Raw genomic sequence first — 70,578 nt, forward strand, 5'->3', positions numbered from 1 at the left:
ATTGACTCCTTTGCCTCTCTCCATGTTTGAGTTTGTTTTCAAGGGTAGTCAGGAATCAGGGTGATATTCAGCATGGTCCCAGCTCACCCACCTCTCAGTGTTGGCAGGGGACAAGGGTTGTCAGGCTGTGTAGACTTCCTAGGTGGCTCTGGAGCCTTCCAGATAAGCTATGTCCTCTTTGGTGGTTGCTAATAGATTGAAACTTTTTATGTTTCCAATTTGTGGAGGCCACCTCACACTTTCTCATCCTTTATCTGGGATTCACAGACTTAGAGTTTCCAAGGAGTTTCTCCCTGCCTCTGGAAGATGGATTCATTCAGTCCTAAAGATCTCTTCTCCATAGTAGAAACAACATGCCATTGGCTTAATTCCATGAGATGGGGCTCCTAGGGATGGATTTGCTGGACAGATTGACCTGGGAAGCCCATGATGTATGAACCCAAAAATCCCTGCCTTGTGTGAAGCGCAGAGGCGATTTCTAAGTGTAAGACTTGTCCACCACACTTGCCTTTTCATTTTCTAACTCAGAAGAGTTCAAATTTACGTTCAGTTGGGGAAACAGAGAATTCACTAAAACAGGAAACGTGACAGCATGAGCGTGTGCTTCTGCTATAAAAGCAGACCTGGGAGCTTGTGAACAAGTCATGGCTCTGGGTCTCTATTTCCCCCTCTGTGAAACACGGGTCTGGTTAGGGTGCGCTGAGGATTCTTCTACCCGTAACATCTGCAGATTCCATGAAGCTGTCTCTGGACATGGGCCCTCAGGTCTTCAGGGTGCAGCTGGTGATGAGAAGAAGAGGATTTGACGTCCACTGTACACTGCTGAGCCGCCGTGCCATCTGGACCAGGGTGCAGTTACTGCCCTAAGCAGCTCTAACAGTCTGTCTAACTTAGAAGTTGCCCGAATTGAGCTGTGCTCGTGTGTGTGTGTGTGTGTGTGTGTGTGTGTGTGTGCGTGTGTGCGTGTGCGCAGGCCATTTGAGTATTTCTGTTATATATCTTGGTTACCATGCAAACTTGGCTCACTTGGGCCTGAAACCAACCCCAAACACCTCCTTACATACTTGCTTTATGACATTTTATTTGAATGCCAATATAACAAGTTTATAGTAAATGGAGGATATGGCAGGAGACTAAAATAACACCATGGTCTTTGAACACTCTAATCTGAGTTTAATAATTTTAAGATTTTTAGACATTTGTAACTCAACCTATGGGCATAATCTAGTAGTAATGATACTTGGGTAAAGATGTTATGCATGGAGCTCCAAAAGATTGTACTGGATCGAATGACACAGTGGTTCCAAAGGAAACTAAATCTTTTTAAAACCCTCAAACATCAGTTTAAACTGTTAACTTTAATTTTATTTTAAATTCATGTTAAAGTAATTGCATCAAGCTGGGATTAGGCACTGTCCCTAACTCTCTTTCTACAGAGTTAACCATTTCATGTATCAGAAGTACAAAGAGAGTTATTTAGAAAGGCAAGTGAGCTGCTGGTTCCACTTCCTGTGGCTTCACATAAGCCATGACCTAGATGCTCATGTTGAGCCTGAGCCTCGATCATGCATCTCCACTTCTGCTGAAAGACAGCACCTCCATCTGAGCAAATTTCCAAGGAAAGACCACAGTGTCCACGCCCCCAACAGAGGGAGATGTTGGCTAGTACTTTGCTCATTGGTGATGAGTGCTGGTGCTATCTCCATGGTGTTCCTGAGGCAGGCGCGCTCAGAGTTTGCAGCCTTTGGAGACAGCACTGAACAGATGTCCCCTGAACTAGGGTCCAGTGCCTGCTGGGACCACAGTATTCTCAGTCTAGAAAGCCTGTCTCTTCTGGTCTCAGTAACCTAAACCACTCAATAAGTCTTAATGAAAACTCTGAGCTCCCATCGAAGTCTGCTCTTCTGGCATTTTCATTTCACAAAGCTTTCTGGAAGTGAGTACAGAGAACCTTAGAGCATTCTTGTCATTACTCATTTTGGTTTTCCTGTGACCCCAGACTTGGCCACTTCAGAAAGTGCCAGAGTGCACTGACTTGGGCAGCTGTGGACGGGCAGTATCGACATCACTATGTAAGAAAATTAAGGACATAAAGAAGGTCTATGATTCTGCCTTTTCCTGACAAAAAGTACTCCAGATTCCCATCCACAGAGGAAGTGCTGCCCTGTCAGGAAGGGCAAGCACCTTTCTGCAGAAGAGCTACTGCAGGCCAGCTCAGGATGGGTTCACTAAGGTGAGGAGCTGGGAAGATAAAGGACAGCAGCAGCTAGATCAAGAGTGCAGGAGGAAGTCAGGGCTGGATGGTCGAGGAAGAGCCCAAGTCAGAATAGCAGCAGCTCATGACCCTGGTCATTTCAGACCAGACCCACGCCAGAAGTTGTCACCAAGGGCAGAGTTCCTTTCTTCCACATGCATCTCATTGTGCTGGTCCAGGTGAGAGAGTACACATAAATAAGCTACATCCCAGAAGGTGTTTAGAACACATGTCTATACTCCCTCATTGCAAGTAAGCATAGACCGTACTGGATAAAGGCTTCTCATTGGAAACCAAGTATCTGTCATTTCACCCAGAATTCTCACACAGCTTCCTTTTGTGCTCTTGCAATTTAAGCGCCTAAATGTCATTTTAGAGCTACTTAGCTTCTCTGAGGTTCATGGTTCATGAAGAATCCAAAGTATTTGGTTTTATTTTATCAGCACAAACATAAGGATTTGAATTGCTAATATTTTCATGCTGTGGTCTTCAACTTTACTTTCCCAAGTAACTTTTCTTCTGCTAAATATAAGAAAATCGTCTCTTACATGGCTTCAATATTTATTTTTAAGTAGAGAAAAATGAAATACAAATTTTATCTCAAGGTCTTTGAATGACATAAATGGAGATTTTAAAATACAGACATATTAAAATGATAAAGTTTTAAAGGATGGATGGTCATGATAGTCCTTTTTATTAGTGTATGTTTGTGATAATATTAAATACATTCATCACAGGAACTTTGTACACATACGCATTCCATCTTACTCCTTTTTACTTCCTCTTCCCCATCTCTCCCTCCAACCTCTGTCTCCCCCTAGCTCCATGATCACGATAGGCTAAGAACCTTTACATATTTCCTTTATCTGTGTAGCTAGCTAAAACATTATTTGGGCAAAAAAAAAATTATTTAAATTAGGGTTATTTAGATTTCTGTAATGAAGTATAGTAATTCATCCAGTTAAACTCTTCTTCCTTTGTTAATATAGTTAATACTTATTCCTTGGTTACAGTCTTGACTTTCTCATGGGCTTATTTGTGTCTGCTCCCCAGGAAGGTCTGAAGTTAGAGAACGCCTGCCTGTATGAATCCCCGGGACAAAAACACCATTAAGACGTTGCTTAAACAGTGAGGACTTTAAGTGATGAATTCATGGATTTGTTTAATTTTATTCTTTATTGTAGAAATTATATGTATTAAAGACTTTAAGCATTTTATAGTCCTCCTGGAAAATTCTAGAAAGGAGATGATCCTCCCTGAAAAAGCACAATAAATGTTTCAGGCAACAAGCGTTCTGATTTCCGGGGACCTCACCTGAAGGCTATTCAGCCTTAAGTACCCTCAGCTTTGGTGGTGGGGATGAAGGAAGGGGAATTTTCTGCCCTCAGAGAACTTTAAATCCAATTGTGTTATAAGAAGCTACTGAAAAACATGAAATATTAAAAGAATTACTTCTATTTGGGACGCAAAACACCCCCAGAAGAAAGCCCCACTTCCACCGGATCTCCAGTGCATCTACACTAATTTATATTCTTTTGCAAGGATGAGATAAGACAACCCATGTTTCCCCCGTCCATAAAGAACACTTTTAGAATTGTCCTTATTTTCTTTTCACTGTCCAGGAAATAAGATAAAAGGGGCAAGGGTTGCAATGGTGTGAGTTTTCTGGGCCAGCAGGTTTGGAGACCTTTGGTCAGATATGATTTTGGGGGTGTCTGTGTGGGATCTTCTGAATGAGGTTCACACTTGAAGCTACAAACTGAGTAAAGCAGATCATCCGCCCTGGCTTGGACCTGGCTCACCCATGAAGGAGCAGGGCTGGGTAAGTGAGAGTCCTTCCCGCCTAACTGCTGAGGTGGGACACAGGTCTCTTCCTGATTTCAGACTCAAATTATAAAACTGCTCTCTTTTAACTTTTATTTTCATTACCACATGTTTTCAGTGCATATGAGTACATTCACTCGCAGGGAGCTGGTACAGGCACATGGCAGGTCTTAATTCTTTTTACATCCCCTTTCCTCCACCTCTTAGCTCTTCCAAGTCCCAAGCCTGTTGGCACGTAGACCTCATGATACCATCAGCTTTCTTGATTTTCAGGCTCTGGGCCTCAAACTGGAGATACAGTGTCTGCTCTCCTGGATCTCCAGCTTGCGGACACCAGGTCTTGGGACCCATCAGCTTCCTTCATTGTGTGAACCAATTCTTTACTATGAGAAGACATTTGTTCAGTTTCTCTGGAGAACCCAGACTAATCCAGAGGTCTTTGACTTTACTTTATCAATGCCAAAGGTACTTGTTAGATATTTGAGCAAAAAAAGAAAGACAGTGCAAGAGATATTAAGAATCTATCTTTGCAAATACGCAACCAATCTCAGCTTGGACTGAATTTTTTAGCGACCCTCTAAAGGCTCCCCACATTTCAAGCATTGTTGCTTTGTGTCTCCAAATATAATTGGTGGCAGGATGTGATCATGTTCCCCACCGGGGGCCACAGGTTGATGTCAGGATGACCTGACCCCTCTTCTCAGCCATCTAGCTCCCTTTGCCTGATTTTAACAAGCATTGTCCTCACTTATTCAGACATTTGGAGTCCCCCACTGTCCCCGTGATAGGTGAGGCCTCTCTACATTCCCCAATTCACTTGAGGCACTTTGTCTAAAACCTCATGAAGGGCCAGGTGCATTGACACATGCCTGTAATCCCAACTTCTCAGGAGGCTAAAGGAAGAGGACTGCAAGTTCAAGGTCAGCCTGGGCAACTTAGCAAGACCCTGGCTGAAAACTAAAGAAAAAAAGAGCAGCTTGAGGATATAGTTCAGTGGCAGAGTGCTTGCTTAGCATGTAGGAGACCTTGCATTCAGTCCTAAGCACCCCCCCCCACACACACTCATGAAGGGTAATGCTACTTTTTGATTGTGTGTTTCTCCAAGATTCACACAAGACTCCATCCCCAGTGCAATGGCATTAAGAGGTGGGGTCATTAGAAGGCGATTAGGCCTAGAGGGCTCCACTGAGAGGAGAGCTGAAAGAAAAATTTGCCTTCTGTTTCTTCCACTTTATGAGATCACAGTAACCTCCCAAAGGATGCAGCAACATGGCATCATCTTGCAAGCAGAAGAAAAGCCCTTGGGTGGAGCTGATTTTCTTGGCATCTTGATATTGCATTTTCTAGAACTATGAGCACTAAATTTTGTTGTTTATAAAGTGCCCAGCCTGTGGCATTCTGTTAGGGCAGCACAGATGGACTAAAGCAGCAGCAGCACAGAGGTGAAGACTCCCAGTTCTTCCAGGCACCCAAGGTGGTAGCCCTCCGGGCCTTTGGTAGCTTCACTGACAAACCCTTCCCAGTAGACAAGTTCCTTCCTATGGAGGAATTAAGGCTCTTCAGGCCCTCAAGTGTCTCCTCAGGATCAAGTGTGAGGTGGAAGATGGCACTGGCTGTCAGTCATTGTGGGTACTGTCTCTAGGAGAGATGCATGCTTCGGCTTCTGGGCTTACCACTGAAAACTACAACCATTTATGGAGAAAGTATTAGTTGCAAGAGAGATGAGTACCAGCTGTTCAAAAAATTCATTTGGTCAACTAGACTAGGTGTATGTCTGGAAGATCCTGAAGCTTATGTAATTTGGGAGGCTGTCTTTAGGAAAAAGAACTCACAGTTTCAAAACTAAAATTATGTATGAAAGTGAATCTAGCATAATTTTAAAAATAACACAAAAATCACATATTTTTAAAATTTCAAACACCACAATGTCACAGAATACTGGAAAAATCACAATATTTTTAATAATTAATTGCCTGATATATTACTATAGTGAATTTTGCATATATTTTTAGATACTACCCTGATCACTTTTTGTACAAGAAAAAACAACTTTTACAGAAGGATAATTTTACAACTTTAATAGAAGGATAATTTAGTCTTTCTTCCAAAAATTTATTTTTGTCACTGACAATTTAAGAAAGTTTATTTAATTTTTACATTTTCTGTAGGTAGTATCTGCTACAGTTTATGTCTGGATATCCTCTTGAAGCCATATGTGACATAGATGGGACCTTTGGAAGGTGATTGGATTATGAGACTTATGCTGATATGCTGTGGAGTCTGGTCAGAAGAGACAGGTTATTGGGGCCTGGCCTGAAATAATTTATCCCCCCCAGCTCCTCCCTTCACTCTCTGCTCTTGTCTGCTTGTGTGCTGTCCTGACTTGGAGCCCTACAGCTATGGACTGAAACATGAGTCAAAACAAACCTCTCCTTCTTTAAGTTACAGGTGTTGAGCATTTTGTCCCACTAATGTGGAAAGTAACTAACTTCAGACAGAACTTGGTACTGAAAGTGTGGTTGTCGTGGTGACACTGCATGACCACGTGATAAGAGGATTTTGGAAAAGTTTGGAAATGCCCTCCAAAGAAGCATTCCTAGAATGCCGTAAGCTCAGTTTGATGAGAGATTATGATAAGAAATCAGAAGACCAGAACATTGACAGTTACGCAGCTGGTAAAGACCAGGCTCAAGACGTTTCAGTTGGGTAGATCATGTGCTTTACACTCTGGCGGGAAATGTGTCTACATTTTGCACATGTCCTGAGACTTTGCAGGGGACTGAGGTCAAATTAGTCTGGTGGAGGAGATTACAAAGCAGTTCAGCATTCAGGTTGAAGCATGGTTATTCCTTACTGCTTTTAGCCAAGTTTATAATAAAAGTCAAGAGTAGTAGGAACAGCTGAAAAAAGTTTAGAGTTTGGCCAGAAAGGAAGCTCCGGTAAAATTGGGGCATACAAAGTTGAAGTAGATGAGACATTGGCTGGTAAAAAGATTAAAAAGAAGCCAAATACTTTGGATCAGGACAATAGGAAATATGGCTTGAAGGCATCATAGGAACCAGCAACTGTTTGGTCCTCTTTGTGCGAGCCCTTCTTGGACGGCCGGCTAAGGTACCCTGGCCAGTTGTATAGGGAGACCTCCCACATGACAGAAAATAGTCTGTCAGTGCATGCTCAGCAGGAGCTCATTGTCTGGCCAGTTGAGGCCCCCTGCTCCACCCATGGGGGAGGCAAGTGACTGTGTGGGACCCAAATGCCTCCTGGCTGGCTTGCCAAATGAAGCATGAAACTGCAGGATACCCAGACAGAACACTCGGACATGAAGTAGGAGCAAGAAGTGGCTTTTATTGCCATTGGCTCAGCAAGGGATTCCTGTCCCCTCAAGAGCCCTGAACAGAATTTTGCTTTCACTTCTATACTCTTATGTGTCTATTGGGCTTTCTCCCATTGGAGAGGAAATAACAGGTGAAATTACATAAGCACAATTCCAGTTAAGGGACCAAGAAACTTTGGTGGATGTGGGAAGTTCTGGCAGGACTTTCCAAGACCATTATGCTCTGGTGAGATTACACTATAGCTGCAGGCATGGCCACCAAGTGCTCTTCACGAATGGGGATTGATTTCCTCCCTCACAACCACCAGCAATGCCATAAAGGCGGAGCCACCCAATTCCTTTGGAGCTCACATCTTGCCACACCTTGCCCTAGGTGATGGATAGGAAATTATAGAATTTAATGTTTGCTCTGCTGGATTTCAGTCTTGCTTTGGTCTCATTGATTTCTATCTTCCTATTTTTGCCTGTTAGAGTGGGAATATTTACCCTTTGCTATTGTATGTTGGAAGTATTAACTTTCTTTTGATTTTTACAAAGGCTCACAGCTAAGAGTTTGTTTTAAGTCTCAGAGGACACTTAAGACTTGGACTTTTCAGCAATGCTGAAACTGTTAGGACTTTGTCAACTTTTCAAGATGTGCTAAATGTTTTTTGCATAAATGGATACACATGAGTCTTTTGGGAGCCAGGGGCAGAATGTTATGGTTTATATCTAGATGCCCCCCAAGAGCTACATATACTCACAGGTGGACCTTTTAAAGATGATTGGATTATGAGGGGTTATACATGACTTGCTACTAGGAAGTGGGGGTCTGATTAAAAGAGACAAGTCAGTGCAGATGTGGCCTGGAAAGGTTCATCCCCTCTCCAGCTCTCACTTGATCTTCCTGGGCTTCCTGAATGCCAGATCATCAGCAGCTTTCCCCTACAATACACTACTGCCATCCTTTCCTGCTGTAGAGCCAGCCAAATATGGACTGAAATATGAGCCAAAATAAACCTTTCCTCTTTTACATTGTGGGTATTGTCTCATTGTCTTAGCTGCTTTTTCATTTGCTGGGATAAAATACCTGACAACCCAAGTTAAAGGAGGAAAGGTTTATTTTAGATCAGCTTGTCGAGATTTCAGTCTATACTCAGCTGGCTCCAAGGCAGGGCAGCATGGCAGAGGGACACTGCAGAGCAGAAACAGTCCATAGCAGGAGAGGTGGGAAGCAGCAAGCTGCATGGAGCTTCCCTTATTCTTTTAGCCCATCCAGGGTATAAGCCTATTGGTTGGTGCCACCCATACCTACAGTAGGCCTTCCCATTATCCACACCAGATCTCTGCTAAACCAATCAGTGGACTAATTTAGTTATCACACACTCTTAATTCATATTCACATACTCTAAACCCAGTCACCTCTGAAAAACCCCCACCTATTACTGCATGAAGCTTTGGGGGACATCTAGAAGCAAGTCTTTATACTCAGTTATGAGGAAAGTGAATAAGACATATTGTACATTTTTAAGATTTAGAAAATCCTCTATCAAGTATCTTTCATAAAGAGCTATGAGATTTAAAAGAATTTTCCACCCTTCCCTATTTACAAAGACTCTGTTTCCATTTTGTAAATAGGGAAGGGTAAAGGGGTGAAGGGAGCACAGGGAATGGGGAAAAACTAAGAACCAAGATACATCATGTACAGGTACAAGCACCCAATGATAAATGTAAACGTATTATATATCTAAAATGTACCAATAAAAGAATTTGAGCAAAAAATAAATAAAACAAATCTGTATGTAAAAGAATTTTCCATAGATTAGTTTCTAGGTCCATACACTTCTTTATTTTTTGTTCACTACTCACATACTTCTGATGGTGTCACTTAAAAACATATTCATATCCCAATACTGTCTCTGGTCTTTACCTTCATGTTGTGTCTGTTTTCTCTGCAGAGTGGCTATAGGAATCTTACTGGAAGCTTTCCCTTCATGAAGGAAGGTGTGACCCAGAGAAAGTCATCATAGAAGGAGGCATCAATTTTAACTAATCTCAGACACACAGCTTTTGCAAAATGCACATCATGTGAGACAACATTGTGCATGGCTGGGGCTCCTGTCCGGATCTTGAAGAAAACCTTGGCAAGTGAGGGATGAAGCTTAAGGCCTCTCAGTTTTGTTGTAAATCTCTTCCTAGACTAGGCAGTCCACCAATCCCTGCTTTTGGGTGTATTATTTGTTCCTTATTTGCAATCTGCACTTCTGAGTTTGATATCACCTTGTCCCAGAAGACTCTCCCAGAGCCCACACAACCCTATTAGGTGCTTGTCCTCCATCCTCCACCAGAACCTGGGCTCCCCTTTTATAATCCCGCCACACTGCATTGCTATGCTGTCTGCTGATCCCACTCCTGGAGAGCAGGCATTGTGCTCCCTTCACCTCTGTGGATCTGGGGTGGCAGGAAGTGTCTCAGTTGGCTCTGGCAGCCATGGCAGGACCCCAGGCCCTTCTCAGCCTTCTGCAGGCTGAAATCTCAGACCAGACACCTGGCAAGGCATGGTTTGGGGAAGTCCTGCTTCTTTAGCAGCGCACATGGCCTTACCTTGGGGTGTGTGTGTGTGTGTGTGTAGAAAAGAAGACCGATAAAGAAAAAGAGACAGAGAAAGAGAGGACTCAGGCATCTCTTTTTATAAGGACGTAAATCCCACTGGGCCCCACACTCCTGACCTGATATAAACCCAATTATCCCCTGCTCTGCTTTGGACTAGCTTTGCCCCTGCCGAAATTCACGTTGCCTTGGTGACACCTGCCCCTTGGATAGGGTTGATGCAGGTCTCACCGAGGGCTCAGGTCTCGCGAGAGTGGCTCCTTCCTGTGAGAGTGGGTGGATATATGAATGAGAGAGCGACGCAGCCTGGCCTCTCCCACTTTTGCTTCCTCTCTTGCTGTGTGACCAGTCTCCTCTGCAGACCTGACTTCTCCTTCTGCTTCTCCATCGTGTGTGGTGTACCCAAGGGCCCTCACCAGACTCCAGTGCTGTGCTGTTGGAATTTTCCAGCCACTGGAATCATGAGTCAGATGAACCCCTTTTCTTTATATGTTGCACAGCACTGGGTATTCTGTTATAGCAACACAGAGTGAGCTAAGACGTTTCCCAAGACCCTATCTCCAACTATCATTATATCGGGCTTACACTGTCAACACGAATTTTGATAGAAGACATAATTCATTCCACTGCACACTGTATCTGCTATTCAGTGATATTTGTTGACTATACATTGAGAGAGTGAAAGTTGTTCTGGTTGTTGGGCTTAGCCACCGTGCCGATGTTCTTTGATGAATGCTTTGTCAGTGGCTACTCATTAAACTTAAACTTGACCTCTATCTCTGGAATCCATTGCTTCCAAATCTGTTTAGATTTCTGCAGTTATACCCTGCCTCCTGCTACCAACCCTCCAGAAGGCAGCCAGGGCCTGTGAAGTAGGAACTGTAGGCCTCCCTTTCCGATCACTGCCCTTTGTTCCTGCACACATTATAGCATTCACAGTATTTGCACTTACATCTCATTTGATCTTCCCAGTATAACTTGGGATACAGCACAGCAAGAATTATGTGGTCTCATCACAACAGAAGAAGAGACAGGAGGTAGAGAAGGAGAAAGGGGAGAAGATGAAGGAGATGGGAAGGGAGAAAAACTCACTCAGTTGAAATTACTTAGCCACATCACAAAGGGGCCTGGAAGCAGGATGTGAACTTTGTAAATCCCAGCCCAAGACTCTTGTGAAGCCTTGGATAGGCCAGCGTTCATCTCCAGAGCACCATTAAGGAGGCTGAGAAACCAGAAGGGTTGGTGAAGCTTTGTTTTTTCTTCCGGTACCAGGGATCGAACTCAGGACCTTGCACTTGTGAGGCAGATGGGGTGCCACTGAGCTAAATCCCCAGCCTAGGGTTGATGAAGCTTTGCAGAGGAGGTGGGATTTGGATAGGGCACATGTGGGCAGCCCTAGGAGAATGTTGGAATGCCTTCTGGGCACCTGCAAGCTCCACCTGGCACCTTGCTCTTCCGAGTAGAATTACTCAGAAGCATAGCAGCTCAGCAGATCAGCCAGAGGGCAAAGTGCACTTTCTTTTTCTTTTTAAGTCTTTCATTGGTACATTTTAGGTATACAATTCATTTACATTTATCATTGGGTGCTTGTACCTGTACATGATGTATCTTGGTTCTTATTTTTCCCCCATTACCTGTGCGCCCTTCACCCCCTCCACCCTTCCCTGTTTACATAGACTTTGTTTCCATTTTTTTTCTTTTCTCACAGTTTTTCCTTTCCATTTTTTCCTTTCCCCTTCCCCTCCCACAGCCCCTACACCTTTGGACCTTTTCCTATTTCAAATTATCAATTATTCATTTTAATCCTTATTTACACTCTCAGTTTCTCACACTAGAGAAACTATTCGGTATTTACACATGTGTGTCCTATTTATTTCACTTAAGAGTATGGACTCAATATGCATCCATTTAGCTAAAAATGTCTCTAGTTTCTCATTCTTTACGGCTGAGTAGTACTCCATTTTATAAAAGAAACCCCACATCTTCTTTATCCAGTCTCCAATTGATGGGCACTTGGACTGTTTCCAAGCTTTAGCTATCACAAACTATGCCACTATGAACGTGGGTGCACATATATCACTGTGGTATGATTCTTTTAATTCTTTTGGGAAGATACCCAGCAGAGGAATAGCTGGGTCAAATGGGACCTCCAGTCCTAGTTCTTTGAGGTATCTCCATACTGATTTCCACAGTGGTTGCACCAGTCTACACTCCCACCAGCAGTGGAGCAGGGTTCCTCTTTCCCCACAGCCCCGCCAGCATTTGTTATTGGTTGATTTCTTGATAGCAGCCATTCTTTCTGGGGTGAGGTAGAATCTCAGTGTTGTTTTCATGTGCATCTCTCAAATGACCAGTGATGTTGCACATTTTTTCATGTGTTTAGTTGCTGCAAAGCGCACTTTCAAGTAAACAGATGCTTAGCTGCCTACAACTTCCCTTTGCCCCAAGGTGTAAATCTCTAGTGACTGCTGGCTACTCACTTCCTGGGCCTGCCATGAGTGTGCAATGTGCAGGTTCCTCAGTGTTCAGCAGCAGGGCCCTGCAGTGCATCTCCACAGAAGATGGAGAGATGAAATCTGCCATGGCAGTTGAGGCGCCCCCAGGAGCACAGAATTGCCTCCATGTTGCACCCCCTTGGAAAGTCCCCTTAAACCTGGCCTTGCTGGTTTCCTGGTAGAAGACCTGATAAATCTTCACACTAAGCTTACAGCTGGTGCCAGGCCTCATAATGGAATGATTACATGTGTTTTGTGTGTCAGAGACTTGACAGAAAGATTATACAGCACAGTGAGGCAATCTTTGGGGTTTTGGCAGGGGACAAAGAAGATAAATATGTGTCCAGGGAGAAAAAATCGCAGCTCATGGAATTGCTGCCTTGATGTCATTCAATCATTCAGCAAAAAAGTATTAAGTTTAGGTCAACAAACATTTATCAGTGCCTATGAGACAGGCATTGTGTTACACACTGTGAGCACTAAGGCACAAAGGACACGTGGTTTATCCTTGGTGTCTATGGAGAAGTGCACTGGAATGGACAGGATATAAGAGATAGCTTAGGCATAATGGGCCCATGTCAGGGACTGGGATGGAGGAGAGTGGTGGAATGCCAAAGAGCACTTGCTCAGCCTTGAGCATCAGAGGAGCTTCTGAGGAAGGAGGGGAAGGGTCGACGAGGGTGGAAGGGGAGGAGAGCTCCAAGTTGAGGAAGCAACATAAACAAAAGTACAATAGCACAAAGATGCTGGTGGATGTGCATTTGGGAGGTTGGCAAGGTGGGACGATGGGCATGGACAAAAGGAACTAACTGGGAGAAGCTGGGATTACTGGAGTGAAAGCAACTGTTGGTAAATGCTGACAGAGACTTAAGGAAAAATTATAGGCAGTTTACAACTTAAAGGTGCAGCTAAGGCTATAGTGATGGAAGCCTCACTTAGGAGAAATGTAAGCCCAGTTAGTAAGTGGCCAGTTCCTGGGTGAGGTGGAGGGTTTCAATGGCGTGGGTTGGCGAGAGTCAGAAGACATGAGCTGGGCATGGGTTCCAGGAGGCAGAGACTCCGAGTGGAGGAGAGGGCAGAGCGTTGCCTGTGAGAGGGGGCATCCTGATCCACGACTGAGTCCACAAACTCTCACACTGTGGCCTCCATAGGTGCTGAGGCCTCAGTGTGAGCACAGCCCAACACAGAAGCCGGGGCCTCTGCATGTGAAACAAAGTGAGAGGAGGGCCTTCCACTGCCTCCCTTGGGCTCAGCCCAGAAAGAGCGCATGAAGACCGCACTCCCGGGCCGAGGCAGGGTCACCAGGGACACGGGATGGGCACTGCTTCTGTGGCCCCAACACGGAGCTGTATTCACGAAGCTCTATCTTTTTAAACAATCAAGGACCCTGTCCCAAAGCAAGGAATGCCGATATGGCTTTGGATCAGGAGAAATTAGAGAAATCTACAGCAAGATGCCTAACAGATGCTGGTATTTAGAGTCCATTCCCCATGGCCTGTGACAGAGGACAACTATACCTGAAGTGACAACTGACCCAGGACAGTTTCATCTGAGACGAACAGTATACATGACAGGATGCCAGAAAAACAAGGGCAAGGGAGGATGGTTATAGAAAACTGAAACATATGGGGTCTGGCCAGGAAGACAGAAACCACACCAAGCATTTCAACAGAGAGAGTTTAATACGGAGATGAGTTGGATGGGTAAGCGAGTCTGGGAAACCAGTACGGTGCACAGAGCAAGGGCGGGGAACCAGGCAAAGGTCGGGGTTATGGGGAAATGGACTCTGCAGAAAAACCTGGCCCAGGGCTTTCAGTGCCTTTCCTGCTGGCTCTGGAAGGCTCGGCATTCCAAACAGAAGTTGGTGGCTCAGAGGCTCAGCTTTGTGGGACTGGGCATCACCCTGCTGGCACGGCCTCCTCCTGGCTGTGATGAACCTGAGGCAGAACACGCTGGGAGAGGCTGGGAACTAGAATCTCTGAGATGCTGCAGGAGGAGCCGTTGCTGGGGCAACCCTGAGGGCAACAGGAGCACCAGGTCCCCTCTGCCGCAGTCCAGCAGGGAGATGGGGCCAGAGGAGGGCTCTAGTCACAGGGCGCCAGCCCCGGCATCACAGGGAAGTATGTAAGGGGGACTGGGACCAAGTAGCCCTGGTGTTACTGTGGGGACAGTCACGCCCACTCCGCGTGCACCGTCGGCCTTGAAAACTGTCCTGAATTTGTTCTGGGGAAGGAACTGTCCCTAGAGACTGCTCAGCTCAAGAATAATAAAAGCTGTACTAATAAAAAAATTTTAAAAGAATAATAAAAACACATTTTAGTCCCTGTAAAAGGACAGAGCATTTATAATTATTCTCTGTGCCACACGCTTTATAAATGTTGTCTCCTTACAATAATCTGGTGGAGCAAGTGTTTGCCCCATTTTACAGATGAGGAAATGGAAGTCTCAAGGGTTGCCTGAGAGCGAGGAGCTGACGCAGTGAGGTCAGCATTCGAAAGGGGTCTCCCCACCACCCCGCCCTCTGGAAGAGGAGCAGGCAGGGGCTCCAGCCCTGGATGGGGGGATAGGGGGTCCTGAAGGCCTCTGCTGACCTCCGGCCTCTTGAAGGCTCAGGCTTAGCAGCGTCCATCCTGTGAGTTCTCATGCAGAAGACTCAACACCTAATAGGATTCACTCCCGTCAGAGTCTGGACTCCTCTGAATGAGCTCGCCACCTCTTGGAAGAAGCTGTGCGCTGCAGGGCCCACACCACGCAGTGCTGTGTAGCCCATGTGTCTGTGTGTCTGTCCACCACGTGGTGTGCCTTAGAGATTCAGCCTCACCCAACAGGACGACGTTGTTGGATAACGGCCAGCCAGAGAGCCCCAAATCACAAAGCCATGCGTTTCCTCCTGGCCAAATGAGTCTCCACTCCCGCCGAGGATGGAGCCACATTGTTCTAGTACTCTGTGGAAATGCTGATGCCAAGATGCGACCTCCCTGGGGAATTTGCCAAGGCCCGAGGGAAAGGAGGAGATAAATGCTACCAGGTGGCTGCCACTTGAGTGAAATTCAAAGCAACAGAATGTCAATTTGAGATCACAGGAGGTGGCTGGTGTGACAGGAAGCAAGGGCCACCCTTTCCGAGACAAGTGAGGAGTGGATCGGGGCGGTGGCCCTACAAACGCCACTTTGAGGGACATCTGAGGGAAGGGGGCAGAGTGGCCTCTCCCTGCCCCGGGTCTCTGGCTCATCACCAGGGAAGGGAGAAACGCTGCCCGCTGTTTGGCAGCCTGCCCTCCCTGTGCCCCTGTTCCAGCCTCCACAGGGTTCCCTGGGCCGCTCTGGAGGGCAGGCGCGGGTTTCTCCTGTCACGCTCATGTTCCTGCAGAGGCCGCTTCTGGGCCCTTTTAGAAAATGACTTGGCTGGAGCCATTCTCCTGCCAAGGTGGCAGCTGTTACCACTTATACCAGGAACATCTGGCTGAAGATTGCAGTAAAAGTGACACTTGTCTACAGAGAAAAAATGTTAAAGTATACATTTTGGACATGAAGAAATAAGTAATGACATTTAATGCTTTCGTAAAGCTGCTCCACTGAGCAGCAGTCACCCGGACTTGGGCCTGGGCCTGGTGCAGCTGTACGGCCCAGTGCTTGCAGCCCGGAACATCACTGCCCAAGGTGGACACAGATGAAGGGAGGCCCTGGTGAGGACTTCCCTTCAAGACCCAAACCATAAACTGGGGCGCAGGGAGCAAAATGCAAAAGGACAGCTAGCTCTGAGCTGCAGTCCCGTTACTGAGCGAATTGTATTTCCAGGGTCAGATTTCTCACCTGTGAAATGGAAACGTCAAAGATGTTAAGTTTAAGGGTTCCCCAGTATTTTCTATTACTCTGGGTCCTAAAGTGGAGGCAATCCGCCATTTCCACGCTGCTTCTGCAGGTTATATAGGGTTCTTTCCAGGCTTCTCCAAGACACAGATCTCCTCCAGGTGGCAGCCCCATTCCTCTTTGGGTTCTGAGTGAGCGAGGGGTCGGGCAGTGAAGCCCGAGAGCTTGGGCTTGCAGGGAGAAAGAGGCCCTGAGGGGAGAGGCGGTGCATTCTCCACCTCGCGCTGACCTCGAGCTGCCCTGTGGGCACCTGGGCCACTCCATGCCCGCGCTGGGCCTCAGCTGGGGCGCCTTGGGCACCGGATTGAGAAGGCGGGGCCCACAGAACAGGCAGACCGTTTCCGTCTTTGCTGGAGGTGTCCACTGGTGATGATGCAGTGACCGCCATGAGCTTGGAGGAGATTCGGATAGCTGGTAAGGGTGCACACCCCGCAGCTTCGTGACCCTCAAGGCATCGAGCTTTTGCATAATTTCATTATTTTCAGAAAAGGATTTTCTTTACTCAAGTAACTGCAAACAGGAAACCAGAGGGGCCCCAGGCTGGGGCAACTGATGGGCACCCTCCCCAACTGCAGGGGGCTGGCGGCCAGCACCTTCCAAGGTCGACCCAGCCCTCCCCAGGCTCAGTCCACAATACCCAGGGGCAGGGCCCCACCTTCCTGGGCCGCCTGCCTGTGTCTCCCCAGCCCCTCTCCCCTGTCTCGGGGAGGCAATGAGGACCACCTGGCACTGGTGGCAGCAACAGTGACAAATGCTTAAGGATGAAGCACTGAAGGAGCCCAACGCTGCTGTCCCGAAGTGGTCTTCGAACAGAGGAAACACAGAAGCAGAACCCGGGGTGGGCGGTGCAGGGGCAGGTGGGCAGGTGAGCGCCTGTTATGAGCAGCTCCAGGGCAGTGCCTCCGTCATGTTAGCCATTCCAAACCACGAGCACCTTTGAATTGAAAAGGCGGCCCAAGCTAAGACTACACAGCAATGCACTACTGACGTGCGAGCGTCATCAGTAAGCCTTGCTGCTGCATGAGTGGTCGCCTCTGTGGAGCCTTTCTTCTGCTCTCTCCCACCAGGAGGTGGGGCACAGGCACATGCTGTTCCTCCCCAGATGCCTCAGGCTCTGCCTTGTCCCTCCTTATGCATGGAAGCTAGGTCTGAAGTTTCTCACAGAGAGGCTGCTGGCCTTTCCTGACTCGCTCAGGCACTCTGCCTTCTGCTGCCGAGAGGTGATGACCCCATGACAGGCCAGAGCCAAGCCGCCAGCCAGCCTGGATCGCATGCTGTCAGGCCAAAGCAGAAGCACAGCATGCTTAGGCCGTGCGGGTCCACAGGGCACCGTGCCTTGGTAGTGCAGCTTTTCTAAGCTCCAGTCTAGAAGCTCTGGGTTTGGTGGCGTGGTCTTTCCTTTCTGTTCTAGAGGCTGAGAATAAAGCAAAGACTTTGAACACAGCTATGGTTTGGGCAGCGGATCAGACTGCTCTCACTGCAAACACTCCTGCACTAGAAGGGACAGGGGTCTTATTCAAATGCAGATTCCAACTCAGAAGTTGGGGCCAGGCCCATTTTTCTCCTTTTCTATCAAGTTCCCAAGAGATGCCGCTGTCACCAGTAGACCAGACTAATAGCCAGGGTGCCGCCATTGGAAACTTGGGCTTTGGAATCAAATATAAGGCATGACAAAAAATATGGTGAATGTTTAACTTTTTAAAAATAGTTGTTACAGTAAAGATTTATTGCCGTTAATTTCCCCCGAAAATCCCACTCTCAGTTCAAACACACTAATGCCATAGTTCTTGCCACTTTCTGATGCAGTTATGGAATCCACTTCCATACTGTCTTTAGTTGCACTGTCGTGGCTGCCTTGATGTCCTGGATCAGTTCAAAATGCTTCCCTTCCACAATCATTTTGATTTCGGCAAAGAGTCAGAAGTAGTGTGGTGCCAGATCCAGCGAAAAAGGTGGATGAGGACACAGCATAGCACCTTCACGAGCTGCCTCTTTACTGGATGGCCCCCAGCAGCAGCATGCACTGGATTTCTTTAATCACACTTCATAAAGACACAAAACAGCACTTCAGAACTGCTTCAGAAAGAGGCAAGCATGATGGGATAAGTGTGCTTGAAAAAGGAGGAGTATTTTGAGGTGAGTTAATGTAATCATTTTTAAATTCACAGCATTATATTTTGGTTATCCTTTGAACACCTGGGTGTAGGCTCTGGCTCAAGGCTTACCTAGCTACAAGACTGTGGTACAAGTTGTGTGACATTTCAAAGCCACATTGCCTGCGACACACAGTGAGGCTCATCATCATCCTGCACTCATCATTGCTGAGAGAATTCGTGTAGCTCCTGCAAGGCCAAGAGCCTGCCACACTCCGGAGAGCAGCAAGCCCGTCAGAGCTCTGGCTGGCTTCTGATCCCTGATGCTTGTTCCTCTTCCTGACTCCACGGAGGAGCCTGGGCCCAGCTCCTGGAAGGCCCAGCCTTGACTTCTCTGATAACCCAACAGCGGTAACAGAGGATAACCCTTTCTGCAGCAAGAACTGCTCAGCAGAGGATGTTGGCTCCCTGGTTACCGATGGGCCTCAGAAAGCACAGGTCCCTTCCACTAACCCTGGGACCCTGCACACACCAGGTCTTGGAGATCCTTTGTGGGTGCATCATAACTGCTGTGTGTGCACTACTGCTTCATCCTACTATGAGAGGTGAGGTTGAAGTATTCATATAGAACAATCTATATTACTTTTAAAATTAATAGACATGTAAAGTGAGATTTTGCCAAAACAAAATTGAAAAGTATTGTCAAAAATCAAAGACTATAATGGAAAGATATCCTTTGTTCTTGGATAGGAAGAATCAATATGGTGAAAATGGCCATACTTCCAAAATTACTATGTAGATTTAATGAAAATCTGATCAAAATTCCAACAGCATATCTCACAGAACTAGAAAAAACAATCCTAAAATTCATTTGGAATCAGAAGAGACCTAGGATAGCAAAGGCAATTCTGGCCAACAAAGGGAAGGCAGGGGGTATCACAATCCATGACTTTAAATTATACTACAAAGCTACTGTGATTAAAACAGCATGGTACTGGCAAAAAACAGACCTGAGGATCAATGGAACAGATTGGAAGATGCAGAAACAACTCCAGACATACCCAACCACCTTATTTTTGACAAAGGGGCCAAACAGATATCCTCTTTAACAAATGGTGCTGGAAAAACTGGCTTTCCACTTGCCAAAGATTAAAACTAGACCCATACCTTTCACCATGCACTAAACTAAAATCAAAATAGATCAAATATATAAATATTAAAATAGAAACACTCAATCTGCTGGAAGATAATAATAGGTACAACTCTTGAAGACATTGGTGTAGGCAAAGACTTCCTGAACAAAACCCCAAGCCCACTGGAACTATCACAAAGAATCAACAACTGGGATCTCAGCTTATTAAAAAGCTTTTGCACACCAAAAGAAATTATCAGCAGTGTGAAGAGACAACCCACAGAGTGGGAAAAAATTTTTGTCAGCTGCTTCTCAGAGAAAGGACTGCTATCTAGAATATATAAGGAACTCAAAGAAATCAGACCTTCCCAACGTAAAGACCCAATCCAAAAATGGGCTTCTGAAATGAACAGACACTTCTCAGATGAAGAAGTAGAAACAGCAATAAATATATGAAAATATGTTCAATATACTGGTCATTTGAGAAATGCAAATTAAAATAATGCTGAGATTCCACCTCACCCCAGATAGAATGGCTGCTTTCATGAAATTAACCAATAACAAATACTGGTGGGGTTGTGGGGAGAAAGGAACCCTTCTCCACTGTTGGTGGGAGTGCAGACTGGTGCAACCTCTGTGGAAATCAGTAAGGAGATACCTCAAAGAACTAGGATTAGAGGTTCTATTCAACCGAGCTATTCCCCAGCTGGGTATCTTCCCAAAAGAATTAAAAGCATCCTACCACAGCGATATATGCACACCTATGTTTATAGCAGCACAGTTTGTAATAGCCAAAGCTTGGAAACAACCTAAGTGCCTATCAACTGATGAATGGATAAAGAAGATGGGGTTTTTTATATAATGGAGTACTACTCTGCCATAAAGAAGTATGAGCTTCAGACATTTATAGCTACATGGATGGATCTCTTAAGTGAAATAAATCGGACACACATGTTTAAATACTGCATTGCTTCTCTGGTGTGAGAAACCAAAAGTAGAAATAAGGACTAAAATGTATACTAGATATTGAGAAATGGGAGGAAAATGTTCAAATGGGAAGGGGAACAAAGGAGGAAGGAGGGGAAAAAGGAAGGAAGGGACAAGTGAAAAAAGAGAGAAAATGGAAAAAATGGAAACAGAGCTTTTGTACATAGGGAGGGAAGGGACTTGAGGGGAGGGGAGAATAGGAAAGAAGAGGCGGGATGTGCGGAGCACGGGTACGAATTCCCTACAGTGTTATCCTTATGTGTGCCTAAAATGTACTGAAAATGTTTTGCTGTAAAAAAGCTCTTTAATTTTTTAATGAGAGCAATTCACCAAAACATCCTCCCTGTTATTCACCATCAACTCTTCACTGTTGCTTTCCTTGTTGATTTACAGTAAATAAAAAACTGCTCTGGTGTTAAAGAAATGAAAGAAAATAAATTTAAAAATGAATTCATCGGTTCTTGCCTCCTGATCCAGCTACACAAGGGCAAAGGCAGCTATGCTGCTGCTCCCTGTGGCTGACCGGCCACGTCCCGTGGAGAGCCCTGCCCCTCGGGACAGGGTCAGAGCGTGCGGCGCCCTGCAGACCCTCCTCCCTCGAAGCTTCTGATCACACTGACTTTGCACCTAGGGAGGAGGAAAGCACACCGGGAGGCTGCATGGATCCCTTGTTCCCACCTCGCCCGCCAGTGTGCCCAATCCCTGCGTGGCCAGCTCTGCCCTCACTCCCCAGGGTGCTGTTTCCCCTGGAGCGCTTGCAGAATGAACTTCCTTGCGGGACGGAGATGGGTGCTCTCCCCACCTCTGCGAGGACTCAGGACTTGGGGGAATGTGACTGTTGGCAGCAGGGAGCTCCCTATGAGGGCTGGGACTCACCCGGCCAGGCCATGCTGCACGTGGGGCTCACCACACTGGGAGGCAGAGCCACTGTGAAGCTGCCAGGCTGGGCTTCTGACAAGCATCTGGTTCCTTTCTCTTACAGATGAAGTAAAGGAGTTCCTAGGAGAAACGACGACTCAGGTGTATGCAGGGCTTTCTAGAAAGTCACGTCTCTGAATCTGGATGACTTCATAATCCTCGGGATCCTCCTTGTTGAGACCCAGACCCCTTTGCTGGTTCTCATGTGTCCATGCTCTAACAACCTGAACCAGAATCGCCTGTCGGGCTCCCTGAAGGCAAGGGTCCACTGCAGCCCCCTGACATCAGCAGAGCTGAGGATGGGTGCTGGCCACTGCTCTTTGGAACACTCTGATTATGAGGCACAAGGTTTTGACAAAGACCTCCCACATCTTTCTCACCTTCACAGTCAGCTAGGACCCCAGCAGGAACTCTGGAGGGGCCGCTCCGGAGCTGAACTGGGAGAGATCATCCCAGCTTTCCCTTCTTCAGCGGCCTGCACCAGTTCCTGAGACAGAGCGTGCTGTGTCATGCGTCCTGCCTTGGCCCCGAGTCACTTTGCTGGCTGTGCAGGATGCTAGGCATGGGGAGCTGTGCCCTGTGGCCATCCCCACGGGCCTCATGGACTTCTGCTGCCCACCAGGTTAGGAACGAACAACCCAACCACAATGCACACTTACCTTTCTTTTTAGCTCAGTCTCCTGAAATGTTTGCTACAGGTTGCAAGTCGTGATTCCAGAAACTCTTTTATCTGGAATAGATGCTAATATTGAAGTTTTCTCCTCATTTCTGTGTCCTTGACATGTGATATGCAACTTATACCTAAGGATACCAAAAAACCTGACTTGGTAATTTTAAGTAAAAAAATTACATGTTGATATATTAAAAATCACATGCTAAAAGACTTTATGTTTTTATTTGCTTGTGGTTTCAGCAAATGCCCTTCTCTTTAGTGGAAAGGTTCTCACCAAGGAACTGTATTCATCAGTGACAAATTGACTGGCCTGGAGTCACCCAGGAAAGCGAGATACGTTGGAGCCATCGCTCTGAATGCCTGCACCCTCTCCAGCTTAGACCGTGGAGGAGGGAGCCCACCGCCGCCCCAGCAGGGTGGGGTTCCTGCTCTCCGCAGGTACTCCACTCAATTTCCATAAACATAACTCCTCCCCTGGAGCCCAACTCCATAGAAATCAGAGAAAGGAGGTTCTTCAGTGGGAGGGAGCTCCCCTACCACCCAGCGCCACTCTGGACTCTGGACCAGCCCTCTGTGGAGCATTTCCAGTTCCAAGCCTCCACCCCACCTGCTCTGCAAAGCTCGGGTTACCTCACACTTCATGGAGCATCGCCTTGTATCAGCACAGCAGCAGGTGGGATGCAGGCCACCATCCCAGGGGCACGGCTTCTCTTCCACGTGGGCCACCACCTGGGGGACCTAGCATCTGCTCAAGGTGACAGTCTGAATCTGAGAAGCGCCTCTACCATAAGCACTCAGGAGGCGAAAGCACTCCCTGTTTTGAGACAGAGTAGCCCAGGCTGGCCTTGCACTCACAGCAGTCCTGCCTCAGCCTCCCAGTGCTGGGATTTCAGGCTTGGACCACCATGGCCCGCTGTGCCCCTTCCATTCAGTCCTAACGTTATGCGTGCCAGGCACCTCGGGGCTTTGTATCTCGGGGGAGGTGGTGGGTGTCCCGGGTCTCTGGTTGCCTGGCTGGCCCCCTCCTCCAACAGCCCGCGCAGGGCGGGCGGGAACGGCTCTGTCCCCCTTCCCCGGCGGATTTTCCCCGGGGTGAGCTCCTGCGTTTGCTCCGGGGTGAGAGCTGACCTGCCGTGCCTGCAGAACCGAGAGGGAGCCTCCTCCCGGGACCCCGTCCGTGGTCAGCCCGCCGGCTGGGGGGCTGGGGCCGGAAGGGAAGGCGGGCGGCCGGGCGGGGCCGGCGTCGGGGCTCAGCCGCTCTCCGGTGCGCCCAGGCCCGCTCGGGGCTCTGCTCCGGCCGGGCCGGGCCGGGGCGCCGCGGTGTCAGGTGAGGCGGTCGCGCAGGTGGCCTCGCTCAGCCCCCCGGACAACGCCCGGAGCAGCAGTGCGGAGCCAGGCGCGAGGTCCAGGCCCGGCCCGGGGAGCGCGGGGCGGAACCGAGTCCGGCCGGCAGGGGGCGCGCGGCCTTCAGGCGGAGGCGCGGACGCCCTGGAGCCCAGAAGGCGCCGCTGGGGACCTGCCCGCCCGCCCCGAGGGGACGCTCCCAAGCCCAGGCCCGGAAGCCCCAGCCCCGTGGGGCCTCCCACGCCGGTCGGCGTCGCCCATGTGCGCGTGGCCGTGGCAGCGGAACTCAGCCCGGGCCCACGCCCGCGCCCGCTCCCACGTGCTGCCGTCTGGGGGGCCAGGCCTCGCGGGGGCGGGCGGAGGATCCGGGCGCTCAGCGCTCGCGGGCGCTGGGGGCGGGAGCTGCCCGAGGACAGCGCCGCGCTGCGCCTTCTTTTCAGTCTGACACTAACTCGCGTGGCGTCTGCTCCCCTCGCACCGGGACTGCGTGGTCACTAACGCTCGTGGAAGTCGGGTCACCGCCTGGAGCTCAGCCGGCTCGGCCGGACGCTGACCTGGTCACCGCGATGGCTCCAGGGGACCGCGAGCCCTGCGGGCCCTCGTCGCAGTGGGCAGAGCCGCCGCACCTCCCGGAGATGGAGATGTGAAGCTGTGTAAACTGATGAGGAAGGGCTTCAAGAGCAGGCCGCTAGGTGTCCGCAAAGGGACTCCAGAAAAGCCTGCTTCGGAAGAAAAGCTCGCAAGTGTTGAGTAAACTCCACTTGGAAGCATGAGGTCATTTGCTGCGTCTGGGGAGTGCAGAGGGGTGGGATTCAGCATTATTGTTTTAAATCCAAAACAACTCAAACCATCACAGGCCACCACCTAGTTAATTTTCTGGAAGCTGCTCAGTTTGCCCTAGGAAGGCAGCCTGGGGTTTGTCTTTCCCCTCGAGTCGGGGTCTAGAGAGGGGCTGGAGCTGGGCAGGAAGACAGGCAGCAGGGGCCCTCCGCTCCCAGCTCGCCCGCCTGAAGGTCTCGCCGCAGTCCTCGGCCAGGAAGCTGGGGCTGGCTTGAGCATCGCCTCCCTCAGGGACCCCAGCAAGGCTGGCGGGGCGGGGGCACAGCGAGAGCCGACCTGGAGCCTTGGCGTTTTGCTGGACGGATCCTTCGCAAGGGCGCCGCCCCAGCGAGTCGGGATGGGCGGCTGTGGGCCAGAGAGCTGCAGGCTCTGAAAGGGCAGAGGCTGCAGCCACCAGGCTGCGTGCTCTGGACCCCCAGGAATAAGGCGTGTGGGAGATCGGCGTTTCGCCACCTTCGCTGGGCTCTCAGGAGGACAGGAGAGCTGCGTCCGGGCTACCGACAGCGTTTACCAAAAGTAAAATGCAACATCCTCCGGGATCTTAAACGAATTCGACTTTGCTAAAAAGTGTCCTCCTCAGCCTTAGGCGTCCTGGGTCCTGTGCTCAGCCATTCATCCAAGCCACAGTCACACAGTGAGGGTGTCTCTGAAGTAGGGGGAGAAACACAGAGTGGAGAGGTTTCCTTAGCTGCCTGGGCCCAGAGGAAAACAGGCCTTGGGTTGGCCTTCAGTGGAGGAGGAGGCCAAGGTTTGGAGGTCAGGAGCTCAGGGATGGGGCGTGGCAGAGGGGACTGCTCAGCTCCTCACAGGTCTCGGATTTTGTTTTCCTGGGATTTGGGGGCAGTGCACTCTGTAGGAGGAGGCGCCTTGGGTGTGCAGGAGCCCTGGGACGTGTGTGGGACCCAGCTACGCCGCCGCCCGCCCACCAGGCGCACAGTACGGTGCTGCTCTTTAGACTGCTCCAGGCAGGTGGCTGGGACTTGCTGGAGGCAGTCTGTGCCCTTGGGCCCTCAGGACCCTGTGGGCGCGGCCTTCCCACCCTGCTCCACATCTGCTGAGTTCTAGGGTTGGCCCAGATCTGCTTTCCAGTTGGCCTGGCAAAGGAATGTTCCACAGCCCCGCTGCATTTTCCTTTGCTCAGGAACAGGGGCACTCTCAACCAAGGTTTCTTCATGAACCCTACTTGCAGCTTTTTGGAAATCTTGAGGCGTGTTGACCAGAGTCCTGTTTTGAAAGAGAAAGACAAGCAGAAAGATGGAAGAAACACAATGGAGCCTTGAGGAATTCAGAGCAGGAGCCTGCCCGCTGTCCAGCCCCTCTTCCAGGTGTCCCAACAGCCTGAGAGGCCCCTCCCATCTCTCTTTTCTGGGAAACGTTCCTGGCTGGTATGGAGGTCCCAAGCGCTGGCTGCTTGGGGAGTGTGAAGCTAAGACACACAAAATCCCTCACCCAGGTGGAGCTAAGGAAATCCAGGAGCACCTGGCCCTGGGCTTTCTTCCCTCCACGCCTGCCTCTCCCTGCTGTTAAAGCTGCTGCCCTAGAAAAAAGCCTCTTGGAAGAGGCCATCGCAGGCCCTCTCTGCTCCCAAGGCCTCCCCTAGCCAGGGTGTCCCCTACCCTGGGGGATGCTCCGGTCCCAGGTGCAAACTCCCGGGACTCCGCTCCCATCCTGTGGGACGGAAGCGCACCTCTTGGGCAAACATTGCGTCTCCTCTTCCGACGAGCAAAAATCTCGAGGAGATGGAGGCACGTTCTGTTATCAAGTGTTGGGGTCACAGGGAGAAGCTCTTCTAGGAATGCCTCGGGAGGGAGAATCCATGAACATAACCCCAGCTCAGGGACCGAACTACCAGCTCATTTCAAGAAAATCAGACTGACTTTGCAAGCACAGGCTGGAGGGAAGCTCTTCCCCGAGCCACGTCCCAGGACGTCTGAGACCCACGGAGTCCTGAGTTGAAGCACAGGAGAGGAGTGTGGGGTGCGCACCCGGAACCCCCGGGAACTGGCGCCTCCTCCTGTGCGGCACCTGGGCCGGGTGCTCCAGAAAAGAGGCAGGGGGATGGAGCTGGGGTGAGCTGGAGGTCAGCGGCGGTGGGAGGCGAGGCGCCCTCAGGCAGTGCCCCAGGCCTCCAGCCAGAGCCCACTCCCTAGGGCTCCACTCGCAGCCAAGCCAGTTCCTCGACCCAGAGGCCTGGGAACTGACCACCTCGCAGCTTTCCGTGGGTGCCTGTGCTGCGCTCCAAAGCCACGTCCAGCCTTAAACAGAAGAGCGGGTGGAGAGTGTGCCTGTGCTCTGGAGTCCAGTCCCCGGTTCCGGCCCCGGGAAAGCCACTCCGACTTCTTCCCCGCGCGCCCACGGGTCTCGCTCCCCAGGCGGCTCGGGCGCAGGCCCGCCGAGGTCTGGGCTGCTCCGGCGACCCGGCCCGCCCTCCCACACCCGGAACCGCGCGCTGCCTGGGTCCCGTCCTCCCGGGCAAGCCCGGATTCCGGGCTGCTGCACACCGGGGCCACCGCCTTCGAAAGCTTCGGGGCTCCGGGAGCGGCGGCTCGGCTCGGCTCCGCTCGGCTTCGAAGCGCGCGGCCCCGAGGCTCTGGATCGCGGGCACAGCCGCTTGGACCCCTCGCGCCCCGGCCCCGCTGTGTCCTGGGAGCGCGAGAACTGCAGCCCGAGCAGCAGTCTCGCTGCCGCGACCGGTTTCCGCCCGCGCCCAAACGCGGGAAGGGTCGCGCGGAACCGGAGAGGCGGGGACCGGGTCGGGATCGGGTCGGGAAGGCAAGGGCCCAGCGAGCGGGCGCAGCAGCCGAGCCTGCTGCCCGGGTCAGCAAAACTTTGTGCGCCAGCGCGCAGGCGCGGGAGGGTGGGGGCAGGGAGGGGAGGAACGGGGGGGGGGGCGCGGGATTAAAATGAGTGGGCGGCTCGCGCGGAGGCGAGTGAGACGCGGCCGGCTCTCCTGAGCGCCTCTCTCGGCCTCGGCTGCAGCCACCTCGGGCGGGCGCAGCGCTCCGGATCCCGAGCCCGGGAGCCCCGGGTTCACGCCGCCGGCTCCTCGGGTCCCGGCCGTGAGCGCAGAGGCGCTCGGCCCAGCGCCGCCGCGGAGAGAGGTAATGCGGCGCGGGCGCAGCGGCGGGACCGGGGCCGTCGCGGAGGCGCCCCGCTCGGCTCGCCCTCGGCCCGGCCCCGGCCCCGGCCCGCGGGCGCCCCGCTTCTCGATGCGGCTGGGCGCGGAGAGCAGTGCTGCCTGGGTCGGGTGGCGGCGGGGGTTTCTCGAGCGGGGAGAGGGCGGCCTGGCCGTGCAGCTCCCGCCGAGCCGCGTCCCGCGAGGTGCGCACGGGCTGGGAAGTCGGTGTGGGGCCCTCGAGACCCCAGCTGCTCCCGGCCTTAGCCTTGGGCGAGCCGCGCTCTGCCTCCGAGGGCCGGGAGGTCGGGCACACGCCGCCGCCCGGACAGGTGCACGCGCTCTCCGGCCGCGCTGCGCCTCCGCCCGCCGAGGACCCTGGCTCAGGTAGGGTCAGCAGCAGGCCCGGAGCTCGGCCGCGTTTCGCGCCTGCCCTGCACCGGCCTCTAACTCGGTGTTCGCGTGGAACGACTGCTCGGCGTCCAGGCCTGCGTGTGGCTCTCGGTTCCAGGTGCAGACCGCACGCGGGGGGCGCCAGCACTGCCCCCCAAGCGGAGACCCCAAGCCGCAGTGGCGGGGCGGAGCGCCTCTGGGCCGGGGTGGGCAGAGGGATTCTTTGGCTGGGGACTGTGCCTAACACGGCCTTCAGGAGGGAAGGTGGAAGCCCGAGTGAAAAAGAAGCGAGGGGCTGCCCGCCGACTGACTGTCCGGATACGAAGGGAAACCCACAGCCAGTCTTCCGCAGCTCTCTTGGCAGAGGGTGGATCTGGATGAAAAGTAGCTGCGAGAGTTCCTTTGTTGCGCTAAGTGTGTGAACTTCACCGGGCAGAGCTGCGTGCTGGCTTCTGGAGCAGGACCGCGCGAGGCGAGGCTGGGATCCTGGCCTCCTAGGGAGGAGGGCGGCGGGAGGTGGGGAGCGACTTCGGGCGGGCGGCCCGTCCTGGGCTGCTGAGCAAAGTGCGGTTTCCTTAGGATCCAGGATGCCGCAGACGGCCTTTCCGCCAGGGGGTCGCCGCCCTGGTTGCTGGGAGGGCACAGTGGGAGCCGCGATGCCGGTCATCCGGTCCGGGCGGGCGCCCATCGCTCACTTCTCCTGTGGGCTTCTGGGGTTGAGGGTGATTATTCCGGCCGCCGCTGCGCTCCTCTAGGCGCAAGCTCCCGGAGGGAGTCCTTTCGGTCCTCATTAATGCAAGCAGTTAACTCACTCACGCTCAATTAGCCCCGAATAAACCGCTTTAATAGACTGCACACTTCATTAATGCCCAGCAAGGGCAGCGCAGGCCCGGGATTGGCGCTGCCCGCGCTGGGACCCGGCTTCTGGTGGAATAGATGCTGGGGCGCGGGGAGGCGACCCTTCTCTGGGCGAAAGATCGGCAGCGGTCTCGGACTGGGGCCTCGGGTCGGGAGTGGAGCCGGTGGACTCATTCTCTCCGGCTGGGGAAGCAGCTAGAGGCCGCTTCTCTCCTAGCTGACTGCCGAGAACCTACCGCATCGTTCACTCTGCCTTCTCCGGACTCGTGTGAAGAGCCACGTTTCGAACGAAATTCGTCCTCCGAAAAGTCGCTGGCGGAAACCCGGGGAGCCTTGGCCTCGGAATGCTGCGGAGGAAAATAAGAAACTGTATGGGCCGCGGAGGAAAAAAAGTGGAGCGACGGAGAAATAAGATCGGGCAGATAGCCCAGAGAGGTTGCTCTGAGCGGAGTCGCAAGCCTCGCGCTCTGGGACCCCCTTTGGAGGCTATGGCCGCTGGGGCCTTTCCCCGTTTGAGGGGAGGCGAGTGCAGGCCAGGGGGTGGGTGGGTTCTCCCACCCGAGCTCCAGCAGGTTGGGCCAGCCTGTAGCCCAGAGTCCCGGCCCCGGGCTGTCGCTGGCCTGGCCTAGGCCCAGCCGCTGGCGCTGCAGGCTGAGGCCGCGCGTGGCCCAGTGGCCCTGGGGAGCCGGGGATAGGATCTGATTTCCAGGGCCTGGGGGAGAGCGGAGAAGGCAAACCAAAGAGCGCTCCCCTCGCCTAGGTCCGGGCCCGACCTTTGAAACTGGCGGTCTTCCACCCCTCCCCAACCCAAAGGGGCTTCTCCCTTGTCCCAGGCCTCTGGGACGCTCTCGGTTTGTCCCTTGGAGCACTTCGGAAGACTGGCGCCAGGCTCTGCCGGTGGGGCCCTGGCTCAGTGCAGACGCAGGATCGCGCAGCCGCTGCGTTCTCTGCCCGGGGCTGCGGCTGCGTGACCGTGACCGCAGTGGGCAGCTTCCTTTCATCTTCTGGGCAAGGAAGCTGTGCAGGCCTCTGCCGGCTCCTGCGTTTTCTGCTCCCCACCCCAGCAACGCCTCTTTCCTTAGAGCCTCACCTCACAGGCCAGCTTAGAGCGGCGGGTTTGGGATCAAGATAGCTCTGCCCTTCCCAGAACAGGCGTGCAACCCACAGGGCCAGGCGTACAGAGCCTGGCTGCAGGGAGAGAACAGCAGCTGAGTCTGTGACTGCCTTGCTTGAGCTTGGGCCAGAGTCCCTGGGGACCAGCAGAGGGACCCTAGGCCCAGGATGGGGCTCTGTGCTGTGAAGGCGGGCACATCTCAAGGCAAGGGAGGTACTCCAGAGGGGAAGTCTGAGGGGAAAAGGAGAGGCTCCGGGCTGAAGGAGAAAGTCAGTAGCAGGGGAATGAGTGGGCAGAGGAGGACGGAGTGCAGGGCCCTGCAGGGAGCACGACCTGTGGAGCAGCTCCAGCTCAGAGCTGGGGGTCAGTGCCTGGGCATCCCAAAGCTCCTTGCCACTTTCTGCCTTCCTTCTTCCTGTTTGTGCCTCCCCTGGATAGACCCAAGTCAGGAATATCTAAGATGGGCAGGGATGAAAGGCCGCTTTCAGACCCGAGACCTTTCCATGCAAGCTGTAGTCTCTGACAAGAGGCTTAGAGATGCCAGCCCCCCCCCCCACTCTGCCCTGGCTCCTCTCTGCCTCGCTCCGGCACACGGGCCTTGCACAGACTGGCATCAGCTTTGTCCACATCATAGGCTGGCCCGGTTCTCTGCATGCATAAGACTCCTGCTGCCCTTTCCTGTGGGGGAAGGAGGGCACTGGAGCCCTCTTGGATGTGACTGCAGATGCTTAAAGGACTGAATGAATGTGGGTGTTGGTGCCCTTCCTCCTTGAAATGAGGGTGACCCCAAAGGACAGTGGTCAGGAATCAATCTGCAAGCAGCTGCAGAGCAGTGCCACAGGGCTCACTAATCCTCAGGCAGGATCTCCAACAGGAGGGCAGTGCTGAGAGTCCTGAAGAAGATGCCACAGCTTCTAGAGCCAGCGCCGATGCTGGCCAGAAGACCTTACTAAGCAGGCGGCAGGAGGTGTGTGTGTGCGTGTGTGTGTGTGTGTGTGTGTGTGTAAGCATGCATTGGTGATGGTCTTTGCATTTTGTAACCACTGCTGTCCAATGAGACCCTGGCTGGCCCAGTTTATCTGTGCACCTTCTTGGTGATTCTGTGTTAGGCTGTGTGAATATGTTCATGTGTCAGTGTGCATTTCTGTCTGAATGTGTAAGTGTGCTTCCAAATTCTGTTACCTTTGCAGGAGAAAGTAATTCCGCGTGGACCAGGCTTGCCCGGAACTTGGTTTTTACCAGTGCCAGTTGCCTTGCACTTGCACCTGTCTGCCTGAGCCCTACATTTTAAGTTATTGTGGTTCTTGGGATTTGACTTCATACTGGTTTCCCTGTCAAGTTCTGTGTTTCTGCCAGAGGCCATTTGGAGGGTGCCCTCGAACCAGGGCCCCCAGGAGAAGACTCTCAGCATCTGACCCATCTGACCTGCTTTGGGAGAGCACTGGGCCGGGGCTGTGCAGGCAGCTCAGACTATCCTGGGTCGAGGAGGGGCTGTGACTGGGCTGGCACTGGAAGGAAGGCCACCCAGCCTGAACTTCTGTCTTCCTCTCTCCTTTCTTTGCAGATTGAGGTTGAGAACCACTGCAACTACCGCGATGGGCAGCAAGACCTTGCCAGCTCCGGTGCCCATCCACCCATCCCTGCAGCTCACCAACTACTCTTTCCTCCAGGCGGTTAACGGCCTGCCCACGGTGCCCTCGGACCACCTGCCCAGCCTGTACGGCTTCAGTGCGCTGCAGGCTGTGCACCTGCACCAGTGGACGCTGGGCTACCCGGCCATGCACGTGCCCCGCTCCTCTTTCTCCAAGGTGCCTGGCGCCGTGTCCAGCCTGGTGGACGCACGCTTCCAGCTGCCCGCCTTTCCCTGGTTCCCTCAGGTCATCCAGCCCAAGCCCGAGATCGCCGCTGCAGGCAGTGGCCCAGCACTCAAGAGCAAGCCGCGCTTTGATTTTGCCAACTTAGCTCTGGCTGCCACACAAGAAGACCCTTCCAAGCTTGTCCGAGGTGAGGGCCCCGGATCCCCCACAGGTGGGCTGGGTGCCCTCCTGGACGTGACCAAGCTGCCCCCAGAGAAGAAGCCCACCAGGGGACGCCTGCCTTCCAAGACCAAGAAGGAGTTCGTCTGCAAGTTCTGTGGCCGCCACTTCACCAAGTCCTATAACCTTCTCATCCATGAGCGGACCCACACGGACGAGCGGCCCTACACCTGTGACATCTGCCACAAAGCCTTCCGGAGGCAGGACCACCTGCGGGACCACAGGTGCGAAGTGCAGGTGCCCAAGAGAGCTGTGTGCTGCCTCTAGCCTCCCCATCCTGTTCCCTAAAGAGCTGTTCCAGACCCCACTGCCCGGGAATTGCCAAGAATCACGAAGGAAAACCAGGAGGCTCAGGGACAGGTTTAGGAGCAAGGGGGGAGGAACTGGGGCCAAGGGGACCCTAAGGCCAGAGCAGGTCTCCACACACTGTCCTGCGCCCCCTCACTCTGGCTCTGTGCTCTACCATTGTCCAACGGTGACATTTCTGTAAGGATGCGGAGTATGACATCTCATAACCTGAACTTTTTGTTTTGCTTAGTTTTATGTCATCTTAATAGCCACAAGTGCTAGTCTTGGACCATGATTGTCCAACCCAGCTCCTTTTCGTTCACCTCTAGCACTGACCCAGGCCCTATAAGAAGGTGATGCCCACCTCCTCCTCAGAAAGGCAGGGGTCTGTCAGCCTGGACCCGCTTAGGGTTCGAACGTCGCCCCACTCTGGGCAGCTCAGTGTTTGGCTGGACACACACGTTCAGGGCTCTACAACCTGTTTGTTGCAAGGGCCAGGGCCTTGGAAGGCAGGAGGGGCCTTAGGCAGCTGTTGGTAGAGAAGGGCACACCGTTCCGTTCTGGGATTAACTATTTGTTTCCACCCCCAGATATATTCACTCCAAAGAGAAGCCTTTCAAATGCCAAGAGTGCGGAAAAGGATTCTGCCAGTCCAGGACTCTCGCTGTGCACAAGACGCTACACTCACAGGTGAAGGAGCTCAAAACCCCCAAGATCAAGTGTTAAACAGCCTGTGGCCCCAGCAGCCGGCTGTGTCCCCAGTTCTCCGGAGAGGCGCGACGAGGAGGGAGCTGGAGGCCGCGCCCCACCCGGGGCCCCGCACCGCGTCTCAATCTCGGGGTCCCCAGACGCAGCTGCTCTCGGCCGGAAGCGGGACTCTGGATTAAAAGGAGAACCGGAGCCCCGCGGAGCGCAGGGGCGCCTTTCAGAGACGCATTACTTTTTCAGTTGTTATTGTATACGTTTTCTTCCTTTCCTTTCCTTCGCGCCCTTTGGCCATCCAAGTGTGTAACTGACTGGAGAGGAGAGCAGCTCTGCGCTCCCGCCCTCCTCCGTCCCCACGCCACCCGAGCCTGCGCAAGTGTAACCCTTGTATCGGCTTCAGCCGCCGGCCGCCTGGGCCCAGCGCTTCCCGGCCCGGGCGCAGCCTGGGGCGCGCGGTCTGAGCGGGAGCGGGCCCTGCGCCGGGCTCGGTGCCGCTCGCTCCCGGCTCCCACGCGCGCCCCCGCGAGCCGGCCGGCCCGGCGGGCGTTGTACTGCGACTGGCACTTTACGCTGACCATCGGTAACGGACATTTATCACTGGAGTTTTTAACTATTAAATAAACGGTATTTTACAGGCTGCGCAGCACGGGTCTTCCCTTCCGAGCCGCAGGGCGCCCCTCCCTCCCTCCCAGCAGGAGCGGGTCCTCGGCCCCTGAGCCGCGCCCCGCCGGCATCTCCGCCTCGGCGCGCCCGGACTTAGGCCCTCACTTCTCTCCGCCTCCGCGTCAGGGTCTCGGTCCCCCGCCTCACCGCCGAGGAGCCCGGGCGTGCGGTGCGCTCGCCTGCACCTCCCGAGCCGGGTCGCCCGACGGGCGCCCACTAAGGGGACAGAGCTTGGCAGCTACCGCCGCCCACACGGAGTTTTCCTGCCGCCCCGGCTGGCTCCAACTGTCTGGAGGGCCTCGGGCAGCGCGCCCCCCGCCACGCCTGCAGATAGCGCCCCGCGCAGCCCCCAAATCCCGGACCCCACCCGCGGAGCTGCCCCAAGCTGGAGCCCACAGGGACGGCGGGCGGGCGGGTGGGCGCCCTGGGAGCCCGGGGGGAACCTCTCAGGAAGTTCAAGCCCGCCCGCCGCAAAGGGAACCTTCGCGGGTCGTCCCGCCTTCCCCCCAACCGCAGCCCGGCCGCGGGGGGCTCGGGCGGGGCTCGGCGCTCGGACTGCGGATCGCGCAGGCTGTGGCGCCCTGGGCCTTTTCCGGAGACCCCGAGCCGCGCGCCTGCCCCGGGACCACAGACGCCAGCCCTGCGCAGGGCCCGCTGACCCAGCGCCGGCCTCGCCCCTCCGCGGCCCTGACGCCCGGTGGGCGCCTGGGGAAGCCCGCCCCGCCTTGTGGCCGCCTGCCCCCTGCTGGGCGGCCTGGCGGGCGGCCCAGGGCCGGCGGCGCTCTGAAGCCAGGGTCCGGAGCCCACTGCGCACGGACGGGTCTCTGCCACCTGGGCCCGCAAGGACACCAGCGGGGTGGAGGCCCTGTCCCTGTCTCGGGCTGCAGACCTCTGGGCGGGAAGGCGACAGTTCCACAGCTCAGGCCCCGAGGTCTGCGCCGGGCCGGGCTCCTGCAGGGCCAGCGGCAGTGGCCACGTGGTCCCTGCGGGGCCTCGAGGTGGGGCCTGCTGTCCGGGACAGGACGGGCAGCAGACACGCAGCCCTCTGCCCGGCGCTGAGGACGGACGGCGGACCCCGCCCAGCTCCTCCGGGACTCCGCCCTCCCGCCCGCTCTGCGCCCGCTCGGCACACTCGGCTGGCAGTTAGCTGGGCAGAGGCGCTGAGCAGCGGGAAGGCCGCTGGGGTGCCCTCTTTCCTGGGCGGCCTCCAACGCCGCCCACCTGCGCGGACAGACTTTCAGATCAGTTTGCGCCTGGGCAGGCGAATCCCGGGGCTGGGCTCTTCACGCAGACCCGCGGCCGCTCTGGGCACGCCGAGGCGGAGGTCCTGCGCCGCTCCCGCCGCTGCGTCACCCCGGGCCCGGGCCGCAGCGACCTGCGACCTGCGACCAGAAGCGGCGCCTGCGAACGGACGGCGCCCTCGGCGTCCCGGCCCAGACCCAGTGTGGTCGAGGAGCGCGGCGGGGCCCGCCACCGCCACCCGCGTTCCGGCCGGCCCGGGCCTCTTTCCGCAGGCGGCCTTCTGAGGCCCCGAGGCCGGCGGAGCTCACGGACCTGTTCCCGCGCGGCACCTCCTCGCGGACCCGTGCTCGGAGGGGACGAGGGGCGCGGGCGGGCGGGGTCTGCAGCCTCAGGCAGGCGTAGTGCAGCCGGGCCTCCCCTGCTAGCAGGACGGCACCGCTCGCACCCCTGGCCCGGCCCGGCCCCTCGGGTCCGGCCCTCGGAGCCGGAGCCGCACGCGGAGGCCAGACCGGAAGCGGGCAGGTGCCCTCGCGGGGGCGTGGTGACCGGCGCTGCTCCTCCCAGCCCCGCCCCGTAGGGGGTCCAGGCTGGCAGGGCCCCGCCCCGCCCGCCCCGCCCACCGCGCACGCTCCGCACGCAGGCGCAGAAAGGGCTGGCCGCCATCCTTTCTGGTCGGGGTGGCTGCGGTGCGGGCTTCCGGCTTAGGGGTTGCATGTTCTGAGTTGCTTAGGCCTGGCCCCACCTCCAGCCATTGGGCTGGGCGAACTCGGAGTCATACACAGAGAAGGGGTGGCTCAAGGCGAAGGCAGGCTGGAGACACTCGGCCGAGGGCGCCCGGCCGGACGGAAGTCCCAGTCTCCGGGGCGCGCAGCCCGCTCCGGATCCGGAAGCGCCCGCGGCCCGCGCTGCCGAGGCCCAGGAGCTCTAGGGGCCGCCTTGGCCTCCCCTGCTTCCGCCTAGCCGCCGGTACAGCCAGACAGGCTCGCTTCGCACGTTTCAGATGCAGCATCCACTGCGGACGGCGAGGTACTAGCGCAGCAGCAAAGGACTGGAAGTGGCGACTTTGGGACGAAGGGCCAGGAGACAAGTTGTCGCTTTTCCTGGATCGCACAGCTTTGGGCAGTCCCTGCGCTTGTCTGCGCCTGCGTTTTCTTCCTGCGGTGGAGGTAACGCTCTTTCCACTTCCTCACTCAGGTGGTATGGAGCTCGAGGTCGAACACGTTTTTTGTTACATGAACCAAGAGCTGAGACTTAATGTGTCGCAACAATTCTGGTGTTTACGCAGCACCGTGAAGAGTACTCTCAGAGATGCTTCTCTCAGCACCCTGCAGTGGCCTGCCTCCCAAGCTGCCTCCTTTCCCAGAGACTTCCCGTATTCACCTGTCCTAAGGCAGGGACGCTGAAGGGGGCGAGAGAGGGAGAAGATCTCTTGGACCGCTGGTCTCTCTTCTTGAAGCTTCTGGGGAAATGTGAAAGAAGCCTTTTTCAGTTCCAGTGGATTAATGAGTTTGCAAATTCTGTTTGGTTGGGGAAGTAGTCAAGGCTCGGAGGAGCCCACTCGTGACCAGTTGTGGATATGCTCCAGGAGGAGGGGCACCCTGGGGCAGACTGAGGGGTGGGGTGGGGGGAGGGCTCTGTGTCTACAGGGCGAATGTGACTGCTGAGTACATAGGTGCTCAAACACCCAGCCGCAGAGTGTAAGACAAGCCTTCCGTGGATTTGTGCTTTCTTGGCCTTGCACAGGTTCACCCTTGCATGAGGAAAAAAGGCAGTCACACAAGGTATTACATGGAGGTGTCTGCAGAAACCTTCCTGTCCCCAGGTGTCCTTAGTTCTCTCCATTTGCTAACATTCTCAGACATTCTTCCTATACACTGCTAGTTCTAGGTCCAGTGATGACAGTACATGACTAACACAGGAAAGTGGCATGGATGGATGGATGAAGGGACTGAGAGTTTTGTGTCTCTTTTCCAAATAGTAAACAGGTTCTCAGCAGCTCAGTTATCTCTGGGGATGTATAAAATGCAATAAATTCATTGTAAATATTTGGTTTGATTGCTGTTTTACTAGTGAGATAAGATAAGGGGTTTTTGTCGTGATAAGGGCATGTTTTCTATCCTTTGCGGGAAGGTATTATGTACTTGGAGCCTGTAGGTAAATCGTGATATAAGGATGTAGAAGAAAGCAGAGATGGGCCAGGAATGGCTAGAATCTTTTCTAATGATCAAAAAGAAAAAAGAAGCTTCTAGAGAATTCGGGCCCTACCTTAAATGAGTTTTACTTGGGTCATTGGTGTGTTAACTTGGGTGGAGAGCTGGATGTATTTGTGCATTTCGAGCTCAGAATTGCCTTGTATATCGAAGCACGCACAGCACCTCCTACAGGTCTGCAGCAGGCCAAGAACCAGAGCAGGTATACTGAAACTATCAGGATAGTCTATGGCCATGTCATTGGAGAGGTCATTTAACCCTGAAATATTTGAGGGAACACTCTAAGATGGTGGCAGAAACTAGAAGAGTTCTCATCAACTGTTAGAGAAATTTGTGAATTAATAAGATCTATATTTTAATTATAAGTTTTATATCCTATATGAACTTTTTTATATCTTTGTTGATTCATAACTGATGCTTTAGTCTATACAAATGACAGTATTGCCAGTCTGTAGTTAGAGTTTAGATCTAAAGTGTTTCCCACAATTATCATGTATTCAGAGGTGGGGTGTTTGGAAGGTAATTAAATCATGGGGGAGATATACTCATCAGTGTATTTATCCATTGATAAATTCATAGCTGAATATGCTGTCTTAGTTACTTTTTTTGTTGCTGAGAAAAAATACCGACACCCAAAGTTAAAGGAGGAAGGGTTTGTTCAGCTCAAACCTTGTAGAGGTTTGTAGAGGTTTCAGTGTGTAGAGGTTTCAGTCTATAGTTGACTGGTTCTAAGGCAGGGTGGCATGGCAGAGAGGCATCAGTGTGTGGTAGAGAGAAACAATATGTGGCAAAGCAGGGGACGCAGAAGGCAACAGGCACTGAAGTAGCAAGTGATGACCTCTTCCTGTCCCTTATATTTTATCCAGGGCGGGTAGCACTCACACCCAGGGTGGGGCAACTTTAATCCTATCCAGAACTATACCAAACCAATCCATGGACTAATTAGTAATCACACACCCTTGATCCCAGTAGCACATACTCTAGATCCAGCCACCTCTGGAAAGCCCCACCCATGACTGCATGAGGCTTTGGTGGGGACATCTAGACACAAGCCAGAGCATATGCTATTAGGAAGGGGCCTGCTCAGAAGAGTTGGTGGGTGGGAGCGTAATTTGGAAGGCCACAGAAGTCTTATCCCTGGCTGCTTCTCTCCTTTTCTCTCTCCCATTTTGCTTCCTGGCTACCACAGGTTGAATTGCTTTCCTTTTTCTAAGCTCTTCTGCCATGTTCTTTCTGCCTTAGGGCCAACCACTCATGAATGGAAGGGACCCTCTAAAACCATGAGCCAAAATAAATGTCTTTGCTTTTAAATTGAAAGTATCAGATATTTTGTCCCAGTGATGGGAAATGATTGATACAGAAAATTGGTACCAACAATGGGGTCATTGCTGTGACTGCACATGGTTATAAGGATCAGAAGCTTTTGGAACTGTTTTGTGGGAGAAGTTTGGAAAAGTTTGGAAGTACTGTCTAGAGAAGCCCTAGAATGTTGTAAGCAGTGCTTGATGGACAGTATTGGAGCTCAGAAAACCAGAGTGCTAATAGGAGTGTGTATAGTAAAGATCAGCTCATGAGGTTTCAGTTGTGAATGAGCACTGTATTGGAGGGCCTATATGTTTCATTTTGGTAAATACTTTGTTGATATTTTGGCTAGGTTCTAAAACTTTGTATAAGGCTAAATTTAAAGTTGGTACACTATTTAATCTGGTAGAGGAAATTTCAAGGCAGCCCAGCATTCAGGCTGTGGCATGGGTTCTTCTGGCAGCTTTTAGCCAGATCTGAAGTGAGAATCAATGGGAAAAGAGCAGAGTGTTAAATTTTTTGCCCTTGGCCAGAAAGGAAATGTATGTAAAATCAGGGTCAAGGAGAGTGTGATTCCTAAAAAGATAAGCACAATTAGAAAAAAAACCGTGTACTTTATACCCAAACAATGGAAAAGATGCTTTGAGGGCATCTCAGAAATTGCCCAAACCCCGCCCAACACATTCAGGGGTATAAAATGATAAAGTCCTTTAAGAGACTTTGCTTTAAGAAGAGAACCCTAGGATACCCTGCTAACTCAGGGCCACTTAGGAAAGAGTGTTTTCAAGTTCAGCCATCCAGGGATTGAGAGACTGTGGTGACCTTGGTTAACAGGGGCCAGGGAGAAAAGGCTGGATTACTGCTGGAGCTGGTAGCAAAACTTGGAATCATTCACACAGTGCTGGTTGTTTAAGCATGCAAAATGCTAGAGTTGTGGGCTCGTGGAGGATTCCACTCAGATTTAAAAGGATAGCCTAGGAGGTCAGGCAGTTTGTCTCTGAGAAGGCAGTGTGTAAATCTGTGAGAATAAAACAAAGTGCAGTGGAGACCCCAGGAAGTTTGAGGTACCAGAAATGTGGGGTGTCTGCTGAGCAGACCAGGCAAAGGGAGATGCCATGTAGGCTACCACCAGCAAGACTGTAGGAGCACACATGTGACCCCTACATGTTCTGGGCTCTGAACATGGAGCTATGGGATATAATGTTTTTCCTGCTGGATTTCTGGACATTTGTTCACTTCTTTTCTATGCCCCCTTTTGCACTAGGCCAGTTTACCCTGTGACGTTGGATGCTGGAAGTATTTAACTTTCTTTTTGTCTTTACAGGGGCTCACAGCTAAGCATTTGTCTTGAGTCTCACAGGAAGCCTTGAACTTGACTTTTAGACAGTGCTGAAATTGTTGAGATATTAGTGACTCTCAGAGATGAACCAGATGCATTTTACACAGTGACATGGGCATGAGCCTTTTGGGGGCCAGTGGTGGAATGCCATAGTTTTAATCTAAAATGTCCCTCAAAAGTCCTCTGTGTTCAGGAAGGGGCTTTTGGAAGATAATATCCATCCATCCATCAATCCTTCCAGCCTCTGAAAATGAAAACTTGTAAGCGTACAAAGTGAAAGAACAACACAAAGAATACTTGCAGAGCTTTCTTACATAGTCAGTGACAGTGACCCCTCAGGCTCCTTGTAACTCTTTTTCTCCGAGACATTTGACCGTAACTTCCAGACTGCACACACGAGGTTTGGTGTTGGCAGCCACTTTCTTCTGGCACTGGAGAGTGATGCCACCCTGCAGGCAGCCTTGTTTCTGATGAGAGATTCACTGTCCCTGAATTGCTGCTCTTCCCTTATCCATGTAAGAGGTGACTTTTAGTTTTGCTGCTTTCATGATATTTTCTTGACCTTTAATTTTTTCAGGCTCCTTTATGATGGTTCTTGGTGTGGTTTTCTTTGAATTTATCCTCTGGGATTTTCTTAGATTCTTGATAATTGTAAGCTTTTTCCATATTTGAACATTGTCAGCCATTATTTTTTCAGATATCAGCCATGATCTGTTGGCCACAAAGCAGGCACCTCCAGTGTCTTTTCCCTCTACTTCTTAGAGGTCGGTGATACAAACATTAGAACTTTGTTGAAGTCCCCGGTTTCTGGGGTCCTGTATATTTTTCACTCTATTTTCCCTTGTTTAGACTGGGTATTTCCCCTTATTCTGTCATGCAATTCTCTGATTCTTTCCTCTTTTTCTCCATTTTGCTATTGGGCTCATCCATTGGAGTTTTTTGAACATTTAATTATTGTAATTTTTCTAGGGTTCTGAAATGTCCATATAGTTATTCTTCTTTATATATTCTATTTCTTTGCCAAGATTTTCTATTTTTCCTTTGTTTTAAGAGTTTGTAATTGCTTTTTGAAGCATTTTTATGATATCTGCTTTAAAATTCTTGTCAGTAATTCTAATGCCTGTCTCATCTTCTCATTGCCATTTGTTGATTCTCTTTTTTCTTTCAAACTGAGATTTTCTTCTTTTCTTTTTTTTTTTTTTCTGAGAAGGAACTGAACGTTATTTATTTATTTTTTGTAAGTTCTTTTCTTGGTACATTTAAGGTATGCAGTTTGTTTACATTTATCATTGGGTGCTTGTACCTGTACATGATGTGTCATGGTTCTTATTTTTTCCCCATTACCTGTCCTCACTTCACCCCCTCCTCCCTTACCTATTTACATAGACATCATTTTCATGTTTTTTCTTTTCTCATAATTTTTCCTTTCCCTCCTTTCCTGTTCCCCTCCCTTCACCCCTTCATCTTTGGACCTTTTTTCCTATTTCAAATTATCACTTACTCATTTTAATCATTTTAATCCTTGTTTACACTATCAGTTTCTCACACCAGAGAAACTATTTGGCATTTACACATGTGTGTCCTACTTATTTCACTTGAGAGTATGGCCTCAATATCCATCCATTGAGCTATAAATGACTCTAGTTTTTCATTCTTTATGGCTGAGTGGTACTCCATTTTATAAAAAACCCCACATTTTCTTTATCTAATTTCCAGTTGATGGGCACTTGGGCTGTTTCCAAGCTTTAGCTATTACAAACTGTGCCTCTATGAACATGGGTGCACATATATCACTGTGGTATGATTCTTTTAATTCTTTTGGGAAGATACCCAGTAGAGGAATAGCTGGGTCAAATGGGACCTCTAACCCTAGTTCTTTGAGGTATCTCCATACTGATTTTCACAGTGGTTGCACCAGTCTACACTGCCATCAGGAATGGAGAAGGGGTCCTTTCTCCCCACACCCCTGCCAGCATTTGTTATTGTTTGATTTCTTGGTGGCAGCCATTCTTTCTAGGGTTGGGTGGAATCTCAGTGCTGTTTTCATCTGCATCTCTTGAATGACCAGTGATGTTTAACATTTTTTCATATATTTGTTTGCTGCTTTTACTTTTTCTGAGAAATGTCTGTTCATGTCAGGTGCCCATTTTTGAGCTGGGTCTTTGAATTTGGGGGGTCTGATTTTTTTCAATTCTTTATGTATTCTAGATAGTAGTCCTTTGTCTGAGGTACAGCTGCTAAAAATCTTTTCCCATATTGTAGGCTGTCTGTTAGCTCTGTTGGTGGTTTCTCTTGCAGTGCAGAAGCTTTTTAATAAGATGAGCTCCCAGTTGTTGATTCTTTCTGCTAGTTCCCGTGCTACTGAAGATTTGTTCATAAAGTCTTTTCCTATGCCAATGTCTTCAAGAGTTCTACCTAACTTATCTTCCAGCAAGTTTAGTGTTTCTGTCTTAATATTTAGATCTTTAATCCACTTCCATCTTAGTTTAGTGCATGGTGATAGATATGGGTCTAGTTTTAATCTTTGGCAGGTTGAAATCCAGTTTTTCTGACACCATTTATTAAATAGGCTATCTTTCCTCCAATGATGTTGGTTGGCTCCTTTGTCAAAGATGAGGTGGCTGAGTATGTCTGGAGTTGCTTCTGCATCTTCTAATCTATTCCACTGATCCTCAGTTGTGTTCTTTTGCCAGTACCATGCTGTTTTTATCACAGTAGCTTTGCAGTATAGTTTCAAGTTGGGTATTGTGATACCCCCAGCCATGTCTCTGTTGCTTAGAATTGCTTTTGCTGTTCTAGGTCTCTTCTCATTCCAAATGAATTTTTGGATTGTTTTCTCAGTTCTGTGAAGTATATTGTTGGAATTTCAATCAGCATTGCATTAAATCTATATAGTAGTTTTGGAAGTATGGCCATTTTCACTATATTGGTTCTTCCTACCTAGGAGCAAGGGATGTCTTTCCATTTTCTTATATCCTCTTCAATCTCCTTTTTCAGAGTGCTGTAGTTTTCAGTATAGAGGTCTTTTGGTTCCTTTGTTAGATTGATTCCTAGATATTTCATTTTTTTTTGATGCTCTTGTAAAAGGAATTCTTTCCCTAATTTCTCAGGGAGTCTGTTATTTGTGTAAAAGAAGGATATTGTTTTTTAAGTGTTGAACTTGTATCCAGCTACTCTACTGAATCTGTCAATTAAGTCTAGAAGTCTTTTGGCCAAGGTTTTTGGGTCTTCTATATAAAGTATCATATCATCAGCAGATAATGACAGTTTAACTTCTTCCTTTCCTATCTTTATTCCTTTTATTTCTTTCTCTTTTCTAAGTGCTGTGGCTAATGTTTCCAGAACTATATTGAAGAGGAGTGGTGATAGTGGGCATCCTTGTCTTGTTCCTGATTTTAGTGTGAAAGTTTTCAGTTTTTGACCATTTTGTATGATGTTGGCTGTTGGTTTTTCATAGATAGCCTTAATCAGTTTGAGATAAAGACCTTCTATTCCAATTTTCTATAGGGCTTTTATCATGAATGGGTGTTGGATTTTGTCCAATGCCTTTTCTGCATCTATTGAGAAGTTCATGTGGTTTTTGTCCTTGACTCTGTTAATATAGTGTATTACATTTATTGATTTACGAATGTTGAACCATCCTTGCATCCCTGGCATAAATCCCACTTGGTCAGGGTGTATGATCTTCTTGATGACCCTCTGTATTCTGATTTCCAGTATCTTGTTGAGGATTTTTGCATTTATGTTCATCAGGGAAATTGGCCTGTAGTTCTCTTTTTGGGTTGGGTTTTTCCCTGGTTTTGGAATCAAAGTAACACTTGCTTCCAGGAATGAATTTGGAAGCCTTGCTTCCCTTTTAATTTCCTTGATGAGTTAAAGAATAATGGCGATAGTTCTTTAAATGTCTTGTAGAATTCAGCAGTGAAGCCATCAGGACCTAGGCTTTTCTTTGTTGGTAAATATTTTATTACATTTTCAGTTTCACTCATTGTAATTGGAGTGTTTAGAATTTCTATATCTTCTTCATTTAAATTTGGCAGTTTGTATGTATCTAGGAATCTGTCCATTTCTTCTGTGTTTTCCATTTTATTGGAATACAGGTTCTCAAAGTAGGTATTGATGATCTTCTGGATTTGCGTTGGATCTGTTGTGACTTTGCGCCTTTTCTTTCCTTTTTTTGATAAGGTTGGCTAAAGGTTTATTGATTTTATTTATTCTTTCAAAAAACCAACTCTTTGATTTATTGATTTTTTTGTATTGTTCTCTTAGTCTCCATTGCATTGATTTCTTCTCTGATCTTTATAATTGCCTCTCTTGTACGAGCTTTGGATTTGTTTTACTCTTCTTTTTGTAGGAGCTTGAGGTTCTGCATTAGGTTATTTATCTGAATTTTCTCTGTTTTCCTAATATGGGGATTCACTGCTATGAATTTTCCATGTAGAACTGCTTTCATTGTGTTCCATAGATTCCTGCATGTTGTAGTGGCCTTTTCATTTATTTGTAGAAACTGTTTAATTTCTTCTTTAATTTCTTCTGTGACCCATTGGTTGAATAAGAGGGTATTATTCAGTTTCCATGTGTTTTTAGGGATTTTTTTGGTTTCTTATGTTATTGATCTCCAATTTTATTGTACTATGGTCTGATAAAATACAGGGTGTAACTGCAGTTCTTTTACATTTGCTTAAACATGTCCTATGAGCTAGCATGTGGTCTGTTCTGGAGAATGACCCGTGTGCAGCCAAAAAGAGTGTGTATTCTGATTTTGTGGGGTGGAACACTCTGTAAACATGTATTAAGTCCATTTGTTCAGTAACTTGGTTCAGTTCTAGAATTTCCTTGTTAACTTTTTGTCTAGATGATCAGTCTATTTGTGATAGTGGGGTATTGAGTTACCCCACTATAATTGTGTTAGTGTGTATTTGTTTTTCATGTCCATTAATATTTGTTTTGTATAGTTGGGGGCATTCGTATTTGGTGCATATATATTTGGGATTGTCATCTCTTCCTCTTGGATTGTTCCCTTCACGAGGATGTAGTGACCATCTTTGTCTCTCTTAATTAGTTTCGGTTTGAAATCTTTGTTTGCAAATATGATTGCTATCCCTGCTTTTTTCTGGGTTCCTGTGACATGGAGAACTGTTTTCCATCCTTTTACTTTCAGTCTATGAGTTTCTTTTTGAGTTAGGTGTGTTTCTTGTATATAGCATATTGTTGAATTTTGCTTCTTAATCCATTCTGTCAACCTATTTCTTTCTTTTGATTGGTGAATTGAGGCCATTAACATTGATGGTTATAATTGATAGATATTGATTCATCCTTGTCATGATGTTTTACTTTTGTTGGCTCTTTTATTTCTTTTTTTTTTCCCCCTTTCTCTTTAGTTTCTTGTCTTGCCTGGTGACTTCCCTCTGTTGGGCCTCATGGAGTTGTGACCTTCATTGTCATTTTCTTGGATATTGTTTAGAATTGCTTGTAGTGCTGGTTTGGTGTTCATGAAATTTCTCAGGTGTTCTTTGTCATGGAAGTATCTAATTTCCCCATTGATTTTGAAAGGTAATTGTGCAGGGTACAACAGTCTAGGTTGGAAGTTATTTTCTTTTAGGGCTTGAAATACTTCACTCCAGGCTCTCCTTGACTTGAGGGTTTATGTTGAGAAGTCTGCTGTGATTCTGATGAGCTTTCCTTTGTAGGTGATTTCTTTTCTCTAACTGCTTGTAGGATTTTGTTCTTCTGTTGGGTTTCTGGGATCTTGACTATTATATATCTAGATGTAGATTTTTTTTGATCATGGCTAGTTGGAATTCTATATGCTTCACTTACCTGTATGTCCAATTCTCTACCTCTGTCTGGGAAGTTTTCCATTATTACTTCTGTGGACCAGTTTTTTTATGTCAATTGTGCTTTTTCCTGTTTTTTCATGGACTCCTATCAGTGTTATGTTATTCTTCTTTGCATCATCTAGCAGCTGTTGGATTGATTTCTCATGGTCCCTTACTATTTTTAAGAAATTTCTGTTTTCATGGCCTTTAACTGCGACCCTGTCTTCTATATCTGATATTCTATCTTCAGATTCTCTTAATCTGCTGTGGATACTTTCAGTGGAGTTTTTAATCTCCTGAATATCTGTTTGAATCTGTTTCATGGATTCCATTTCTTTCTTATGTTGGGCGATCATGGTTTCCATTTCTTTCTTATGCTGGGTATTCATGGCTTTTAGCATGTTTCTGAGCTCATCTATTTTTTTTTATCTGTTTCCGTTCTAGCACTTCTAATCATGTCTTTCACTCTGCTCACCATCTCTGCAGATATCTGGGAGATTATTTCTGCTTTGAATTTTTCTAGGGCCTTATTCATCTGCTTTGTTACTTCCTGTGCTATCAGTTCAGGGTGTTCAGGTGGTTGGTTATCAGACTTTTCCACCTTATTTCCCCTGGGGTTTACCCTTGGTGGGGTGGAAGTCTGAGTTTGTGCCTTGCTTAAATGTCTTCTCATTTTTGTTTTTGGTACTGTCCTTGGTTTAACTCCTGGGATGATAGTTTGAAATTGCTTATTGTAAGTATCTTTGTTGCTTGTATTTAGAACCCTTTTGGAATGATTGCTTCTCAGAGGTGTCTTCCAGATATAGCTGGTCTTTAAGTTTTGAGTCTCTGATGACTCTGAGGCTATCTCATTTTCATTATACTAAGAAGGATCACTGACTAGATCGATAATAACACTTTAGCCCAAGTGATACAATCAGCAACACCATTGCATCAAGTACATCTTAAAAAATGACGTTTTGTGGCAGTTATTAATCTATCACCTTTAACTGTGTGAATTAAATCAAAGTCGAGGACCAACCCAACCTATGTTTATACTGAATAAACTCTTCAATATATCAACTTTACCCTTTGGGATGGGGAGTTAGAAGGAGTTGGGGAGGAGTGTCAGATAGGTAGAAGAATAGGGGAGGGTTATCAGTGCGGCCAGAGGACACAGGCGAGAAGGAAAAAGAGAATAAAAGAAAAGTCAAGAACTCCAAATGAGGGCCAGAACAGGGACAAAAAGGAAGATAATATGGGACAGCAAGAGTGTTAAGTGTAAGAGAGAGAGCATAAGGAAAGAGAAAAGAAAGAAGAAAAACGAGAGAAAAACAAAAATTTGCAAAGAGCAAAAGGTAAGAGGAAAAAAAAGAGGAAAAACTCCCCAATAATACTAATTTTGGAATTAAAAAATAAAAATGAAAATGAAGGGCCTCCTTCAGGGTATGTCTTTGCTGTCACAATAGACAATGTGGGCCCCAGGGTGCATATATAAGTCAATGAGTCTCAGCAAGCCAGTCGCAGACCCGTGAGATTCAGGCAGATTTCTGGCTGCAAGTCTCAAGTTGAGCTCCCTGTCCTGCCGGTTTGAACTCGGCAGGGTTGTACTGCAGGTTCCAGCTGCGCTTCCCCTGAAGATAGTCCCGATTCCATTGGGAGGTGATGATTGCTCCAACTTACCAAGTACAGTTGTCTGGTGGTCCGGTGTCCTCTGTGTCTTTGTAGTGTGGAACCAGATGGCGGTACAGCCTAGAGGCCAGAGGAGCAGGGGAGGGGGGATCCAATGGATTGCTGCTGGGGCGCGGGCTGGATCAGCACATTCCACGTGGGTGGGGACCCTCCAACTGGCCCGAGATTTTCCTTTGAGTGTGTTTGTGTGTGTGTGTGTCATGTGATTTTTGACTGTATCCTTGAAATTTGTGGTATTGTGCTATGCGAGTCTGGATCTTGTATATTAAAGATGTCTGTTGTACACATCTCCTCTGACCGTGCTGGTAGGGTAAGAAGGAAGTATCGAATACTGCTACCACGAGGGGGGTGAAAGTTGCAGCTTCCCACTTCTGACCCCACTGACATTTCACAGGTGAAGCTGGGAGCAGCACCTGTTTACGGCTGTCCAGCGATTTCTGCTGGGGGAAGAGGAGAGGGGATGTCTTGTTACTCCTGGCGATGCTGAAGGTTTGGCTTCCCACTCGTCACTGACTGAGTCTTCTCAGATACTCCCTGCATTGGGGAGGGAGGTGGAGTCTTGTATCTGGACAAAGATAGAAGTCTAGGTTCCCCACTCGGCCTTAGCTAATAATCGGTGGCTTTTTGAGCTTTTTCTGCGTGAGTGAATGAGCATTGCCTTGTCACAATTATATGCTAAGTCACACATGGACTTGTCCACAGCTTCTCAGCTCTTGGAGACGTTTCTCTTTTCTTTGCTGTAAGGTGATCCTGGGTTGCTACTTTAATGTACTGTAGTGTATAATTTCATAATTTACAATTCTCACTTTATATTTTGACCTAAGGTGCTCTGGAGTGGTCTCTTATTATTAAATCATAAAACTTCTATTTATTCACAAGGGGTGGTATTTAGGGTTACTCTGGATAAAAAAGAACAATTGACATTTTTAGATTACCTATGGCTCTTGAGTTTTAACTCAGTATATTGAGTCTAATTATTTTGTTTATAAAAAGAAAAAATTTAATAACTTAGTTGGCTGGGAGCATGGTTTTCTTTTACACCCTACTCCCTTGTCTCAGATGCAAGTCATAATGTTTAATGTAAATTTGTGCATAGAATTTTAAGACCTCTTAAATTTGTGGCAGTGAAACTTCAGGAATCTATTCAAATTTTCTTAGACTATTACGTTATTTTCCTTTAGCAGCAAAATACTTACAGAAAGCATAGATTTTTTTTTCTAAAATTGTGCTTTGTATTTTTTCTCAGTATTGCTTTGCTCAGGAAAAGAAACAATTACTGAAGCAAAACCTTCTCTTCAGTTATTATTGCTCAATTGTTTAAGACCCCTGGCTTATGGTAGAACATAGAATTGTACAGATTGATGGAAGCAATCCCTGCTTTTTTCTAGATGTAGTGTTGTTAAAAAAAGTGTTTGCTTTAGTAAGTCTGAGCAGACTGAAGTAAATAGTCTTTGCAGAAGGAACTAGGAGGCAGGAAACTTTTGTCTCTGTACAAATTTTATTGCAGAACTTCGCTGCTAGGCCATCTTAGTCAAATCTCGTACTTTTTTGTTTGTTTATTTGTTTGTTTTTTGGTACTGGGGATTGAACTTAGGACCTTGCACTTGGGAGGCAAGTGCAGTGCCACTGAGCTAAATCCTCAGCCGTCATACTTACTTTTTGATTACAACAAAAGTACTCCTCTTTTCTAACTTTAACATTTTTTGCCAGAAAAAAATTAAATTTGTGCCCTAAATGTAGATATTGTGAAAACTGTGTACCTCTTTTTATTTAGTCTTAAAAATATCTGCAAACAATCGGCTTTTTAGCTGCTTTTGGTCTCAGAAATGTCTTAAAGAGAAAGCTGGAACTGCATGTTCCAAGTGCGAGAAAGCTCAGACTTTGTTTCTAGGATTGGCTGTTGTTTCTGCTACGAGTAAGAAACGTTTATTTTTCCCCCCTCAGTGCTCTGAATCTTAGCTGTCCTGCAGCTGGATATTCCAAGCATGCAGATTGAGACATAAAGCAGCCTCGAACGTGGCCGAGAGGACAGTATGGCACATGGACATGGATTAAAATAGCTGCAATTAGTAAATCTCACGTTTGAGAAATTTGCTGAAGCACGTGGATCTTCTGACTTGTCCCAGAAGCACAATAAAACCAAACCTGCTACTTTCAAAGTAAGAACTATGACAGAAACAAAACAAAAAATTGAAATAATTAACAATGGTTTGAAGTATAATTATTTGTCTCTAGAGAAACAAAGGAAGTCAAACTCATTTCAAATGTCAGAGGAAGACTCTATGGTACTTAGGCCACACAAACCATGCTGGAAGTTTCTACAGAAGACTTTCCTTGGGTGAGTAGAAGCCTTACCACCACCCTGATAATGGGCAGGGACTGTCTCTCCACCTCTGAACTGGTTCTTAGCTATAGCAAGAACTAGCAGAGTCCTTGCAGGTTTTATCTTCAGTTCATACTCTTAAAATCTGACATGAAGAAGTGAGACAAAGCCAAGAATTACGCGGCCTTTAGCTGTGGAAATTAAGTCATCTCACAATTGGTTGCTAAGAATACTTGGAACTGGCAAGAAAAATGTAAAGCAATGTCTAGAGTTTTCCTTCTGTGTGCAATATTGATTTACTTCCTTGCTATAGACGTCATTCTGAGGAAGATTGGTGTGGGTGAGGGAGAAGTGGAGCATGAGTATCAGCCATGATCTGTTGTTGGCTGCAAAGCCAGGTACCTCCGGAGCTGTTGGAGTAACCACTAAGAAAATCAGGTGAAGTGCATCCGCCCTGTCCAGCTTGTTGGTTTCACTGGTTTCCCAGTGGGGAAATCCCAGCCCTGCAACACACAGCGAGAGAGGCGGCCATGTGGCTGGCTTTGTGTTTGTTGGCTCTTGCAGCTCATCCCTGTGACCCAGGAGATGTGGCTCTGGGTTGTGGACAGAGGCTCTTGGAAGTACTCCTGTTGGTAGGTAATTTCAGTCTTTGAAACCCAACCAACCAACTGGCCAGTCAGTGCACCCTCATGGGTGCTGCTGGAGCTGGGAACGTCCTCTGTCCCGAGACCCCTGCCTTCCTCAGTGAGGTGCTGTGTGAACGTGGACCCATGGGAAGGGGATATTCCATAGGCTTTGCCATATCCAGGATGTTGTAATGTGAAATTTACAACCACAAATATTATTCTCACTTTTTAAATTAAAAAACAGACCCAGAAATACATGTGAAAGGTGAGAAGTTAGTCAGTTACTCTGGGACAAATCCTGTTTTGCTTTTTCACATAACTTTCATCTGTTAGCATGAAGGCTGTACCTTTTATTTCCAGTTGACCTTGAATTTGGAACATTTCAAATGATACCCTTGAAAACTTAGAAGTCAAGTGGAACCGGCCTGCTAATTTGATGACGACGAGGCCTTCAAGGTGACTTTAAAGGAGGGCCAACTGCTCACTGAGGAACGTGGAAGGGAGGGGAGAGATACGCCATAACTCATCTCGAGAGCCCCAGAAGAGTTATCATCTCATTCTCTGAAGCAAGTAGGGCCTCCAGAGATGGGGAGGTGCTCTGGGATTAGGAATAACCCTGGGCCTTCAGCCCTGGGATTTCCCTTTCAACCTGCTCTGCTTTCTCATTTCATGATGCGAGTAGAGTGGCTGGCAGTCCCCAGGGTGGGCGAATGGTTCCCTCTGTGGCTCCACGCAGAGCTGGTCAGAGTGCTGTGGAGGGAGGGTGCCCGTCCTCAGTGCGTCCCCTCGGTGATCCCTTGTCACTGCCACCTCTGAAGCCTCTTGGCCTCACAGAGGGATGTGATAGGCAGCCTGCCAAGGACTACATTCGCAGGATTAACAGCAAGGCTAATACCGTGAGGTCCTCTGAGTTCACCACAGCAGCAGAGGCCAGGCTTGGGCCAGGCGTGGGCCTCAGAATCCGTGTCACATCTAGGCCTGGCCTGATGACGTCAGAGGCACAACGGTCCCATTGTGTTTGACTTGTGCTTAGTTGTTTTCACTCCATAGCAAGAGTTCAATTTATAATTTTAGTATATGGATGCTAAGCATGTGTGTAGCGGCCCCCTCCCCGCACCAGGGATTGAATTCAGGACCTTGGGCTTGCCAGGCAGGTGCAGCACAATGGAGCTACATCCCCGGCCCTGTCTAAGCGTTCTTTTCCGTCTTATTTGTAAACTAGCTGAAACACTTCTAGCAGCTCTTCAAAACCAGATCCTTTGTTCTTGGCAGTTGTTTGAGTATTGCTGATTTTGTTTCTGCTTTTTGAGTAATGTGACCCCATTTTTGGAAAAATCGGATTAGGAAAATATAAAAGAAATTTGAAATATTCAGTCTTTTTGCCAGGTACTACCTTGAGTGCCATTTTTATGTATGTTCCGTGTAGTCTTCTCTACATGAGTATTAAAACCATGATCATAGACTATATTTGAGTGTGTTTCTTTTTTAAAAAATCATTTAATCATAAACATTTGGTCAATTTTCTTTCACTTTACTGAAAATATATTTAACCACTATTAAATGTTTTATGTGACTATATTTACATTAGTATTCTATTGCTGTGTAGCAGATTGTAATCAGAGGACTTCATTGCATGTCTGGGACCACTTTGCAAGCTGGGCAGTGCCTCTGCTTTTATGTCTGAGCAGCTCTTCCCGGCCCTGCACCCACTCGACCTCCGCTCGAACTGTGACCACTCCTCACACCCCCTCCTCTTTCCAGCTGCTCACTTCTGTGCCCAAGGCCAAAAGCAAAGTGTCAGCCTTGCTTAATTCTCGTCTGGAAGCCCTGGGAAGAATGCTTCCACACTGTACGTCTTGCTGTTACTGGTCAGTTCCTTGAGGGTGTAGGACTGACGTCTTCATTTCTTTACTGGGTCTTAGCTGGGGGCCGCTCTTGAAGGCCACCCGCCTTCCTTGACATGAGGCCTCTGTCCTCAAGCTAGAGATGGTACATTGAGCTGTTGTGCTTTGAACTCATCTGCTGGAGAGAACTCTCCACTTTGAAGGGCTCAAATGACTAGGCCATGCCCACGGGACGATCTCTCAATTTTATGGTCAATCTGCGTCACATAGGTAGCATACTCAGGAGAGCAAGATCCATTGCATTGACAGCCTCCAAGCGTTTTCAGGACATTTATAAGGTACAAGAAATCTTGGGGGCTATCTTCTATTTCCCCTACCATAACATTATAATTTATTTAAGTTTTCTTGTGTTTAAAAATTGTGTTTATTTCCACCTTTTTGTTAGTGTTATAAATAATGTTCTTGGATGGATATGTAATAAATGTTAATTTGATACATGGAAATGATACTTTGTAATTTTTACTTTTATTTTTCACAAAGTTCAACATTAACTTTTATGTTTATTGTCCGTTTGTATTTCATCTTCTATGAGTTATTTGCTGTTTTTTCTCATAAATATTTTTTCTGATATACAGCTCTTAATAAGGACCTCATAACCTAATAATTTTGTTACAAATAGTTTACTTTTCCTATGTACTTTTTATGTGCGTATGTGTCAAACCCATGTTTGTACAATTTCTTTCCACCTGTAGGATTGTATTCTGAAGATCCTTTTACACCCTGGGATGTTAGAAATATTGATTTATATTTCTGTTACTCTTGTAGAATATATATATATTCCACCAAAAATGCATACACACTTGAAGAAAAGAAAAACTTGTACTGAGGCATCATGAGATTAATACAAGTTACCTTTGGCCTCTACCGTGACGAGAGGCGCTCAAAGTGGTGGCGATGAGCTTTCAGGCTTGTGCTAGTATAGCAGACTGCTGCTTGGGCAGCCTTGGTCACTGGGCTTGCTGCACGTGCATTTTCACGTCTCCTCTAAGGGCCGGCAGTGCAGTGGGTTTTCTGTGATATGCAACATCCTCTAGGGTCCCCATGCAAGGGTGATACCATCTGTTGGTAAAATACCATACTATTTTTCTTTTCCTGAAGTGTGTATACATTTTTTGGCAGACTTTGTACTTAAGTTTTAATTTACATGGGGTTCATTTTGATATGTAGTATTAGATATATTTATTTTTCCTCCAAATGATTAAACTGTGATCCAAATATTTAATGAATAACCCATCTTTGTCCTCTGATTTCAGATGCTGTTTTTCTACTTCACTCTTTCGGGTGCTTTTATTCTGTTGAATTGTTCTCCCTTGTACGTTATTGTCAGTATTTTCCTCTTATGATTTTTATACTTTTGCAATAAATTCAATTACTTTGTAATGCAAATTCTTCCTTGTAATATGCAGCTTTCATGTTTCATTGGCTGTCTTACCCTTATGCTTTCAGGAAATTTAGAATGCATTCAGTTTTCTGCTGGATTTTCTTCCCTCCCCCCTCCTATTCCTCCTTTCCTTCCTTCTTTCATCCTTTACCTGTGCTGAGGATTGAATCCAGGACCTTGCACAAGGCAGATGAGCCTTCTAACTCTTGAGTTACATTGCTACCCCTTTGGGCGGAATTTTATTTGAAGCATATTGATTTTATGAAACTTACTTTGAACAAATGGCATTTTTGCAGTCCATAGTTTTTCTATTCTAGAAATACGGTCCATTTCTTCATTGATTAAAATTTTCTAGTATGTTCCTCACTAATTTTTTCTGTATTTTTCTATTTTAAGAAAACTTAAAGCTTAAAAGAAAATTTACTGGAATATTACAAATATTTCTCTAAACCATTTGGGAATAAGTTGCCAGTATCATGTTCTGTCTCTGTTGAATGCTTTCCTGTGTAATTCCAACAAATAAGGACCTTTTATCCAACTATCAGAATAAAAATCAGGAAGTTAACATTGATATGTAACTGTAGCCATCGAATCCACAGATTTCATTCGAGTTTCACCAGTTTTCCTAGCAACAGCTTTCACACGGAGGGGACCCAGTTCATAATCATGTTCCTTTGATTGTCATCTGTCTTTAGTTTCTTTCAGTTTCGAGTAGTTCCCGAGGCCTTTCCATGACCTTTATAACCGTGACGCTTCTGCAGACAACAGGCCATTTTGGTGCGAAAGTGTCCGTTGCTTGACGCAGTTTGGAGCAGAGACACGAAGACGGTGCTGTCCCTGGGGAGGTGAGGTCAGTGTCAGTTCGCAGTAGCTGCAGATCGGCAGCGACTGCACACACAGAAGGGTGTTGCCCTGTGCACACTTCAGCTTCCACAGGCCACTCTCAAAAGTGAGCACTACTGTTGTCATCTCCCAGGGGAGGACACTGAAGCTGAGACAAGCTCCAGAGCCGCGTATGCCCTCGAACCCCATCTGTGTCCTTTCCAGCTGTGTGCTTTGGCCCCTCTGTGGCGCTCCACGCTGACTGCTGCCTCAACTGCCAGAGCATGTCTCTGCACAGGGCACAGGATCTCCTTCCAAGAGTGCTCTTCAGATCCAGCACTTAGCAGTCGTGTGGCCTCAGAAAACGGAGTGCAGCTTCCTTGGTTTCATTCGTTCACGGAACAGTTCATTCATTACCTGTGGCACTGGGGATTGAATTTAGGACTTCAACCCTCCCTTTCATTTTGCAAAATTTGGAGACAGGGTCTCACGAAGTCACTAAGTTGCCCAGCCTGGGCTCAGACTTTTGATCCCCTGCCTCACCCCTCCAGAGTGGTGGGATTACAGGTGTGCACTGCAGTGCCTGCTACAGTCACTTACATACCAGGCACTGCTCCGGCCGGCCCTGGGAGTGGTAATGATGGAAGGCAAACTCTGTGAGCTTTGTGTGCTGGAATTGCCTCAGTTTTGCTCTTAGTAAATCAGGGGTGATGAAGCCTGCAGTCCAGTTGCTGTGGAGGTAGTAGACTGCAGTGCAGTGCATCGTCACTTCAGTGCTGTCAAGAGTGGTGAGAGGGTCACACATGAGGCTGTCCCGGCTCTGCACTTGTCTGGGACTGAGCACTCCAACGTGCAGAGGTGCGGAGGCCTACCCCCGTGCAGTCCTTCCTCTTCACATCAGGGTGGAGACGTGAAGCTGGGGTGTGGTGGTCTCCTGAGGACTGCAGGACTTCGTGTGGAGCAGGGCCTGGAAGAGGCAGATCAGCGCCATCTGCTCCGCCAGTGCGTGCTTCTCTGCTCCAATTGCCCAACACTGGCCATAGTGATTTTCCACTAGAAAGCGAAGAACAAGTGAGGCTCACAAAGTACCCCAAGTTTCAGCGTGTGGAAGGCATTGTTGCCTTAGATTTCGGTTTGTCAGAATGCTCACTGCGTCAAAGGCCTGTCTAAAGTCCCCGTCCCTGGCTGATGCTCTATTAACTGCAGTAGAAAACACACAGCCAAGGGCTGGGGATGTAGCTCAGTGGTTCCACCGCCTGCCTCAAAAGCAAGGGCAAGGTCCCGAGTTCCATCCCTGGTCCAAAAACAAACAAACAAAAAAACACAACCAGCCAAAAGACAACACAGTTTAAGAGATGTAATATCTTAAGTGCATCATGTTTTTGAAAGCTGTTCGTGTTGAGAAATGGGGTAACCACCACTGGACATTCTACTTTGCCTCAGGGATACAGCTCGAGAGCTGCAGTTTTTACATGCTTTGACTAAACTGCTCAGACTCAGTATTTGTGACCCTTTAAGTGGCAGTTAGTATTCGGACAGGAAATCTTCACTGTTCTCCTAGCATAAATATCACAACTTTGTACTGCAGTCTGTGCTCAGATCGGCTGCCTTCTCCACTGAACTGCAGAAGAGCAGGAGCAGGGTGTGCACAGGGCCACTGGAGCACAAGCCCGAGGCCCCCAGGGCGCAGGTTGCTGCTCATAGCCTGTGCCCTGGGCCCAGGAGGAGCTCGGATCTTAGGGCTCCCTGAGGTGCAGAATGAATCTTTTTTCAGGTTTGTCAGCATGAAGGAGGCAGGATGTGCCATAACCTTGGCACACAGCAGGTATTCAGCGAAGTTTACTTTCTTTTTTAAAAATCTGCTTTCTAAATTCGGCTTTCTTTGGTGGGTGTTTTTAAAAGCAGTTACAAATTAAGCAATGTAGGTTTCTTCTCTGGAGCGGGAGAGCCTGACCTGTGGGAGATAATGAATGCAAGTTTGTGGGCTGAACCGGTCGTGCTGTTTGGGAAAAGCTGTTTCGTGCCCCACTGCCCGGTGGGCAGAAGCAGAGGTGGGTTTGGAGGGCTGTGCTGCCCCCAGGTTCTGGAACAGCTCACACGGACAGCCGTGACTTCCCAGTAACATGCACGGGGTGGGAGGGTCATTCTCATTTTAATATTTGGGCCATTTGGGGCGCATGCTGTCTTTAAATCCACCTTCCAGGTGTTTGGCTTCATTACGTGAGCCTGGAGTTTAGGGATTCAGGGAAGAATTAAACATAGCCCTATTAGGAAGTCAGGTAGCAAAGCAAGTATCCGGTACACAACATGTATGTACACACATGTGCAGATACACGTGCATCTGTCTGTACATACACAAGCGGGTGTGTGTATATATGCGTTTTGGGGAGTGGTGACCTGGGGTAAGGAGAAGCAATGTGAGAGACACAAAATTGTGAGTTTGTGAGTGTGATGGCCATGTCAGAATTGAAATCTGGTTTCAGGAGATTCCAGGTCAGAAAGGCGAAGGAATAATGTTTAAGGCTGAGGTTATCCCAGAGTTGAGGCAGCCCCACTGAGCAGTGGTTCTGATCCTGAATTTCTAGTCTAGTTGGACAGCCATATGCCCATCCCTTGAGCACAGAGAGCGGCTCGGTATGTGTCATGGAGGCGTGTGGAGGACCAGACAGAGGCTGTGCAGAGCTGAGCCATAAGGGGACAGAGCTTGCACCCATGGATAGGGACGAAGGGGGTGCGGGGTCTCGACCAGGCTGCATGAAGGTCTGGCGGCAGCCTTGTCCAGGCAGGGAGATCAAAGAGCTTTTGCTGGATTTCGGATGAGGCACACATCCTCGGGGAGCCAGGTGCTGCTGTGGCCAAGGACTTTGCAGTTTGCCTGGCTGGCTTTCAGATCTGTGGTTGAGAACAGACATGTGGAAATGATTAGAAAGCTATGATGCTTGGGAAAAATGTAGACATCAGTGACACGAAAGGAAAACACTCAAGTGTTCACAAATGGAAGGTGCCTGTCACTGTGGCTAATATGCCTGGTGGACCCCCTGGCTGCCCCCAGGGAGACCCTGTGTGCGAGTCTGCTCCCCATCCTTCACCAGTGGTGCACTCCTCAGTTAGCTATTCCCAGGAGGAAGGTGAGTGTGTGTGTGTGCGTGTGTGTTTGCAGTGTGTACACAGGTAACTAGTGAGGGCATCAAGGATGCCCTCTAGAGGCTTATCAGTTGTCAATCTTTGGCAAGTTATTCATCTCCCTGAATCTTAGAGTGTTCACCCATAAATGGAAATACTACTGTGAGAACTAAACACAGGAACAAATAGATTAGTGCGATGCTTGGCACATATTAAGTATTCAGTACATCTCATGCATTATTATTTTTGGGCTCATACTGATTTAAGATGGGTTCAGGGCACAGTTAGAGCAGAAATAAGATCTTTTTGGGGGGCACACAAATGCTCACATTGCTGTCCACAGTGCTGAACTATCCTAGCCTTAGCCTTGGTGTTGCTCCTCACCCCAGGCCACTGTACACAGCTGTCCAGCCTTTCCCAGGGGATTCTGAGCCAGGAATGTTGGATGAAATGGCCAAGATGGAAGAGAAGCAAACTGGTGGTAAATTTTGGATGTCATTGAGAAATTTCTAGGGAATTAAAGAAGGGACATTTAGTCCCTTTCAGGTATTTATGCTATGGAAGAATAAATCTAAACTTACATGACTGAAATAGCTGATGAAAGTTGAATGTGTTGTATGATGGATGGCTGGTCAAGGGTTAGTGTGGAGAATGGATAAGAGCAGTTAGCAAAGCCTAGAGCAGTGGGCATTAAGTGAGATATCATCAGTTGAGTTAAAACTATTTTAATAGGTATTTAAAACTTTGGCTCAATACAATATTTGCAATTTTTACCCCATCACAGAATAAATCCATTGCTTTACAATCTGGGTCAATTTCATGTCATACTAAATATTCAAACACATTTCTGAGTGTGACACTGTTTTTGCAAGTATGGACACTTTGAAGGGTAGGTATCTTCCTCATATTCCTTTCCCTGGGTGTTTTGGTGATGATTATTGATAGATTGTTTTCTCTGGGTTTTCTTTCCTTTTTATTCCTTCTAAGCTGTCCCCTCATATCTTCTCACTAGTCCACCCATCCATCCACCATCCACCCATCCATCCATCCACCATCCATCCATCCATCCATCCACCCATCCACCATCCATCTATCCATCCATCCACCATCCATCCATCCACCCATCCACCCATCCATCCATCCACCCATCCACCATCCACCCATCCATCCATCCACCATCCATCCATCCACCCATCCACCATCCATCTATCCATCCACTCATCCACCCATCCACCATCCATCCATCCACCCATCCACCATCCATCTATCCATCCATCCACTCATCCACCCATCCATCCAGCTATCCGTCCATCCACCATCCATCCATCCACCCATCCATCCATCCACCATCCATCCATCCACCATCCACCCATCCACCATCCATCCACCCATCCACCATCCACCCATCCATCCATCCACTCATCCATCCATCCACCATCCATCCATCCACCCATCCACCATCCATCTATCCATCCATCCACTCATCCACCCATCCATCCATCATCCATCCATCCACCATCCATCCACCACCCATCCATCCATCCACCATCCATCCATCCACCATCCACCCATCCACCATCCATCTATCCATCCATCCACTCATCCACCCATCCACCATCCATCCATCCACCCATCCACCATCCACCCATCCATCCATCCACTCATCCATCCATCCACCATCCATCCATCCATCCACCCATCCACCATCCATCATCCATCCATCCACTCATCCACCCATCCACCATCCATCCATCCATCCATCCATCCATCCATCCATCCATCCATCCACCATCCATCCATCCATCCATCCATCCATCCATCCATCCATCCATCCACCATCCATCCCATCCATCCATCCATCCATCCACCTATCCGTCCATCCACCATCCATCCATCCACCCATCCATCCATCCACCATCCATCCACCATCCATCCATCCACCCATCCATCCATCCACCATCCATCCATCCATCCACTCCATCCATCCATCCAGCTATCCGTCCATCCACCATCCATCCATCCACCCATCCATCCATCCACCATCCATCCATCCACCATCCATCCATCCACCCATCCATCCATCCACCATCCATCCATCCACCCATCCACCATCCATCTATCCATCCATCCACTCATCCACCCATCCACCATCCATCCACCATCCATCCATCCACCCATCCACCATCCATCCAGCTATCCGTCCATCCACCATCCATCCATCCACCCATCCATCCATCCACCATCCATCCATCCACCCATCCACCATCCACCCATCCATCCATCCACCATCCATCCATCCACCCATCCACCATCCATCCAGCTATCCGTCCATCCACCATCCATCCATCCACCCATCCATCCATCCACCATCCATCCATCCATCCATCCACCATCCATCCATCCACCATCCATCCATCCACCCATCCACCATCCATCTATCCATCCATCCACCATCCATCCATCCACCATCCATCCATTATTCATCTACCATCCATCCGTCCAATAATCAAACATGCAATGCATATTAAATGCTGTGGTGCTCTGTGCTATGCTCTGCATCAAAACACTGTTTTATCTAATCTACCTTCGGCCATGGTAAACTCTCTTCTCTGTCCTGAGTATCCCAGCCGGCAGGGTCTGTGTTCATTCTCATTCAACACTCACCAAGCACTTATTGCAGATATGGTTCCAGGTAAACGAATCACAACAATAAACACTACTATCTAGGTCTGGAAATAGGCTGGTGATTGGCTCTGTTGTCAATAAAAGCAGAGTTTTTTTCTGTTTTACTGGTACATATATCTGCAGTACTTTCATCGTGGGGAGTGGGGACATGAGATGACATCTCAGTCCTCTTTACATCCCTTTCCCCTAGCCCCATACTTCATTCCATTTCTTAGTCTTCTTCCAATTTGCCAAAGATCTATTATTTTGCTCCTTGGTTTATGTATACTTTGTGATTTTCATGTAAGAGAAACCATACAATTTTTAACCTTGCGTGTCTGATCTTTTTCACTTAACATTATGGAAATCATGTCATGTCTTTTCTTTGCTCACTGTTCTCTGAATAGTTTTCCATTTCATTTAGTTGGGGAGCAGTGGAGGAGGTAATGAGATGTTATATTCTTTCTGTACATTCAAAGATAGAGCCCATTGAAATTGCTGACGGATTAGACAAAGGGTGAAAAAGAAAAGAAGAGTCGATAATATCTTCAATGATTTTGTCCTCATCAACTGAAAAAGCAAGTTGCAGATTGCTGAACTGGAGGAGACTGAGATTTACAGGTGAAAATTCCAAATCTGATTTTGAACAGGACAAATTTCCGGTGTCTGTTTAGTATTTAAATAGAGATACTGAGCAAGCAATTTATGGAAATTGAGTTCAGTCTGGAAGTACACATTTTGGAATCATTATAAAATGTGCTTAAAATCATTTATGAAATGTGCTTAAAATCACGAGTCTGCAGAAGATTTGCCAATATACAGAGAATAAAAGTTCACTGGCCTGTTTTGGAGCACTCATTCTTTAGAAGTTGGGAAGATGAGGAGAGACTGGTAATGGTATATGACTAGGAGAAGGTGATTAATTTGGAGGAGGACCAAGTGATTTTGTTAAAGGAAAATGTATTGAATAAGGAGGCATTGGACTAAAGCTAAAAAGGACTTCTGGAAGTCATAAAAGGTCTTGAAAAAGCTGTTTTAGGATAACAATGAAATCAAAATCCTGACTAAATTATGCCCAAAGGAGAATTAAAAAGGTGGAAATGAGATACTAAGTAATGACAACTCTTTTAAGGTAACATATCGTGATTTGAACAGTGCTGGCCATCAGTTAGTCGTGAGTATTTTTGTTATTGCTATGCTGTTCTAACACAGAAGTGTTTTCCAAATACTGCATTTGCTTAAAGAGAACATGGCATGAGGTGTTGTATCTCTCAAAACTAGCTAGGAGCGAGGGGTGATGGTGCATGCCTGTAATCCCAGCAATCTAGGAGGCTGAGGTAGAAGGACAGCAAGTTCAAGCCCAACCTGAATGCCTTACTTAGTAAGACCCTGTCTCAAAATATAATTATAATTATAATTATAAAAGGCATTAGGGATGTAGCTCAGTGCAAAGACCTTACGTTCAATACTCAATACAGGCAAAAAACCCCAAAACAAAACAGGAAGACAAAATTACAAAATTAAGTAGAAATGTATTCAATCAGCCAGTGACTGCATCTCTCCCAGCTTCTCTAAAAGCAGCTCAGGGATTCTTAAAACAATAACAACAGTAAGAACTAATACCAATAAGTTGGAGTTCGCATTCTGTGTTAAACATTAGTGAATTTTCTCATTTAATAATCATGATTCAGTGGAGTTGCTATCACTGTTGCTTCTGTCTTACAAACCTAGTAGCTTATGGACAGAGCTGCAGTTCTTCAGAATATCGGCGAGACCCTGACTGTACCAAGCTTTGCAAATGGGCTTTCTATCCAGTCCCTGCCGAAGAGCAGAGCGCGCTGTGAAGCGATTTTCTAGCGGCGCTGTGGATAAGCCACAATGCTGCTGCCAGGCTCCGGCCTGAAGTGGGGCCGGTTCCTCCTGGACGCCGTTTCTCACCTCTCTGGAGGCTTCGGGCGTGGCTGTGAGGCCTGCGGCCCTCTCCCTGGTCTCCGTGGCCTGCGGGTACCTGTGGCTCTGCACGCCGGGCAGGCTGGATCGTGTGGTCCAGAAGGAAGCGAGGTAGAGACCGAGGTCCCTCTCCCGTTCTTGGTAAATCTGAAGACCTTAACTTTCAGAAGCATTTCAGAAATGTTTCCTAAACATTTACAAGGAGCAAGAGGTACTCTGATGGGCTTATAAACCTTACTCGGTTTTCTCAAATACTGAAGTTACTGGTTTACTGCACCAGTAGGAATTTCATGTGCTATAAAGTCAAAGGCCAAAATAGTTCAGGATGGCGACGGCTCCTATTAGGCCTTCAGAGCGCGGGGCACTGCGCAATCGCTGGTCTGCTCGCTTACAAACAGCTAGCTGGGCCTCTGGAGTTTCAGTTTTTAAGAGAGGAGCCCCGTAAGGAAAACAGGGAAGCTTGGATTCATTAAGGACAACTGCAGGCGCGCTGGGGAGGTGATGACCGAGGCTGAGCTTCCAGGTCTCCTGCCAGGAACCCGCCAGGGCCGCACTCGCTCGCTCGGGAGCTTCGGCGTGGGTGGAAGTAAGCATTCAACCCCTCACTCCTCCTGACACCCTTCCGCCTAGTTTATCTGTGCGCATGCGCACGCTCACGCACGTGGTTTCGAGGTATAGTCTGGTAGCTTATTTTTTTCCGTTACCAGTGTTTCAGTACACGTTTTAGTTTGTTTATTCCTATTTCTCCTTTCCTTCTCCTTCTCTTCTCTCCCCCCTTCTTCATGGAACCCTATCTGCAGGCATCTTCCCCGTAACTCCCTTGGACTTCATGTTTCCACCTAACCCAGTAGGAGCAAGCCCAGAAAATAATGAAGCTGGTTTGGGCGGCCTTCTGTACTAATTTGTGCAATTGCAAGCATCAAGGAGACGGATAAGTGCTATTTGATTTTGGTTTTCCATTGTGCACTTTTAAAGGGATTCTCAGCATTTGTTAGATGCTTGTTATGAAAATTGTAAAATAAAACATTTTATTACCATTAACTTTTCCTCCTTTTTTCTTCTTCCTTCTTTACTTCTCCTCTTCCTTATTGTTTTTTTTTTTATTTTTGATACAGGCACTGTCCTTTGGATTTATATCCCCTCTCTTGGCTTTAGAGTTAGTGGGAGATCTTCCCCAGACTTCGAATGTCTCTGAGAACAATCTTATTAAAAGTCTCTTTTGGTCCTCATTATTGATCAGACAGATTTTCCAGTGACCTTAATGATTATCTAAAGTCCCTTTATATGGGTTTACCATTTTTTGTGTGTCTACTCCCCTCAGCTCCCACCGGTGGGTGTGTATGACCCAGGCAGTCTGTGATGAGACTATGAGAACCCGGGCTGGGATTTCTTCTCTGCCACTTATTAGGTGTCTGACCTTGGACATTAAGTTAATGTTTCCGAGCATCTATTTATTTATCTATATAGTAAGGATAATGATATCTAACTCATGCATTTGTGCTGATTAAATGAGATAGATTCAATTGACAAAAATTGTAAAGTGTAAAGTCCTAGTTCATATGTAGGTTGTAACAATAGCAGGAATAATAATTTAATTGAAAAGCATCCTCTTGTTGGAAAACAGACTTTTTCATGTGACACGGGCTATTTTAATTGGTATGGTATAGTTTTATATATATAGTATAGTTAAGTGGTATAGTATAGTGTTTTATATATATAGTTATGTATATAGTATAGTTGAGTGGTATGGTAGAGTTCCTTAGCCATCTCCTAAGTTTGGGCAGTTGTGCCTCTGTGTCTATCAGTGGCACTGCACTGGCTTCCACCCTGTCTGCCTCCTTTCTGAACCTTTCTTTGGGGCTGTGTTGAAGAGCCAGCTGCTAGCGGTCTTGCAGGGCTGCTGCTCAGGGCTACTGTCTGTTCTTGCTGTGTCTTTGGAGAGTCCTGTCTGCCCTTCTGTTTGGATTCCAGAATGGTTTCCAGAGAGAACTTGGGCCGAGAGTGGAGCAGCAAGCATCAGCATAAAGTTCTTCAGTGTCGGGTGGTGAAGCAACCTAGTGCACCCCTTAGCTCTCCAGATCTCCGTGACAGGTAGTCTCTGCCCGGGGCAGGGATAGGCAGAACAGAGAGCCTCTGTTGGGTCTCTAGGTGTGTGTTCCTGCCTGGAGTCTCGGGTGGCGTCCCGGGTTCTCTTGAGCTGGGCTTTACAGGATGACAGTTGAGCCATGACTCAACCTTGGACAGACAGCAATTGGCCTGCAGCTCCCTCAGCCCCCAAAGTTGTCTGCAAAGTGAGGAGAGCAGCAGCCCAAAGGCTGTTAGCAGTGCTGGCTTTGAGTGGATGGCCTGTGAAATGTTAGGGAAGACCCAGGCGGGTATCACCTTCTTCCTTTGGATTTTTATGAAGAACCCGATCCTGGTTGCCTAGATGGAGCCAAACAACCCAGAGTCTCAGAGGAGGCTGATGGCTCGGCCATGCAAGTCCCATAGTGACTTCTGGTTTTGATGTACTGCTGAAGGATGTGATCATGCTTACGGAATGGGATCACTTTTGCCAGTTTGAGGGAGAGGTCATGTTTTTAATTTAACTTTATTTCCTACACCAAAGAGAATTTTCAATAGGATATTCGACTTTTGCACCTTTAATGAGACCAGATGCTCTGGGGCCTACAGCAATGAAGAGAAAACAGATTTTATAGTTTACACTTCTACTTTGTGCATTTTTAAAATTGAGCACGTGCACTTCCTTAAGGATACTGTTGCTCACGTGGGGGTTCCTTCTCTCCCTCCCTCGCTTCCTGTCTGCTCCCTTCCTTGCTTCTTTCCTCCCTTCCTCCTTCCCTTCCTCCTTACTTCCTTCTTTCCTTTCTTCCTTCCGCTTTCCTTCTTCCTCCTTTTAGTGTTGTCCCTGAGCATTTACAGACTAAGAATGTGCTTACAGATTGACAGATGTGCATTTGATTTCCACTTTAAGGTAACAGTGTGAGATTTGCTGAGGTCACTTAAGAAGTTTAGCACATATTGGTGAGCATAGCTAGAGGCCAAAGATCACAACAGTTATAAGCTCTGACTCTGATGTTAGAGCGTATGGGTTTGAGTTCAGGTTTGGCCACTTATTTGTGGGGTGACCTGGAAAAGTTTGTTAACTTTTTGATCATTAGTCTGTGTTTGTTGCCTTAAAATTACAGGTTTAATTTAATGGTGACATATGTACATATAAGAGAGTATTTGCATAGTTTGTAGAATAATTACAACTCCTGAGTCCCTACTATGTCTGAGGGTTTGTGTTCACCTTCAAATCCATATGTTGAAATCTGAACCCCAGGGTGATAGCATTAGCAGGTAGGGCTTTTGAGAGATGAGTATGCCATAGAGGTGGAACCCTCCCTCACACATAGCTTGGTGTCATCATAGAAGGCCTCTGCAGAGCTAGCTGGTTTCCTGCAGGTAGAAGAGGGGCCTCCCTAGAAACTGACCATGTTGGCATTCTGACCTTGGATTTCCCAGCCTCCAGAACTGGGAAAAATAAATTTCTATTATTTGTAAGCTACCCAGACAATGCTATATGGTGACAGCAGCCTAAAATAAAAGGCTGCTCTGAAGGCATTTCTTTAAAACAGAGACCTAGGAATGGAATGGCCAGAGTCACGTATGTTTATCTTTATGCTCAACTGCCTTCTAAATTTGTTGTAACCTATCTATTTTCTGACTGGCAGGCTGGATTTTTTCCATTTCTCCATTTTATCGCCATCACTTGGTTTTGTCAGAGTTCAAATTTTTGCTAACATAGAGTGAGTGTAAACCATATCTTGCTATTTTAACTAGCAAACATCATTTCCAATGAACTCAGGCAACTTCACATATATAGGCATACCTGATCATTTGCATTTTCTCTTAGATTAAGTGGCTATTTATTTTATTAATTTTTTTTGCTAATTCTCCTCTCAGTCTCACTTCCCCACTTGTTAAATGAGCGATTATGTCAGTGGCTTTCTAGTGACCTTTACAGCTTTATGCTCTGTGATTCAAAGCCTGATATTTTGATGCTACCAGCTCTGTGCTTTCACACGTTGTATTTCTTTTTTCAAAACATGTTCCCCTGCCAAGGGTTGCTGCTGGTTCAAGGCCCTGGCCCTTTGTCTGGTGTATGAGGATAGTACAGAAAAGTCTTTTCCAGAATAACCCAAGAGAATTTTCTGACTTTAGTTGACGATTAAAGATTCTCATTGACAATGAAAAATAAGATCTCATTTTTCCTCTTTCATATTCCCTCACATATTTCTTGGCTGAGCACATATTTATGACAAGCCAGAATCTAGATTTCTCAACTGAAGCCACGTGAGAGTCCCTCCTCTGTCTACTATTTCTCCCTGGTGGTAAAATCAAGGAACAAAGAGCCAAGCCTAGGAGGTAAATCCTTCCTATTTCTATAAGTGGATACATGCTCGAAACTTATTTTTTAGACAATTTCTTAGATGCTTTTTTTCCCCACTCTGTTTCAAACTCATAATTTCCCTCAAATCAGTAGTTTCAAAAGCAACAACAAATCAAAACCAAACAAAAATCCTTCAAACAAGTGACGCAGTCAACCAACAATAACAAGAACCTAGTTATTCTCCTTCTTGGTATCTTCCCGAAAGAATTAAAAGCATCCTACCACAGCAATATATGCACACCCATGTTTGTAGCAGCACAGTTTGTAATAGCTAAATCTTGGAAACAGCCCAAATGCCCATCAACCGATGAGTGGATAAAGAAGATGTGGGGTTTTTATACAATGGAGTACTACTCTGCCATAAAGAAGGATAAACTTGAGACATTTATAGCTAGATGGTGAGCCTTGAGACCTTGAGACCATACTCTTAAGTGAAATTAATTGGACATATATGTATAAATACTGCATTGTTTCTCAGGTGTGAGAACTGAAAGTGTAAATGAGGACCAAAATATATGATAGATATTGTGAAATAGGAAGAAAATGTTCAAATGGGTAAAGGAACTGGGGGGGGGCGGGCAAGGAAAGGAAGGAAGGAAAGAAAAAATGGAAACAAAGCTTTTGTAAATAAGGAGAGGAAAGGGGGTTGGAAGGTAGGGGAAGGGGAACAATAAGAATCAATATACATCATGGACAGGTACAAATTCCCTATGGTGAATGTGATCATTATGTATATCTAAAATGTACCAATTAACTTAATTAAAAACCCCAAGAACCTAGGTTCCACAAATACCAATAAGCATGATCATATCGGATACTATCCTTTAGATCAGTAGCTCATGCAGGGGTAGCTAAAATTGCTTGCACAACTTCCAGTGTCTTCTCCACTTCAGTACTTTATCTTCGTACCGGGTCAGGTCAGGGATGCTCGGACCAGTGGTAAATGGAATGAGATGTTGGAGAGTTTGGCCATTAATGAAGACTCTGGCGGGCCTCCAGTAGAGCTCAGCTTATTATTCAATTGCCAGGTGGCTGTCGTGATTTGCATCAGGGGTGGCACATGATTTTGATTTTGGGTGGAGGAGATTATAAAAATCTCTTGAAAGCACTTTGTTTCTGTGAAGATTCCATCCCGCTTCAGAGAGGACTGAGGGCGAAGGTCTCGCCTCTGCCTCAAAACAAAGCTGGGAGTCAGATCAGAAAACTGGGCTCACTTCTCAGAGACTGCGTTATTGAGCTCTCTTTCAAAGGAGTCACAGGAGTGTGCTGAAGGCAACAGAGTTGGGAGGCACCTGCCTGCCCCAAGGAGGCTGTGAGAGGTGCCTCAAACTTCAGGATGTGCTGGCAGCCTTGTCTGTTTCCTACAGAGCTAAGCAGGGTGGAGCTGGACTAGGCCGGGAGTATGCACAGAGGGCTGGAGACAGTGAAGCCAAACGTTTGAAGAGCACACACAGGCTTCTTTAGCTTCACTGTCGAAAATTCTTGGGGGTTCCATTGTGCCTCTCCAAGCTGGAAATAGGGAGTTTGGTGGCCCAGTACCTTCCTCAGCTGGAGCAGACCCTTACCACTCTACTACACATTTTATCTCCAGGTAAGAATGTCATTTTAACACAAGCCTCCAACACTGAAGAGAGGAAAAAGAGAAACCCTTTGATTCCTAACAGGGGTGGTGGTCATGGTTGTGGGACATTATATTCATGGTGGCGAAGGCCTTGTCTGGCCGGTGCTCTGAGCCACGCACCATCACTGCTGGAGCACACGAGCGTGGGCTTAGCTTATCCTTTGTTGTTTGGAGGTCTTTGCCTGACATCAAATATTAGCAAGGACTCAGTGTGTAAAGAAAGCACCCTCCTGCATAATCTCTGGGTCTGTCTCAGTCTTTATCGATTGGTCCCACGGGCAGCCTGGGGACCAAGAGGTGAGAAATGGGAGGGCGACGGGCACTGTGTTACAGCAGTTCAGCACCACGCTGTCGGGCACAGCCGTTTCTGTGATGGTGACACTGGGAGCCTTCTCCAGGCTTCAGGCAGCGAGGACGGGGCACCTCACGGGCAGGCCCACCCGAGGGGAGCTGTGACGGGAGCCAGGTGGCAGTGTGTGCCTGTCGCCAAGAGGCGGAGTGATATCCACGGCCCAGGCCTTGTCCTGCCTCCCCTGCTGGCCCCGCTCATTCCTGGGAGCTGGCTTCAGTGATGGCAGAGCCCTCTTAGTGGCCAGAGGGGTGGTCCTTAGCCCTTGTCCAAAGGGGAAAGGAGTCTCGTGTCTGGAGCCAGGTGCACCTGCAGCACTGCTCTCTGGCAGGCGGCTGGAAGAAAAGGCTTTGGTGGTTCGGAAGAATTCGACTGTTCCTGTGACCTCTGTGCGACCAGGGTCACTGCCATCACTGTAAAACTCACAGAAGGATCTTGGCATTTCTAAACGGAATTTTCTTTTAGGATACAGTATTCCTGCCTTTAGCTAGAGATAGCTCTCCTTGCTGCAGGTCTCCTCCCCTTTGTGGAAATGCGAGGGTGGCTATGAATAGCACAGGGGAAACATCTGCCGTTGTCTGAAATGTATGCTGAAAAGTTGACAGAGTTCAGTGAACTTGGAACGCAGTGAAATGTTTTCCACTGGAGGGCTTTAACCTGTGAATGCTCCAGCCAGAGGTGTGCCGAGGACAAGAGGATGAGGCGTGTAGGCTGGGAAGCCCACTGGCCCTCGGCACGTATGCTGGCTCCTGTCCTGTCCTGAGGACGCAGGCTGAGCGACTCTTCTGAGTGCCACTGTGAGTGCTGCTCCTAGGCGAGTCCTCTCCGCTTCTTCCTCCCCACAAGACATTTGCTTAACAGGAGCTGTAGAAAGACTTGCGAGTATCAATCCCAGTGTAACGTTTATACCACAGTTTCATTACCTACGCACAACATCACCTGTACACTGTGAGCCTAACAGGTTGATAGTAAATGGTGTTCACAAATCTAAGAGAGCAGGGGAGTGTCTATTTTCAGTTCAGTTGTAGCTTCCCTGTAGAACATGTGCCATGTTAAAACAGGGTTGGATCTTTCTTCTTGGTTCCTGTCAGGGCTGTGTCCGTTGTGCCCTAAGTCTCATGCGGTCTTAGGTGGGGTTCTTCAGAGGTGGCTGGATCTAAAGTGTGTGATTGATTCATGGTGCAATGCCACGCCCAGGGGCACTAGGATCAAGGGTGTGAGCGCTGCCTGCCCTAATAGTCTGGGTAAGATAGAAGGGGCAGGGAGAGCCGTTAAGGTCGCTCGTTGCTTTGCTGCCTTCTGGCTGCATGAACCGTTTCTCCTCTGCCATGTGCCACTCTGCCTTGGAGCCAGCCGATTATGGACTGAAACCTCTGTGAATTGTAAGCCAAATAAACATTTCCTCCTCAAATTTGGATGTCAGAGAATTTTTAAAATTAACTTTATTGGTACATTTTAGGTATACAATATGCTGACATTCATTATTGAGAGTTTGTACCTTTACGTAATACATCCTGATTCTTATTTTTTCTCCATTCCCTTGCCCTCCTTTAAAGCCCTCCATTCCTATTTACAAAGACTTTGTTTCCATTTTTTCCTTTTCTCATATTAATTCCATTCCCTTCTTTCCTTTCCCCTACCCCTCCCACTTCCCCTTCGGACCTTTTCTTCCTATTTCACATTATCTCTTATACCTTTTAATCCTTATTTACACTTTCAGTTTCTCACACCAGAGAAACTATTCCATATTTACATACACGTGTCCTATTTATTTTACTTCAGTGTATCGCCTCAATGTGTATCCGTTTAGTTATAAATGCCTCTAGTTTCTTATTCTTTATGGCTGAGTAGTACTCCATTTTATTTAAAAAAACACGTTTTCTTTATCTAGTCTCCAGTTGATGGGCATTTGGACTGCTTCCAAGCTTTAGCTATTACAAACTGTGCTGCTATAAACGTGGGTACACATATATCACTGTGGTATGATTCTTTTAATTCTTTGGGGAAGATAACCAGCATGGGAATAGCTGTATCAAATGGGATCTCTAATCCCAGTTCTTTGAGGTATCTCCACACTGGTTTCCACAGTGGTTGCACCAGTCTGCACTCCCACCAGCAGTGGAGCAGGGTTCCTTTTTCCCCACAGCCCTGCCAGCATTTGTTATTGGTTGATTTCATGAAGGCAGCCATTCTTTCTGGAGTGAGGTAGAATCTCAGTGTTGTTTTCATCTGCATCTCTCGAATGACGAGTGATGTTGAACATTTTTTCATAT

The 70,578-nt window shown here is 48.4% G+C and overlaps 2 protein-coding genes and 1 long non-coding RNA gene across 7 annotated transcripts; 2 read left to right on the forward strand and 1 right to left on the reverse strand.

Annotated features, from left to right (window-relative positions):
- Positions 1 to 23,712: 23,712 nt before the first annotated feature.
- Positions 23,713 to 35,221, reverse strand: LOC110347891 (uncharacterized). Its single transcript, XM_021253518.2, has 2 exons — positions 35,079 to 35,221; positions 23,713 to 29,065 (listed from the first exon to the last, which is right to left on the reverse strand). Exon 2 carries the CDS (start codon positions 28,546 to 28,548, stop codon positions 26,461 to 26,463), a length of 2,088 nt encoding a protein of 695 aa, XP_021109177.2. The 5' UTR covers positions 28,549 to 29,065; positions 35,079 to 35,221; the 3' UTR covers positions 23,713 to 26,460.
- Positions 27,331 to 33,498, forward strand: Osr1 (odd-skipped related transcription factor 1). 2 transcript variants are annotated; one of them, XM_087216658.1, is made up of 3 exons: positions 27,331 to 27,453; positions 31,397 to 32,092; positions 32,747 to 33,498. In XM_087216658.1, exons 2-3 carry the CDS (start codon positions 31,428 to 31,430, stop codon positions 32,880 to 32,882), a joined length of 801 nt encoding a protein of 266 aa, XP_087072784.1. In that variant the 5' UTR covers positions 27,331 to 27,453; positions 31,397 to 31,427; the 3' UTR covers positions 32,883 to 33,498. The 2 variants fall into 2 exon arrangements, with proteins under 2 accessions (XP_087072784.1, XP_087072785.1); XM_087216659.1 differs by lacking the exon at positions 27,331 to 27,453 and adding an exon at positions 29,062 to 30,799.
- Positions 35,222 to 35,281: 60 nt separating the features above from the next.
- LOC101720360 (uncharacterized) lies at positions 35,282 to 51,521 on the forward strand. Of its 4 annotated transcripts, XR_015453254.1 has the most exons (4): positions 35,282 to 36,547; positions 47,502 to 47,596; positions 49,052 to 49,266; positions 49,343 to 51,521. It is a non-coding gene; the product is annotated as an uncharacterized LOC101720360 (long non-coding RNA). The 4 variants fall into 4 exon arrangements; XR_002392768.2 differs by having other exon boundaries at positions 49,052 to 51,521; XR_015453253.1 differs by having other exon boundaries at positions 35,282 to 47,596; positions 49,052 to 51,521.
- Positions 51,522 to 70,578: the final 19,057 nt, after the last annotated feature.

This window comes from Heterocephalus glaber, unplaced genomic scaffold, assembly GCF_053883595.1.
Source record: "Heterocephalus glaber isolate CG9 unplaced genomic scaffold, H.glaber_assembly_v1.0 deba00001457, whole genome shotgun sequence".
NCBI lineage: Eukaryota > Metazoa > Chordata > Mammalia > Rodentia > Bathyergidae > Heterocephalus > Heterocephalus glaber.

Bases quoted from the DNA above. Each gene is read 5' to 3' on its own strand.
- LOC110347891 (XM_021253518.2), bottom strand. From the start codon at position 28,548: ATGGGCGCCCGCCCGGACCGGATGACCGGCATCGCGGCTCCCACTGTG.
- Osr1 (XM_087216658.1), top strand. From the start codon at position 31,428: ATGGGCAGCAAGACCTTGCCAGCTCCGGTGCCCATCCACCCATCCCTG. The intron at 32,093-32,746 runs GTGCGAAGTGCA...TTCCACCCCCAG, and splicing joins GACCACCTGCGGGACCACAG to ATATATTCACTCCAAAGAGA.